Source organism: Lactuca serriola, chromosome 2 (assembly GCF_051521515.1).
Source record: "Lactuca serriola cultivar US96UC23 chromosome 2, Lser_US96UC23_V15, whole genome shotgun sequence".
NCBI classification, from domain to species: Eukaryota; Viridiplantae; Streptophyta; class Magnoliopsida; order Asterales; family Asteraceae; genus Lactuca; species Lactuca serriola.
The window spans coordinates 196,201,230-196,273,318 of NC_136409.1; the positions used below are offsets into that span (position 1 = coordinate 196,201,230).

Consider the following 72,089-nt stretch of genomic DNA (forward strand, 5'->3'; position numbering starts at 1 on the left):
TGTCCCAAAACAAAAATATGATAAAGATTTATCAAAAGCATTTCCATAGAAATGTATTTCATTAAAAGACTCGGGATGTCATGTTCGTACAGATCAAAAGCATAAACAGTACAATATAAGCCTTACTACATTATTTCATATCTACAGGTCTATATCCGTAATCCCTCGTCCAAAACATCACACCTATGCTCATGCGCCACTACCTGTAATACATAAAACTGAGTGGGTCAGGCTTGGGAGCCTGGTGAGCACATAGGGTTTTCAACCCACAATAAATAAGTTTATTAATTTCATCGATCAACAATAACCCGATTACCCGTTCCCGTTATCCTCACTTTACGTCCCTAAACACCTATCATAAGGGACCTAGCCTAAGGATCATCATCGGGACAGACACTACTGCTAAGGGGATTCCTCAGCAATAAATGTCCTAAAGGCAACCATGTGGGGGATGGAGTACACCGGTGAACATATCGTTCACAAACACCTACAGGTTGCGAGCCTGCTAGTGTTCCACTGGACTGTCTAGAAGAGTCCGTGGTCGTCATCCATACTCCGCTAGATGACAGAATCAACAACATCAACATCGAGGCCTCTCATCATTTTATCACACATCACCTATTGCATCTACCCATGTTTTACCCCAACATTTTCGTAGATATAAAATACATATACAGTTTAAATCATTGAAAACATGTATAACAACGTTCATCTAGCATAGATAGCAAGTATTCAGATAATATGCACACATAGCACATAATTTATATAAAATACTTCATATCTATGTGTAAGTTGAAAGTAACTATGCACTCACTTGTTAAGGTGATGATTCCAAAATCGGGCAGCGCTTGCTTCTAACGATTCTATTTTCCTTCGACGAAACCTAGCATTATTATCGCTAAATTTTAGTCTAATATTTACCGTGACCAACTATTAGTCTTAGTATTATTATTATTATGTAAGCGTTAAACAATATTTTCCAACCACTATGTACAGACAGGGGCCAGACATAAAACACCGGAGGGCAGGACCATTTTGGCATATAGCACTTCTGAAATCCAACAACCCTATGCGGCCCTTTAAACCAGATTCCCCGTACCGCGAGTAGTTAAAAAAAATATTATAACGACACTTATATAAGTTATAATAATAGCTCAAATATTTATTATAAGTTCATAATAACAATACTAATTTTAAATATAAGCTATATTAAAATAAGGTAAGCATAACTTACTTACAAGGGGGTTTTAGCTAGGAGTCGGGCTCTGCAGGGGCAGAACTTCGTCGCTGAATCTTTCTAAGAAAGATTCGTGCAGCGCTTCAGCGCTCATCTTACTATACTAAGCTACAGAAAGAGAAGTCGAATCACGAGGGACCGAAATGCTCGGGGGATAAGGAGAGAAAGACTCTTGAATCAAGAGAATGGTGCAAGAAATATGAGAGCCCAAGGCTCTTATTTATACTAATTGAATTTTCAAAAACTACCCTCCATAATTACTTAATGACCTTTTAGTTATATAAACAACTAAACACCCCTCTATAATACTATTATAAATGGATTTAATGATATTTGTACTAAACTAATGTCGAAAGAACTCAACATTAGTCTTATAATGACCACATCGTCGATACCTTTCTAATGATATATACATATGTATATATATGTGTACGTATACATGATTTATACTTTATTTTAATACGTAAATATGCTATTATAATTTGTAACTCGTTCATACGAACTCTGTTTTTGACGTTCTTTATATCCACGCGTAGGTGAAGACGTACTCTACAACTTTCGTTTAGACTCCGTCGGCTAATTTTGACTTTAATTTTAAAGTTATATTTTTAACAAGCCGGGACATGATTGGTCTGTTTAAAATCTCATAACTTCTTCATACGAAGTCAGATTTGGGCGTTCTTTTTATTGATGTTCTTAGTTTAACATATTCTACGACTTTCGTTTAGATCACTAAGGCTAAATCTCGCTCTATCGTAAATTCACTATTCACGCTTCCCGGTATCGTGCCGGTTCTGTCGTGAAACTTCGACGGGTCATAACTTCTTCGTTATAACTCGGATTTCGGCGTTCCTTATATGCACGGAAACCTTGAGACATATTCTACAACTTTATGTAGAGATATCGGGATTATCTCACACTTTAATTTTGACGCTCATTTTTATTCTTTATTAATTATACATTTATAATTAAATAATAAACACATATAATTCACATAATACTCAAATATTTCATCTTTATTACTTCAAAAAGAGTTACAAGAGTTGACCTAGACTATTACATTGACAAAAATGCTTAGCCCTGAAACCCGGGCGTTACATATATATATATATATATATATATATATATATATATATATATATATATATATATATATATATAGGGTTAGGTTATTTTGTTTTTACTAACTATTGTGTGCCAAAATGCACAGATCTGGACCATCAGATGGAATATAATCAAAGGTCATGATATGAGGGTCTATGATAGTAAAATATGATAGCATGTACCGTATAATCACACAAATTTCAACATAAGGACATTTTAGTCAATTAACCTATATTAAAAAATGAAATTTTCGGATTTCTAGAGATGATTAATTCCTTTGTTTTTTAAAAATTTGAATATTTTAAACTAATTCAAATTTAAAAATCCGATTTTATTCTGTCAGAATGATAGAATGCGAACCATAAACTAGTAAATATATTTTTCAATTTTATTCTGTCAGAATGGCAGAATGCCAACCATAAACTAGTAAATACATTCTGAAAAAAATACACAAATCAATTCTTGAACTAATCATATAACAATAATTACATTGTATGATCGTGATTCATTGAATAATAACAACATTCTGAAAGAGAAAATTAAAAAAAAAACATCAAAATCTAACAAAAAACACTAATCTATTCTGAAAGAATATTACTTTTAAGCAACACTTTATACATTGTAGCATAACACATTTTGGTATAAAATACTCTCGTTCTATATGTTTTCTTCCTTTTCCACATCAATGTTAGCCTCTTCAAAACCTAAATCCAAAAAGAAAAGATAATCAATTTTCAAAAATTAAACAATTCGATGCATTATAATAGAATACATCGATAAATATTCTTACAGAATGAACTATTATTGCAGAATGGTTTTGAATATTCTTAAAGAATTTGTAACATATTCTATCGGAAACGATATAATAAAGAATGGTCATTACCGGATTTAATTTGAAGAAGTATTCTAAAGCCAGGGTGGATAGGAGCACGGGACTTGAACCCGATGATCTTCCCTCCCGTTTTAAGATTACAAGTTTGGGTTGCGAGCAGTTTTTTCATTGAAGCTTCCTCCAAAGGGCAAGAGGGAACCTTTGATTCTTTCTAAAACATCGGATGTGTCAACATCAAAGTAAGGCTGGTAAGCAGCAACTGTGAATACCTTGAACCAACCACTACTTTGTTGTGCTTCCGATGAACCAGATACTGGCTTTAAGAATGTATCCGAAGAGAAAATGTAACAAAGATTACATCTCTAATAAGTCTAACTGATAAATGTTCATTAGTTGGTAGTTTGCTTGGAGGATTAAAATAACATGAGTCTTGTTTACCAATTGGCTGAGGTTTTAGATAAGTTAAGTAAGTCATGATGCATTCAAATCCAGAAGAAACTTAAAATGCTAGTAATCTAAGCCCTAAAACTGATGAATTTTATATGGATTTAACTATGTAGCTGAACTAAATGAGATCCATTAACTGAAGTTACTAAATTGCAGTAGATAGTTGAAAACTAATAAGATGCTTCAAGAATTTAAACACACACCATCGGCATCGCGGGGAGGTCCAAAAGCGCCTGAGATCTTGCCTTGTGTTCCAGATGGGGGAAAGGTTTGGAGAGTTGAATCTGCAACAACCAACAACCATATTACTTAATGCTTACAATATAATCCAACTACCAACGAATAAATTAGGGTTCAGATCTAATATCGAAGTGATGAAAACGCAACTGAAGAAGAGGAGAAGAAGTTTTACAGGAACAAATCCAGAAACATTCTGGTTGTCAATGGTTGTGTAATTTCCGGACATCATCTTGAATTCCCCTGTATCAAAAGTATGGTACCGATCCGAAGAGTATTTATTCTTTGTTTTTGGATCTCTTGTCGGCGCTGAGCTCCCATACCCTAACCCTAACCCGTCTTCTCTCTAGCCGCCACCATCCATTCGGAGTTTACCCAGCCGCCATCTTCACCCCTCTTACTTCCTCCACCGCTGCCAGCCTTTTTCCTCCACCACCGGTGTTGCGAAGCTGCTGTTGAAGACGTGAACCGCCACCCCCTTCACACTCGTGTTTCGACCGGCAAGGCCACCGACGGCCTCTTGAGGCTCTGCCGACGCTGTTTCGGTTTTCCTTCTTCTCATGTTTCCTCTCCGCAGCAAGAAACCGGCATCCGTTGGAGTTGTGTTTAGAACGATGATTTTTTAGAGAAGTAGGGGGAATCGGTGGTGGTGTTATATGAAACTGATAACCTAAATTAGTGGGATATTGATTGATTTTGTTTTTTTACCATAATTAATTATAGTGTAGATTACTCTTATACCCTTTTATTATTTATTAGTGATTTAATTATTTCTTAAATTCTCATTGGTGCATTTAGGCACACAATACTTGCTAAAAACATTTGAACCTATATATATATATATATATATATATATATATATATATTAGTAAAATAAATAAATAAGTAATAGATTTAAAAATAATGAAAGAAAAATGGAAAATAAATTTCGTAAGGTGGATATTACAGTAATTTCAATATTCAGAGGTAGCAAATACACAATGAAACTAACTTAAAAGATCGGTAATCCAAAAAAATCAAGGTTGAACCAAAACCCGAAAAAATACGTATTATATGGACCGTTTTTTCAATTATGTCTAAATATTAAAATTTTTTTTGTCCCAAAGTCTACAACAAATAAATGTTTTAGACCGGTAATATCAATCTAAATTTGTTTGGATCAATGTGATAATTTTCATCCTATCACTATATATTTTTGGAGTTTTGTCATTAGGTATTTAAAGTTTATATATTTCTACACCAATAAAAAGCTACCAAGTGTTTTTTTTTTCTCTATTTTTTATTTATTTATTATTATTATTTTTTTTTTCAAAACACGCGCTGAGAAGTTTTAGTGTTTTACGATATTTGTTTTTTCTTAAGAGCGGGAAACCTATAGATGTTTCGCTGCTACTGGCTTCGGTCACTCAGAGGCCTCGATTGATATCACATAATCCGCCATGGAAAAGTACGCAGTTCCTGTTGCTGCGATCGCTGAAAACGTTAAGCCAATAACGGGGTAAGCTCTTCTAACTATATTGTGGTTGTTTCGATCTTCGGCTAATTGCTGTTTTGCTTATCACCCAAATGAAGGACGCAGTGGAACAGGAGTCTAGTTGAAATGACTGGGAAATTTAATGGCAATTACCGTCACAATGTCTCCCCGCTGCTTATGCAATCGTATTCCGAGGTAAGAAGTGTCGATTTTGGTTGGTTATGTTATCAACGTGTTTTTACCTGACCAAGTTACTAACCCTAGATTGGTCTAATTTTGAGAGATTGGGGCATTTCCTCACACGTATCACATTGAAGGAAGACCTTGTAAAACGCATATCAGCAGCATGTATCACTCGTTCTTGGTTCGCATCCTTTACATTTAAATTTAAATTGAGGAAAAAAAATGCTACATCGTCCCAAGTTAAACAATCTCAATTCACCAAGATTTTGATAATTTCACTGGGAACGAGGGAGAAGAAATTATAAGGGGAACTGCTTATCGCTGATAGCTATGTTTTTATTTTGGCAGATAAACGCAGCCACTGGATACGCATCAGAGGGATCCCGCATCAGTGGGTAAGTGTCATAATTCTATTTTTGTATTTAGTTGATGCCTTTGTTTGATATGTAATTACATATACGCACATATTGCCTAATCATTTGATGAAATCTATCAATATAACGGGATGGAAGGAGTATCCACTAAAAACATTCATATGCCATGGATAGTAATGTGATATCCTGAATTCAAATCTGAAATTACTGTGTTTCTTCGTTTTTTTAATTACATTTGTAGAACAACAATCTTCTTTTCAACTTTTTGTTCAGTTAGAGAGATCCACTAATATTCTCTCTTACTTTATCATCATCCAGGGTGGGTGTATCTGCTTTGGAATTTGACAGACAGGTAGGCACTGTTAGCTTCATTGTCTGGACAAATATTAGCATCATGTGTGCTTTATTATCATTTGCCCATAGCTAGAAATGTGAATACTATTTCAGGTCTCATTTCGCCATGTTTTTTTCATTTTCCAGATTTAACACCAGGATTAGCCAAATCTTATTGGTTTATTTATTATGTTTCTATCAGGGAATCTATTTGGCATCAGTGACAAGATCAGGGTGTCTAACTGTTCATGATTTTGAATCTTTATACTGTCAAAGTAATCAACCAGTTCCACGTAAGTTTTTAACACCAATTCTACTATATGTGTCATCCTTGTTGCAATTTAATGTTTTTAATCAAAGAATTGATTATTTGTTTCAACTTTCCACCATGAATTGTTTTCTCCTTTTTGTTCTTTATTTTGGTTATAGGCCGAGAAGAAGATGAGGGGAAACACCTGCTGCACATTTCTTTATCCAATTCTATTGATGCTGTTCGTTGGAATCCTGTTAATCAGGATGAGGTCTGTTATCTCTCCCTTTTCTTCTCATTGTTTATTTTTTGTTCTTTTTCCTTTACAAGTTTGTAACTAAATTTGGCTTAACATTTAACTTGCATACTGTTCAGGTGGCATGTACATCCCTAAGCCATAATGAAGTTCATATATTTGATATTGGGTATATTTCTTCTGAGCCAGTTGAGGTATTTATATTTCATTTGTATTTCTTCATTAATATAAGTACATTAATTAATATGCTTCAATAACTCAAGTTTATCAATCTGCAGGTATTGAGAAAGAGGCCTACTGTTACTGTTCATGGTAGCAGTATACGCAAAGGTTTAACTGATATAGCCTTATTTAATGATGACACAAGGTTCACAAATGAAAAAACCCTAATGCTGATTAATAAATAAAATCGTATTAGATGCTTCATGCTTTATTTATATGATTTTTAAATGTCTCCATCTTTGTTGAATAGGGTACTTGCTTCAGACACATGTGGAGCAATAAGTATCTGGGACAGAAGAGTGGGTGATCTTCCACAAACTGGGCTTACAACTAATGCAAATAGCAGCCTTACAAGCATCCAACTGAATGGAGATCAAGTAAATAGGTTTAAACATTTGTTAAATTTTACTATTCCATTTAATTCTATAAAGACTTACCTTTAAATTTTAATTTAATTGTCAGTGTGTATATGGTGCTAGTAAGAGTGGGTTTATATATATTTGGGATCTACGTGGTGGAAGATCATCAGCTGCTTTTCAAAGTCACAAGGAGGTGCTTTTTCTTCTTTATACAACTTTTATATATATATATATATATATATATATATATATATATATATATATATATATATATTTGTAATCGTTTTATCCTTTTTGATTTTATGAAAATTCTCAAACATTGAAATAAAAAGTTTATTGTATATAATATAATAATAATAAAGTAATAAACTGTCTCTCCAATGGCAGGTACATTCTTCTCCTATGATATCATTAAAGTTAGCATCCATGTTGAATAAAATTGAGCTTCTAAAGGTATGAAAAATTATTATATCGCTTTGGTTTTTGGTTTGATATATAATATTAATGAGTTTAATGTTGAAAAACTGATATATGATGCAGGCACAATCAGATATTGTAGCAAAGGAAATACAGTCAATTGACATTAATCCATCTTGTCCAAATCAACTCGGCTTCCATCTTGATGATGGTTGGTAAGTCAGAAAATAAATAAATTTGTTATTTAAAATATTAAATAATATTTGATGATATGATTCCACTTTACCTATTGTCACTTAGTTTTCTTTTTGTAAATTCAGGTCTGGTGTTTTGGATTTGCATAATTTCCAAGTGACACATATCCATTGCCCTCCGCCTCATTGGCTGTAAGTCTTACTCTTGACTCACTCTCACTTTATTGTTTTCATTTTTTTTTTCCAGGATACGTTCTTTTTAAAACATCTTTCTTTTTTGGTCTATATTCTAAATTACATTTTTTTTTGTTCCCATGGTATATTAAGAACCATATATTACCACCATGTTTGTTTATGAAATTAGGGATGAAACAAATAATGTCCCTATTTTGTTCTCGAGAAAACCATCATGGTTACCTGCACATTCGGTTAGACATTCTTTCTTTTTGTTAAATTCATATCTGTTCCTATTTTCCTTGATAATAAATTTTTGTTTAATTTAATTTGTATTTACAGATGTATGCAATTGGGTCATCTTCAAGCGATGGGCTTCACCTATTGGATTTTTACCCACACAGAAACTCCCCATGCCATGTAGATCATGAGTAAGTAATTTTTTGTTTCTTTTTTCAATCACATCTTAAAGACTGATTGTTTATTTATGCATATGTCTTTGTTGAGTGTAGTGACATGAAGGAGAATTTTCATCCACGTAAGCAAAACAAGTTGATACCATTGTCTGGACGTGTTACTGCTTGTGCCACTCATCCCCTTAATGGCACCATAATTGCAGGAACCCTGGTGCATATATTTATCCATTCTTGCTCTTTTAGACATTGTTTTGACATTGATCAATCAGGTTGAGACTGAGACTGAGACTGATGTCAACCAGACAAAAAATGCAAGTTTTGTCCCACAAAATAAAGATGCCGTTGAGGTTTCTCTATCTCTCGTTTGTGTAAAAGACGTGAACGCCCTCATTATTTTTCATTATGGGTCCACTTGGTGGAGAACAGAAAAAGGCTAATTTTGGCAAATGGTATTTGTTTTAGGAAGCTTCTCTACTCATGATTTCTCAAAAGCACATTTCAAGGAAAGGAGACAATGATGACAATGAGCATAATTGAACACTTTTGTGTGTAGTCCTTCCTAAATGCTTTACCAATTTGTATATTAAATACATTGTAACACTAAATTCATAATTAATTTAGTCTTTGGGATAATATTCATAAAGGAGCGTAACCAACTTTTTAAAATGATTAAAAAACATCTTTCAACTATAAAAACGCCATTATAAAGTAACAGACTAAGGCTTCATTTTTAAATATACCATTGCTACTGGAATCAAGTCATTTCTCAGGTAAAAATGCCACCTAGGCTTGCTGATGTGGATTGAAATTGAACTTTTATTTGTGTTTAAAAAAAAACATTTTTGCTCTCCCTTTATATCATCATTGTTGCTATTGGATCATCGCCGATTCTTAATTCCTTAGCTTTAGGTACTTCTAAGTGTTGTAGAGTAGAAGATGAAGATAAAGAAAGCCCACTAACATTTAGCTTTACTAAGACGCTTCTATCTGATGGGTAAATAATGAAACTAATCACCTCATACCTCGACTTTAGCTGTTTCTAGAAGCTAAAGTTGCCACTAACATTGCCACTCTTCCTCTTTCTCTTTGTATGTCTTTTCAATTTTCTTTCTATTTCTTGTTCTTTTAGAATACTGAGATCATCATCATACCTCTCGTTCATGTTGTTCTCTCTCCACTATCTCTGAAGTAGTTGTGGACGACCCCAAAAAATCAAAGATTGCAACCGTATTTTTATTAAATAATATTGTAAAAGATATGATTTAAAATATTTATGATTCAAAAATGTTATAATTCAATATGTTAATGATTTTTAATTTGTTATGATCTAAAAATACTATGATATAAAAAAGTTATAATCCTTAATTGTATTTTTTATAATTCAAAAAAACATAACGATCCAAAATTTATTATGTTCAAAAACTAGATTTAGTTGAATATATTATGATCTAAAATTATTTGATCCAAAAATAATATTATCCAAAATAATATAATTTAAAAATATTATGATTCATATCATGATTTTTAATTTATTATAATTTAAAATTTTTATAATCTTTAAACTTCAAAACAAAAAGCCTACAGTTCAAAAATAAAAATCTAAAAAAACGCAAAGGTAATGTACTAATCTTTCGCTTGATAGCTTTTACACTTCATCTTGAAAAAAAAAGTCAGGAAATTAATGATATTAAAGATGAGTGATCATGTACATCATCTAAAGATGTAATCACCATTAACAAACTAATTAGTATCCATTTCATTTCCATGTTTTCAATGTACGATATTTGTGAAAGTCACAAATATGTGGTAATTTAGATAGGGATCCATCCGGGCCAAACCTTTTATGCCACCTCTAAAATTCATCTATTCCCCACCCTCCATCATTTCTACACCGCCTTGCAATTTTTTGATTACACCTGCCTCCGTTTCCCATCTCCCATTGATTTTGAGTTGTTCTTTTGGGGCTAAAAAAATTATTTTTTTTGGGATAAAAAATAATTATTTATAACAAAATATTACATATTAAAAAACAAAAATATAATGTTATCTCGTGAGGGTTTAATTAAATTATTTATTGTATTTATATAATCAATATATATAAATGTATTAACGGGCCTCGTGGGAGTTTCGAGACATTACTGCCCATCCACCCCATTCTGGTTTTTTTAAACAATACTTCTTCTATATGAGATTGGAATTCCATGAGATTTTTTGACATCTCTAAGCTTAAATAAAAAAGAATGTCAAAAGTAACACTTTGATCAAAATATACTCTATTACTTCATAGAAGTTATAATATACCGATTTAACTTGCAAAAAGTCTTAGATATAAAATTTAGAAATGATTAACCTACATGATTATAAACAAAAAAAATGTAAAGTTGAAAATCTCATCTATCACACACATAAGTCCGTACGAAAGCACACATGCTAATGCGGTTCAAAACTTTTGCATTGCGGTTTGCATTTTCGATTTTAAACTGCATTATACCACGTCGTGAACCTCCTTTAATAGATCAGAACAAATTATTATATTAATAATAAAATGAAGATAAGAGCGTCATGAACTCGTTTTAAAGCAACTAAATTGCAAAAGAAAATGATCGACACATTCTCCTTCTCGTATAAATATACTTTTATTATGTTCTATTCCAATCATATTTTACAACATAAACTACCAAACAGTTTACAAAGGTAAGCAAGTAAGCAATCACAAACACAACAAAGAAGCAAGTATCACAAAAAAATGGAAAACATAGCAGTGATATACTTAATTTGGCACGGAAAGAGAAACAAACAAGTATGACGAAGCAAAAGGCATTTTAAATATCGTATACCTTTTTGTATTTAGATATTTGTTTCTACTGAATGTCTATGACGTATAATTGATAAAGTCAAAACAACACTTGGTTTCTATTTGACCAACTTTTGTATAAACAGACATATTTGCCGAATTAACTGATTAAGTTATTCATAGAGTTGAATTTTGCTTAAAAAAGTATAATCTCGTTGACTGAGAAAAAAGAATATTTTTTTTCCAGGGTTCAAATGTGAAAAGGAGAAAGTTGTGTGGTCTAAGAGACAGGTCGTTTCTAGCGTTTACCCGTGTTAGATAGAAATTTCTTCGGCTTTATAATTCATCACCATCAACACTCTTCTGAATCAAAAAAAGCTTCTTCAATGGCGGTCAATAATAACAATATTATTATGTTCCCTTTCATGGCACAAGGCCATATCATCCCGTTCTTATCTTTATCTCTTCAACTGGAACAAAAGGGCTATCAGATCACCTTCATAAACACCCCACTCAACATCGCCAATCTCCGCCGTGTTCTTCCGCCCACCTCCGCCGTTCGCCTCCTTGAAGTCCCCTTCAACTCCTCCGACCATGGCCTCCCTCCCAACTCTGAGAACACCGATTCTCTCCCTCCATACCAGATCTGCGATCTCCTTGTCGCCTCTACTTCTCTTAAACCAGCCTTCAGAAACATCCTCTCTGGATTGGTTGACGCTGGAACTCCGCCGCTTTGTGTGGTGGCCGATTTTTTCTTTGGGTGGTCGGCGGCGGTAACCCACGAGTTCGGGATTTTCCATGTCATCTTCAGTGGATCTGGTGGGTTTGGATTAGCGTGTTACTTCTCGTCTTGGATCAATTTGGCACACAAACATTCCGATTCCGGCGAGTTCACTTTGCCGGATTTTCCAGAAGCTGGTAAACTGCAAGTGACCCAGTTAACTCCAAGCCTGGTAGCCGCCACCGGCGATGACCCTTGGTCGAAATTCCAGAAACAGAACCTCCCAGCATGGGGGAATTCCGATGGGTTCTTGTTTAACACAGTAGAAGACCTCGACAAAGTCGGTTTATCGTATTTCAGAAGAAAATTCAGTCGACCGGTTTGGGCAATTGGCCCAATAGACTTATCCGTAAGTGGTGGAGCTCGGACCGGAAAAAATGGCAGAATCGAAACAAATTCATGTCTACAATTTCTAAACTCAATGCCACCAGCCTCCGTTTTATACATCTCTTTCGGATCACAGAACACCATCACTGCATCCCAGATGATGCAACTGGCCAAAGCTTTAGATAAAAGCAAGAAAAACTTCATATGGGTAGTCCGGCCGCCGCTGGGGTTCGACATAAACACCGAGTTCAGAGCAGAGGAGTGGCTGCCGGAAAACTTCAAGAAACAGACAGAGGAGGAACACAGAGGACTTATAGTAGAGAAATGGGCACCCCAGGTTGAGATATTGTCTCATCAATCTGTAGGGGCGTTTATGAGCCACTGTGGGTGGAATTCAGTGCTGGAATCGTTGAGCCGTGGAGTGCCGTTGCTGGGGTGGCCGATGGCGGCGGAGCAGTTCTATAATGCGAAGATGATGGTGGAGATTGCAGAGGTTTGTGTGGAGGTGGCAAGAGGGACTAGTTTTGAGGTAAGGAGTGAGGATTTGAGGGAGACGATAGAGGAGGTGATGAGTGAGGACGGAAAAGGGAGGGAGATGAGGAAGAAAGCATCTGAAATAAAGAAGATGATTGAAGAAGCAACAAGAAACGAACAAGGTTTCAGAGGTTCTTCTGTCGAAGCCATGGAAGACTTCCTTCAAGCTGCATTGATGAAGAACACCACCATCACCACCACTAATGATTTACAACAAGATTGAATCGATTGATCATTAATATATTTGGTCTCTTACTTTTCAGTTTAAAGTTAATAGTTAATAAAAAATGGTTTATAGAGTTATCAATTATGAACACTATTAAGAAAAAAATTCATATTCTTTCGAGTAAATTACAAATGTCCTCGTCAGATTATTCCTTAATTTACGAGGTGTAATCGATGTCATGCTGGGACTTGCATTTAATCTAACTTTTATGGCAAAAATACACTGAAAAAATCGAACTCAAAACTTTTGTGATTAATTATAGGCCCATCATTATGGTTATAGGACCGCTATGTGATTTTTTTCTAAAAGGTTTATTGAATATTGGGATCATTATCAATTAGGGTTATGTATCCATTACCCGATCCCATTTTATTGACATCAATTTATATTTGATAAAATTATATAAACTGTTACATGTGTTTTACAAAAAAAAAAAAAAAATGTTTGGTCAATAATTTTTTTTTTTTTTAAATTTTTTTATAAAGATGATCTATGGTTTTAAGTACCCATTAAAATGACTTATATCTTTATGATTTTGGGGAAATGATGCGAATATGCTAAGGAACTTTTTAGAATTGGTCAATTATTTTCATGGTTTTAAAAGGAAACCAACTTATAAACAACTTGTGTTTTTAGTCCCTTTAGGGCCTTTCTCCATGAATGTACAAAAAAAGGTACATCAATCTTTCTCTGTGTAATCAACTTATTCAAACATATTAGCAGCTTTTAATCTTGTAATTACCTTAAAAACATAGAGAAGGATCCTCTCTCTCTCTCTCTCTCTCTCTCTCTCTCTCTCTATATATATATATATATATATATATATATATATATATATATATATATATATATATATATATATATATTCTTTTTTCCCTTTCTACCAATATACATCAACTATTTCACTAACATTTTTTTTCCATCCTACACCCTAATTCTTCATTCACTTTACTACAAAATGTCTCCAAACAACATCAATTCTTCCACACTTCCACCATAAAATTTTCACATAGGATCCTTCTTCACCACAACCTTATCGTCCACAATTAGATGTACTGATTTACTCTACAAACCCAATATTTTTAGTGGTAATTAGTCGATTTATACCCAATACCCAATATCACAACAATTTTTTTTCATCAAATTCAACTAATTCCAAACCTTACTTAGACCCTCATTGCAAGTCCCACCCCCACCCTAACCATAAACCCCACCTCAATCCGAACCCCAACCCAAAACAAAAGCAATATAATAAAAAACAAATCCCGTAAGAAATAAGATCATGAAGAAGAGGTCGAGTTGGCAAAAGCGTAGTTCCATATACCGAAAGTGTGTGCACCGACAATGACCAAAAGTCGGACAAATTTTGGCTTCATATTATGACTTGTTTTTGCCAAGGGATGGAACGAGGCGCCGAGTACCAAGGGAGGAGACGTCAACAAGGTTGTCTCACAACTTAATGGTATCTACAAAAACTTATACATAACCAATGGAGAAACAGGGAAAGCAAGATAAGTATTATAACAAAAGCGGAGTACATGCTTATGAGGAAACGAATGTGCCTTTCAAGTTTTTGCATTTTTAGCGTATTATAAAAGACCAAGTCTAGTCGAAGTGAGGAAACGTTAACAAGGTTGTCTCACAATTTAATGGTATCTACAAAAACTTATACAACCAATGGAGAAACAAGGAAAGCCAGGTAAATATTATAGCGAAAGGGGAGTACATATTTATGAGGGGTGTTGCTATTAGGCATTAGCACCCAAAAATTAAGTCAAAACCACTATTTCTCAAAAGTCAAAACTATTTTTCTTAAAACCCAATTTGAAATGACATATTATATATTATTAAATTGTATTTTACCATTTAAATAAAAACAATTTTATTTACGTTCTCTTTTTCTTTTGCCTTGTTTCTTTTTTCTTGGATAAATTTTTTTAATTTAAACGTTTTTTTCTTGAATAAATTTTTTTATTTTAAACACCTTTTGTTTTACTTTTCATATATATATATATATATATATATATATATATATATATATATATATATATATATATATATATATATATATATATATATATATATATAATTTAATGTCTTTTTTCATTTTTTAGATATAAACAAACAAAATATGATATTTTGCATAACAATATAACCATGTTAAGCAAAACTAATAAGTTTTAAATAAGTAACTTATTAAAAAGATTTCAAGATTTTTTTTTTTCGAACGGAAAACATACACATGCCTCCTAATCTTACATATTTTATTGTTAATATAAACGCCTTTATAATAAAATTAAAATATGACTATGTTTACGATCAAATAAAAATACTATAACTATTTGTACATTTACAGTCCTTTAAGTTACTCCATATTAATTTTATGGGCGTGTTCGACAAAATTAGCTGGTAGCGGGTAGCTTATAGCGTTTTGTTAAACGCTACATGAAGTAATATTTGGATTTGAAGTTTTTTGTTTAAACTAAACGCTAGAAACTTGTAGTGCCGAATGAAGTTTTCTGTTTAAAATGGAACGTTTTGTGAAACACTAAAAGCTAAAAGCTCTCAAACGCTCCAAAATGCTTTATGCCGAACATGCCCTATATATTTTATTGTTAATATTAACATATTTCTAATAAAAATTAAAATAGTTGTGTTCGACAAAACAATGGTAAGTAAAGACTAACTTTTATTTATCTAGTTGTGTTTGATTAAAAATAATTGTAATTATGTTTTGTTAGTTATAAACATTTGACAATCTTTGACCTCGTAAAACTTATTGGAACTCAAAGTTGGAATCTACTTACATTTATAGTCCTTTGACTTACCATATATTTACAATAGATATTGTATTTCAGTAGGTGTAAATGAATCAAATCAAAATAATATAAGTATATTTACATTTATAGTCCTTTAACTTACTCTGTATTTACAATAAATACCTATCTTTTCTTCAGTGCGGTGTAAATACCTTATCTTTTAACTTTGACCTCACAAAACTTATTAAGAGAAGTCAAAACCATTCCGTTTATGTGTTTTTCTTTTTTATTCAGCTTTAAGAGGTTTTATTGTTACTTTTTAATCGAATAATCTTAAATATTATGATAAACAACTATCGTACAATCATAACCACTTTCGAAATAACAACTATTTGTTAAAATAATAATCTTAATAAAATCTACCGCTTGTTAATACCTATTAAATATATATTGTCTGAAACAATAAAGAATTCCCTCATATTTATTTTAACAAAAGAAATAGGATTAAAATTAAAATACGAGGGGAATTTTTTAATATTTCAAACAATATGTACTTAATGAGTATTAACAAACGGTAGATTTCTTTTAAGATTATTTTTTTTAATAATAATTGTTAAAATATAGTTGTTACTTTGATAGTTGTTATGACGGCATAATAGTTGTTTATCCTAATATTTAAGATTGTACATTTAAAAAGTAATAATAAAACCGTTTAAAGCCGAATAAAAAAGATAGAGCACATAAACAAATTATGTAAATGAAAAACACATAAAAAAACAACATTAAATAATTATATTTGATGTTTGATAGTTATCCGGGTGCTAATGCTCATCCCTAGTAGAAAGAGTCATTCATATAAGTTTTGGAAACCACAGGAACCATGTTCGTCAAAAAAAAATTATCAGGGACTGACTTTATGATTTTTGGCAAACCATAAGGACCCTTTTTGTAATTTGGCTATATATATATATATATATATATATATATATATATATATATATATATATATATATATATATATATAGTTTTGGAAACCACAGGAACCATGTTCGTCAAAAAAAATTATCAGAGACTGACTTTATGACTTTTGGCAAACCATAAGGACCCTTTTTGTAATTTGGCTATATATATATATATATATATATATATATATATATATATATATATATATATATAGTTTTGGAAACCACAGGAACCATGTTCGTCAAAAAAAATTATCAGGGACTGACTTTATGACTTTTGGCAAACCATAAGGACCCTTTTTGTAATTTGGCTATATATATATATATATATATATATATATATATATATATATATATATATATATATATATATATATATATATAGTTTTGGAAACCACAGGAATCATGTTCGTCAAAAAAAATTATCAGGGACTGATTTTATGACTTTTGGCAAACCATAAGGACCCTTTTTGTAATTTGGCTATATATATATATATATATATATATATATATATATATATATATATATATATATATATATATATATGATTAAAAAAGAAATCCTATAATTATAAACATTAATAAAAATTAGTAATTACTTTAAAGAAAAATGTGAGAATGGGTTTAGTGGACGCTGTCAACATTGCCTCTTTAAGTCATTACAAATATTCAATACATTTTTTTATCTTTTTTTATGATTAATTATTAAAAGCTGTTTTGACTTAATTAAAAGTGATTTTGACTTTATAATCGGGTGCCTTTAAAACCCCCCGTTTATGAGGAAACAGATGCGCCTTTCGAGTTTTTGCATTTTTAGCGTATTATAAAGATGATACGAAATGGAAGCGCTTTGGAACGGTTAAAACTTTCTTCCGAGGTTTGTGATCTTGTAAATCAATCGACTCAAATTCGTATGAAATACTATGGGACGATTATATATGAGCCGACCTTAACGACAACAACTATGAAATACCCAATAGTGAACCAATTCCTCGTCCAATGGGTCAAAACAAAGCAAAAAAGAAAAAAAAAATAGAATAGCAGCAAGTTCAAATACCACAAGTACTATCAATTTCAGTTGAAACTACAATCATATGAAAAGAATTCGCGGAAAAGCATACTAGTTTAAACGGGCATATGAAGTACACAAAGATGTCAGCATACTGACATGAGCGTGCAAGACGTCTAAATAAGCTTATAAGATGTCATGCTCACATGACGTTGATGTGGAATGCAGGGGAAGGTATGTCTAACACTAACAGATATGCTTTTGGTTATCATAAAACATATTTATGTGCAACGCTGAACAAATCATGCAAAACTGGCTTATGGTTGAGCAGTAGGTCACGCAATCAAATTCTGTAATACTGCTTGCTATATGGGAGAAAGATAGTCCGTTAACGTTCTTGAAGAACATGAAAAGAAGACATATTATCATTTTTCATCAACTTATAGACTATTGTTAAGTTATACAACAAGAAGAAGGAAGAGAGGGGAATATATTACCTATTTTAGTACAATTGCAAGTGTGATATGCTTTTATTACTCGATACAGCAACAAACATAGAGAATGTAAATGATTTCACTTCCCTTGAATCACATATTCATGAATCCGGAGAACCATAACACATATATGATAAAAAGTATTTATTTAGACTTAATAATTTCTCCCTTAAATGCAAGTGACAGTGCACTGAGACTACCACCATTCTCCACCCTGACACCCGGCATAACAACACTCCTACTCCCTACAAACCCATCTTCACCAACCCTAATCTTCCCAAACTTCACCTTCCCACCATCTCCTTCATAAATATGTCCAAACAACAAAGCCTCCCGCCCCACACACCCACCGCCTTCAATCTCCACCATCTCAGGGTTCAACACCGCCCCCATACTGTCCACATAAGCCCCTCCATTCAAATCAATCTCCGACCCCATCACCTTCATCCACACTACAAACAAAAAACTCCCACTCGCCATTTCCATGAAATACTCCCCCACCAACGTCCTAAACGCCTGCCAAATCGTGTCCATAAACACCTCTTTCCCCCAAATCAACACACTCCCACCCTCTTTCTTCTTTCCCACCAACACCCACTTTGCAATCACACATGCTATCCCACCCCACACACCGGAACACACCCAAAATAGAGGCAACAACCACTGAATCGGGTACCCGGTTGTTGATTTTATGTAAAACATCAGGTTTAACGGACCCGAGATTAGCAACGCCATTAGGAAGTAAGGCAAGAACGTTTGTAACAGAGGCTGCCCAAATAGCGTCCATGAAGTTTGATACCATGTTCTCGCCAGAGTCACTTCGCCGGAGTTTTTGTTCTCCGGTGGTGCTGTTACTGTTGCTGCCATGGGACAACCGGAGAGGTCTACTTTGACATCAGATTGTTCTATGAAACTCCTCCATGACTCCGGAAGTGGCTGACCGTTTCTCAGATGTTGGCATATCTCGTATATCAATGAACGACCGTGATCGATTGAAGCACTCTGTGAGGCGGATGTGGCGCGAATTACATCCACCTCGTTGCATCTCAAGAAAGGATTGAACTGTAAATTCTCCGATTGTTCACGTGTGTTATTTTGATTGATTGTTATCTCTCCCACATCGATATACGGGAATTGGGTTTCGTCCCATGGTTTTGTGCAGTCAAGTGCAATGTCTTGGGTGGGTTCATCTTTGGGTACGTCTCGGATCTGTAACTGGAAAACATACCTAACCCCACCTGGTTGACTCACCCTGTGTTGAAAATCATCAGCAAGGAAAACAGGTGGCCTTTTGTCGTTAACGTCTCTCGGAATTGCACCGGTTTCTGGAGGAAGGATTCCGATGGGTTCAATCCTACCGGATTCTTCAGGTATGTTATCGTCAAAAGGTCTCAATTTAAACTTTACGTACATTTCACGTCCATCTTCGAACCGGAAAATCCTGCATATGTTTGAGAAGTAATGCAAACTGGTGAATGAATCGGTGTTTCGAAGTGATGACCATACAGCGTCACGCACATGTGGGACCCGCTTTACGTGCTGTTCTCTTGCTGGCAGCCCACAAACGAGCCACGTGGCGAAATCGGAGATCGTCCTTGCGTAGAATGCATTTCCAGTTTTCAATGTCAGGTCAAGAATCGGGGTTTCGGTTTCGGTTTCGGCAGATAGGATTCTCACAGCTGCACCACGTGCATCGAGTCTTGCATCATCATCTGCGCTTAAGCTGTTACTGTGTCTGATGATGATAGGGTAAGTTTTCCCTGGGTAGAAGATTTTGTGATTTGGGAGTCCTTTAATGTCATCATAAATCTTTAAGATTCCCTTCCCACTAACTCCGACTCTATGAAAGTATCTGGATTTGACTTTAAGAGTAGTGGCAGCGAGATTAGCAGCTAGGTTTCCGACGATCTTCTTGTATTTCACATCCATTTCTTCTATGCGTTCATCTAGGGCATGCATGGTGTTTTTAATCATAACCGGAGTTTGAGAACCAATGTAAACACCACCTCTTTGGAGAACCGAATCAATTGGAGCCACTGAAAGAGCACCAAGAATGACATCATTTTGAACGACTGAACCAGGTAGCAGAAGGCTTTGACTTCCAACTACTGCGTTATCGTGAACTTCAATTTTCCCACTTTTAAACCCGGTAATCGAGTAGAACCCAGCAATAATTCTGCTAAAGTCACCCAAATGAACGCCGTTACCGATTGAAATCAGTCTAGGGTCGGAAACTGGGTTGATGGCTCTAATCGAACAATGGTTTCCGACCTTTGCACCCAACAACCGTAAATACACGCAAAATGCTTCAGTTCCGGAAAGAAGCTTGGCAAATTTAAGATGGCAAGAAATATTGATCCGATGACGAAGCCATATTTTAAACGGGCTCTCTTCTTCTGTCTCAAGGAACCATGTGATTGTGCAGGTTAGTAAGCTGAGGATCAAGCCATGAGCCAGGTAAGCAGCAGCAAGCGACGTGGCAAAGGTCAGTGGGTCCACTGAGGTGGTAACAATCATGGTAGCATACGCGATAATCGTGAAAGGAAGCCAGTGGAAAGCTCCAGCAACACATAGAAACGCAAAGTGGTTAAGAGATGGTGACTCTTGATATAAAGATGTGTAAAGGAAGTAAGCTATTCCGGCTGAAAGAGAACTTAGAAATCCGACCATGTAAATACCCATCAGGTGATAGATTGCCAGAGTTTGAGTGTTAATTGCTGCATCCTGAGACCAAATATACACAAAAGAATAAACATCTTTGACCATTTTTGGAAAAAAAAAAATGAAGTGTAGAAGTTAAAAATTACCTTCTGAACATTTTTGCGCCTGCCTGATCGGAAAACAGGCTTTCCGGTTTCCGTTTTCTGTAAGGCTCCCACTTTAGCTTCTTCCCCCAAACGACTTCCTTTTTGGATCACAGCATAAGGACCGATTTCAGACCTTTGACCAATTCTAATTGGTAGAAAACTCAAAACTCCATTCCTTACTTCATGTCCTTGAATCAGTGCACCTTCTGCAATCACAGCTTGGTCTCCGATAAAAACCAAAGATGGGTCTGTAATGTCAACTGTATCCAGCAAAACCGATGAACCAATTCTTGCTCCAAACAGCTCAAACCAGTAATTTAAAAACACTGTCCCCCTCAAGTGAGTTCCCATAACCTTGGAAGAAATTTCTTGTGCCTTGTAAAGCGTCCACCACTTGACAAAATCCATAGACCATATGGAAACCTCGGGGGTCAAAGCGTAATTCGGCCGGAGGAATGATTTACCGAAAAAGGCCACTGATATGCAAGTTGCGAATATGCAGAATATCCATGCGATAGGAGCAAAAAGTAAACAGGTAGCATACCCTAACCACGAATGACCAGAAGAGATGAAGTTCATGAACACTGAAACAGATAGATACGCAGGAAGAACAAGCATCATGCATATATACACAAGTGCAAGAATCTGCAATGTCCAGATTTTGAACTGGTGAAGTGCCGAAACCTCAGTCATCAAATCGAAAGAAGTGTCATTCTCATATTCTTGAACAGGAAAAGAGCTAGTCGCGTTGTTTGGTTGAGATTTGAGTAAAAGATTCTCCGAGAAACTTGCCAGGTCAGCGATACAAGTGGCAGTAAACACGTCAACTGCTCCAACTGGAACCCCAAGGAAATCTGAAAGCTTTTGAGCAGCTCTAACGACCCCAATTGAGTCAATCCCATAAGATGTGAGTCCTTCAGTTGTCGAGATCTTGTTCGCAGAAATTCCTGTTTGCTCAGAAACTACACCAATCAAAAACTCTTCAATCTCTTTATGACTTGGCCCGCCAGCTGGCGCTGACAACGGGCGATTGGTGTCCAGTAAAGGCCTAGGTGTGTTCCCTTCCCTACATGTCCCTGTAGTGTATGACCTCATCAACCTTTTTTTAGTCACAATTGGTTCTGGAACAAGATTCAAAGTCCCATCAGCAAACTGTTTCAGACATTCGAATCTTTTTATCTTTCCGGATGTCGTTTTACTGATGGTTCGAGGTTTTATCAGCTTCACAGATGCGATCGCGACACCGTGTTCTTCAGCCACCCGGATTTGAATTTGTTGAACAACTTCTTTGCTGACTGGTTTACCATCTCTAACCTCTGCAATCACCACTAATCCAACTTGATCAGAAGAATCCGGGACAGAAATACCCTTTGTGGATAACGTTTCTTCCGGAACACCAATGACAGCACAACAACCGGGGCGTAAGAGTTCAGAAGCACTTTCCACTGTTTTTTCTATGTCGGCTGAATATATATTTCTTCCACCTACAATAATAAGATCTTTAATCCTACCAGTGATGAACAAGTTTCCATCTATTATCCTCCCCAAATCGCCAGTTTTTGTGTACTTTTTACCCCCGAGTAAATTTCTGAAAGTTTTCTCACTCAAATCTTCCTTTCCCCAGTATCCAACTCCAGCACTTGGACTGCTAATCCATATCTCTCCTTCCTTCCCGGGCTCGTGTTCTAAACCGGTTTCTGGGTTGACTATTTTGATGTCAACATCTTCATCACTTTGACCAACATACCCACAACACACCCTTCCTTGCCAGTCTACCAAAATGGGCTTCTTTTCTCCATATGCACAACAAACAAAAACACAATTTTCTGCTAACCCATAACCAGGAGCCATTACTTGTTGTGAAAGGCCGAAAGGTGCAGTGAGTTGAACAAAACTCATGAGGGTTTTTTGTCTCACTGGTTCAGCAGCAATCATAAGAAACTTCATGGAAGAAAGATCATAATCCAACACCTTATCCTTCATACCCTCTAATCTTCTGACCACAAGTTCAAATGCAAAATTTGGGCCCGCACTGTGAGTGCCTCGATACTTGCTCATGGTTTGAAGCCACAAAAGAGGCTTTTTAATGAAAGTCATAGGAGAGAGGAGAATCGCGTTTCCACCACTAACAAGAGATGTAAAAAGTCCACCAATTAGTCCCATGTCATGGTACTGAGGTAGCCAACTTACTAAAACTGTCCTTGATGTGCTCTTGTATATGTTTCTCATCAACTTCACATTATGAATTAGGCCACCATGAGTTATCATTACTCCTTTAGCATCACCGGTTGATCCAGAAGTAAACTGAAGAAAACAAAGATCTTCTCCCTTTGGTTCTGATATTTTGAAGTCTTCAAAGTCAACACTTTTAGCATTCTTCACAAGAGAATCTGTATGTATCCATGGAAGATTAGGCCATTTTGCAGCACTTTTCCCACCTTTTAAAGAGATCAAGTTTTTTACAGACCCTGCCCTTACAGCTCCATGGTAAAGCACCGTTGACAAGATTGCCTTTGCATCGCTTGATTTAGCAATGTTTTCTAACTTCAAAAGCGCTTGTCCACCTCTTTGGAGAGGATCAGGGGGCAAAACTGGAACTGGAATTAATCTTGCTCTTAAACAGCCGAAGAACGCATCAACAAAATCAAGCCCTGGAACATGAAGTAACAACACTCTGTCACCAGGACACATAACTGGTTTTTGACTAGTCAGCAGCTTATGAGCAATGCAAGAAGCATTGGCATGAAGTTCTCCATAAGTCCGCTTATATGCCTCCTCCCCTTCATCATTAATCCAAGTGTAAAGCGTTTTGTCTTTAGTGATTTCATGAGTACCCCAGTGGCTCAAATACCCATCAAGACTACACAAGTCAGGGAATGTTACACCTGGATATTCATCCAACCGTTCAGGGTTTCTGTCCAAGCTATCTGATAACAGTGGAAATAATCTCTGCAAAAAAGAGGGACAATTTTTTTTTTTTAAGACTAAATAATTCATTGGGTCCTGTAAATTGTAATGGTGTTTTAACTTTTAATGATATATATTAATTTACCTTCACATATGGAAACTTTGGCAAAGGGTCATCATTTGCAAAGTGCTTGCGAATTAGGTTCATAGAATACGTTGAGTTTCTCTCTGTAAGTTCAAATGCTACAAGTCCACCTACATAGTAGGTGTTTTGCTGACCTTGAAGTTCCATTTCCATTTTGTCATAGAATCCTTCCTTCATATCTGTAAGAAGAAAAGGTGTGATGGTGTTTTAATATGCTTTCTTTGACTCCATAAATGAGGAGGTTATTAACGTCTTTTTTTACATACCTTGGCTAGTAACATGTGGGAAATACTTGAAGCGTCTTTGCAATATTACACTCTCAACTTGACCACCCATTCTGTTAACAGCATCAATTGCAAGTTGAGTCACTTTTGGACCCTTGATATCAACTGAATTACCATAAGACCAGAAAAGATAAATATCTGTGTCTGCATAGAATCTCTGAACAGCCACTGGGTTGCCTATAGTTGCAGGATCATCCATGAACTCGCCAAAGTAATAAAATCCAATTGGCAAATGATCGAATCCTTTTATTTTCAAAACAGTCGTATAGTAATCTATTGTCTCCACTTTACTAAACAGCTCCTTCTCAAGATCACTCAAATCCATCAACCCATTGTCAGTATCTGTAAAAGAAATACATTCATTTCAAGTTTCAACATATGAATTTAAATAAAATTTTAAGATATAGATATTGTAATGCACCTACCTGGTGGAACATAGGTTGGTGATCTGTATATTTTCCCATTTGTAAAAGGAAATGATCCAGAAATGATGATCTTATCGAATTCCAGGTTTTTGACTTCTTTGCTACTGATGTTCATGGTGTCTACAGAGACACTTGAGGAGGTGCGTCTGATGGATAATACTTCTGTGTTGCATTGAACTTGTATGGGGAGAGAGTTGCTTAATTTCTGCCAGAATCCCATATACCCACCTTTAAACCGTCTTATTTTACCAGCCATTGAAGTTCTTGTGAATTCATGAATGTAAGCATAAGGCATATCTTGAACAAATCCATATCCAGAAGCAGTGTATCCATAGGCAACGGATTTTGGAACAGATTTTAGCCCTTTACTTTCCAGGAACTCAGGAACTGGTTCTGAAGCAAATTCACTAATGGCATGGACTCCATTTCTACCTGACTTCTTTACCTTATCCTACAAAAGATAACATTTCAACATTTCAAATGAAAGGAAACAGAAAGATTTGTCAGAAAAAAGTTGAGGACAATACTAACCTGGAGTTCAAAGGCTAATGGGATCACAGCTACATAATCATCAGCAACTTGGATGTCTTCATATTTCCCGGTTGAACTGTCAATGAGGGCTAGTTTATGAGAGTCCATTTCTTCAAGCTCAGACCCGAGTTCTTTTGCCAAGTGGAAAACAGTGGGGGCACTATTTGCTGCAAGAACTTGACCTCCAAGATCGTAAATTTTTCCTGTAATAATGATGAGATTTAAGTTAATATCATTTAGATGAGTTACCCAATTGAGCAATGTGAAAGAGGAAAGAGGAAAGAGGAGGTGCATCTTGCCTTCAATATCAGCTGATTCACACATGCCACTGACTGTGTGGTATTTCTCTACAAGGGTCACATTACTATAACCAAGCTTAGCAAGTGCATAAGCTGCTGATAAACCACTTGGGCCACCTCCTATTATGCCTATTCTTGTATTCAGAGGCATACATGGATGCAGATTTGAGAATTGGTCTGCTACTGATTGTTGCAGGTCCATCTTCTACAATGTTTTAGTCTTCCAATGCCAGTATCTGTTGATGTAAAAGTGTAAGATGATTCTTGATATGGATTTTGGTTAATGTGGAAAGACAAGTCAGACTTTTGCTCCAAAAAATGTATAAGGCGTCTAAAGACTATTTCTTTACTGAATACACGATTAGATGCGCATAATATTCTTTGCTAGTTTGCTTAACTCTTAGAAGAGGAAGGGGTAATATAGTATCCAACAGTTTTTCTTAAATGTTATATGTCAAATCAAGAACTTAAAAAAATTATGACTCAAATCCACAGCAATGAATAGTAGGAACAAGAAGGATGAGACTTCAGATCGGACAACAGGTTGTGTTAAAAACAAGGCTTTGGAATCATACAAAGATTTTTTCTTCTACTTTTTAACTCTCATGAAAGGGGGGCCTGCATCAGTTTTATTCTTTTGTCTTCCTTGTAGCATCTCAGGTAAGAAATACAATAACAAAAAACTAAAAATGGGAATAATAGAAGTACTCTTTTTTGACCTTACCACTCAAAACAAAAATCAATTTCTTGTTGATGTGTGCATAGAAAATAATTCCTGAATTATCCAAAAAAAAAAATTATATATATATCTTTTTGCTGATAAATAATATAATTTCAGTTTCATCATCAACATAAACATGTATATATGAAGAATTGTGTTTGCTATAATCATGCTAGAACACCAAATAAGTTGAAAATGGAAGCATATAGAGATGAGAAAAGGTGGACTAACCAGCTTCATTAACCAAACTCAATCGGGTGTAAGTAGATTTTCCTGCAATGCATGAACAACAGAAGTTGGTACTTGGAACAGTAGAACATTCATAAACATGTTATTAAGAGTAAACTTTAACTCCAAAATTTCCTAGGCTAGTTAACTCCTACAAACTGCAATAATTTCTCACGTAAACAATCTATCCCTCCAAAAAGAATTCCATAATCTGCAAAATCTCTCTTTGTCTCTCTCATCATTTGTCTTCCTTTTCTGAAACATATTCTAACAATACAAAACCTGTAGAAGGTCATATCATTAAAGTAAATAATAATAAACAAATTAAGTTCTAAATACTTATTCATTGGACATTAGTCCTCTCTCTCTCTCTCTCTCTCTCTCTCTCTCACACACACACACACACACACTTTTTCTTTCAGGTATAAGCTTTTTATAAAGTTCAAGACAACCCCCTGTACTTTGGCATGCACACTTTACACCCCTCTGATACCACCTAACAAAAAACATTAAAGCTTCTACTAGAATGTATATCAACAGTTTTGAGTAATTAGCTAGACCAACCTACTGAATGAATGTAATTTGTTAGATTAATATAGGTATATATTTGAATTTAGTTGCACAGTTGCATTCATTATCTCTTCTTTCATCTCCTAATTTTCTGTATGAAAGTTATCATAGTTTATGACTAGTTCATTGCAGCAATAAAACAACTTCCCTCCCCAATTGACACAATGTAGTGGTTATGGAGGTTCAAGGTACTTATTTGCAAGTTCTTGAACAAGAAGGACTAAACAGTATGTCAGCAAACATATTGTGTGAGTAAATAAAAATAAGATGCAAAATTAACGAAATAAACAGCCGACAAATCACTTGCTTCAAAAATTATAGAATAAGAATAGTTCTTTTACCAGTTCTAATTCATTCATTATTATTCAAATGACCATATCATGAACTGCAATAAATTTGGTCAATGATACTTAAAAGATTCCATTAATGCCATATTTGAATTGTATGCATATATATAAAATGTAGGAGGATATTTAACTTCTCAAATAAAAAATGTACTAACACACACACACACAAAACATTTGAAAATTGCAACTAATGGCAAGCAGTATACCAACCTGGGAGGTGTGACGACGAAGATCTGTGTAGCAGTAGTAATAAAGTAGCAAGTGGAGTAAAAAATGGAAAATGAGCGCCAAATGGCACAAGGAGCAGAGAGAGAGAGAGAGATTTGCTGACGAGACCTCCACAGAGCACAAGTGGTGACTAGTGACGAGATCATGGTGAAATTTAAAGGAAATAGCAATGACGATGGAGAATTCCAAGTAAGAAGCGACAAACGACCATGGACGACGGTAAATTCTAAACCGTGGTAAGTCCAACGATGATAGGCAAAATGGTGGTAGAATTTAGGAATATTGTAAGCAGATATTCCATGATCAGGCTGCCTATTAATTCCAGTTGCCATTTGTGATCTCCGTCGGATGCTAATATTAAATTAGGGTTTGAGTGAGAGATTATCTCATTATCTTATTATCTTATGACGTTTCCTCTGTTTTTTTTATATAACCATGAAACCGACCTTTCAACCTTCTTATCTCCTTTCTTCTCTTGTTTTCGCTCGCAAAATTGGAATGGGTTTAATTTTTTTTTTTTTTTAGTTTAACATTCGTGGCGAGTGTTTGTGACTGTTTTTAAAATGATTTATTGATTTAATAAGTTAAAAAATGTTAATTTTTTTTGTTAAAAAAATGTTTTTTTTAAGTCAGAAATTTCCGGTTTTTCTAAAAAATCAATAAGCAATCTTAAACACACCCTTAATGATAGTATTTTTAAAAAATAATTATCTTTATTACTTGTTTTTAGTAAAAGAGGACTGAAGCATGGAAAAATTGAAGGTTATAAAAGTAAAAAAATAGTTAACGATTGAGATTATTCATACATACAATACTAAATAAGTTTAGTATTTATTGTAAAACATTGACAAATATTTAAGATAAATTGAACTTAAAGGTATAAAATAACAACCTATTTAAAAAACTATTTCAAAATACTTTTAAAATAAACATACTATTAGAGCATACCAAAATAGTATTAGAGCATACCAAAATAGCCTTGAACAACATTAAAAGACATACCTAATTTTTGTGAAAAACAATCTTGGAACAAGATGTAATAAAAGAGTTTGTTGCTTGCAATAACATACTTTCATTTCAGCATTATTTATTTAGTCTATATCCATATGACACAAATGAGTTAGAGGATATACAGTTATTTGTGGTAACCACCTCTATTAATATTAATGACCTCTATTAATATTAATGAAATAACAAAAAATATGTTAAATTTAAGCTTATTTTGGAAAAAAAAAAATACGTTGAAAATGGAAAAAAAAAATACACAATGTAAAGTTCTTTTTTTTTTTTTTGAACGGTGGGGTTAGTGGTTAGTAGTTAGTATCACATAATTGTTCATGTCAAAGTTAGAACTCGAGACCTCCAATTTAAGAGTCAAAACCTCTACCAAATAGGCTAGTCTCATATTGACGTAAAGTATTTTATTAAACAAACTTAATTTACCTATTAATAACCAATTTGGAAACTAATATAATACATAAGAAGTCAACAAATTGAGTTTAATTTATGTCGTGTATAGCCAGATCAAAACAATAAATAATGAAAATCTTAAAAAAGTAACGAAGTATACATTGATGTAGTTGTTTGATTAAACTATATTGTTATTGTTTTTGTAAAATTGTTTTAATATAGTTTTAAAATTTTGTAATAGGGAAACATAATTTTCGCTAGGTACACGTTAGTCCTTATTGTTTTTTCTTTCTTTCTTTCTCTCTCTCTCTCTCTCTCTCTCTCTCTCTCTATAAGCTCTTGAACTTATTGTTTTTGTACACATTCAATCCTTATAACCGACTACTCCATGTTAAGTTTTCAGTTTGTACACATTTAGTCATTAATGTTTTTTTTAATCCTTATTGTTTTTGCATATATTTAGTCCTTATGATAAGTTTTTCAAGGTTTTGTTCACATGACATCTTATATGGGACAAACATTAATAAAATGTTTTCATATGTGGCTCATATGGGAAATGAATCATGTGTTTTTGTCTTCGTTTTACTAATAACATTTTACTTTTGATATTAGTAACTATTATAGTACAATATCAACTATATTTAGGCTATATGCAAACTTTATTCAATATCAATACCAACTACATTACATCAGGTGAAGAAAATACATAATCCATAATGATTTCAATTGTTGGAAATAATGTCTACGTTCATAATAGTTGGTAATATTACTATTAATATTAGAGTCTTTTTAGATTACACACTATGATAAAATTTAAGCAATTATTGACATGGGAGTTTATCGGGGATCCAGTTTGTTAATTTATTAGCGATTAACAAATTAATAGAAGTTTATGATGCGTCTCCTTCATCCTTGAGACAGGACCCTAAATGTTCTAAGGTTTAAGTATTTTGCGATTCAAGGTGGTTGAGATAGGAAACCTCCTCTGTAACAGCTGCAAGCTTATCTTCAAAATTCAGGGTTAATTTGAAATAAATAAAAAATCTATTTGTTGAAAAATAGTCAAAATCGTCATACCAAGGAATTAGGGAGACACTAAACTTTTTTCATGATGCTATTTTGTCTTGGAAGTACATATTCGAGTTAGGAGAAAACAAAGATAACGAATATCATTTTTTATTATGGAGATAGATGAAACTGAAGCAAAAGACATATTATTCTTAAAGAAACTAAGGCACTGACATTATTTAACTGATACATGAATTAGATTACTGATATAAATGAGGGGCAAGTCACGTATGAGAACATCTTATTAATGATTGTCCAACGTAGGATGTCATTTGAGCAAAGCCTAAAGAAAACAGGTCATAAGGACCGAATGCGTACAAAAACAGCAATAACTTATTTTGCAACTAAAAAAACATTAAGAACTAAATGTATACAAACTGAGTTGTCGATCATAACCTGGAATAGTCTGTCAATAAGGATTGAATGTGTACATAACGAAAACTATGTTACCCTATTAAGCATTGGTTTTAAATAACGTTAGACGCGGCTTTGTGTCAATGTCAAGCCTCAAACTTTTACGAGTTGTGGCGAACCATGTTGTTTGTAAGGCGCGACTTAAGACGGTAATTTTGTATATAATTAATAATTTTATATATATTCTACTATTATTCGTTTTTATATACGTATATGAGTTGAAGCGACATTTTATTAAAGTTTGGCGTCAACTACAAGCTTTGAAACTATGACGAACTTTTTAAAACATTGTGATTAAGTCATTTTCCTTTGAAAGAAAAACCATTGTAGATATTAAGATATATAGACTAAAGTCCTAATATTTTCAACGATTTGACAAGAAAGTCATAATTTTTTTTTACAGTAAGGTCGTAACTATTGGCAGTTTTTTACATGTTTACCCTTTTTGCCGGTTAGCCAGTAATTAGGACTTTACAGTAAAAAAAAAAGTTTGAGACTTTTTTGTCAAATCGTTGGAAATATTAGAACTTTAGTGTATATATCGCTTAGATAATTGATAAATAATTAAACTTTTTATCTTGTATTATGTTCTGCGTTACCTCTCCTTTGCATTTTTAAATAAGAAACATATAGTAACACAGCTTATGTATTCGATAGCGTTCCTTATAAAAAAAAAACAATAATCGTGATTTACGATATAACGAAGTAACGTAGTGGCACCAGTTGAATCTATCTTAGAAAATGATAACAAGATTTCATTTTGTTTCCTAGGAGCCTACAACGATACAATGAGGATCACAAGGGGAATAAACGAATAAACCTTACCTTCTAACTATTAGATGATTCTTTGTAGGATGGTTTCTATTATTTATATAATAAATATAATAAGAGAATATATATAAACGTTGACATATAAGGTTGAAAGTTAATAAATGAGTTGATTATAATATATAAGATAAAATTTCAATAAATAATCATAATTTGTAAGAATGGTCCATGTGGTATGTCAAAAATTGTCATTTTGGGTCAAACAGGTTTTGACTAGCACAAATTGTCCAAAAGTTTTCATTTTGTTGCTAATTTCGTCCATTCTGTTTTTTTTTTTTTTTTAATAAAATGACGATTTTGTCCTCTGTATTTTCTTTTTTCATTTTTGTATTACAAAAATAAAATAAAATAAGAAAAAATAAAAGAAAAAAATACCCTTTCTCTCTCTCTCTCTCTCTCTCTCTCGTTTCTTGCTTACACCAACAAAAGAAGAAGAAATCGGCGACTGCCGACGGACTAGGCAGCCTCCGCCTCCTCCGGTCAGATAGCATCGCCCCAAATACCAACTTCGATCGTTGATGCCCTCCCTTTGAACCTCGACAACCTACAACGAGAGAAAGGAGATCGAGATCTAAAGTTAGGGTTTCTTGACGGCTAGGGTTTTCATATGGGTGTTTCGCTACTGGAAATTGAGGCGGAGACACCTGCGATGTACTGCGCGACGAAGCTAGGGTTGTTTAAACCCACGACGAGACCCTTAGCAAAACCGGATTTATGACGATCACTACCTAGGTCTGGTTTCAAACACCACCTCATATCTATGTGAGAGTGGGAGAAGAAGAAGAAGAAGAAGAAGAAGAAGAAGAAAAATGACTTTTTAGATATGTGTGTGCATGAGAGAGAGAGAGAGAGAGAGAATCGATTTTTGGGTTTTATGTGTGTGTGTTTGTGTTGAATCTGTTGAAAAAACGATGGATGTTTGTGTTGATTTGTTTTTGTGTTTTTTAAATTTCATGTGTTTGTATGTTCATCTGACTTTGTGTGTGTTTGTTCATCTATGGGTGGTGGCGGACTGTGGTGGTGGCGGACGATGGTCGAATGGTGGTAATGGTAGATGTTCTTGACGAAGAAGAAGATGGGTAAGAAGATGTGTCTAGGATAAATAACATGAGAGAGAAACGAGAGAGAGAGAGAGAAATGGTATTTTTTTTTCTTTTTTCTTTTCTTCTTTTATTTTTGTAATAAAAAATGAAAGAAAGAAAATACAAAGGGCAAAATCGTCATTTTATAAAAAATTAAAGTAGAATGGATCAAACTAGCACAAATGGTCAATCTAGCAACAAAATGGAAACTTTTGAACCATTTGTGCTAGTCAAAAATTGTTTGGCCCAAAGTGACAATTTTCGACATACCACAAGGATGATTCTTGCAATTTTGTCTTAAATAAGGAATTAAGTAATGTATTAAGCTGTTCATTTTTAAGTTTGACACCAGATTATAATTAAAAAAATCACTTCTTTTTGTTTTTAAAATTTTTATGGTTTATTTTTTATCGAAAAAGACGAATATATGAAACTCATAAATTTTTGTCATCTATAAATACACATCCATATTAATATACAAAAAAATAAATAAATTAACTTTACAGTTCGTTTAAATTTACAATGTGAATTTGAATTGTATATAATTAAATTGTTGGCATTTACAATGTAAATTTGGTTATATGATATTGATATTTATGGATATAAGTAAATTTGAATGTGAATTTAAGATAAATTCATTTGTGAAACTTACAAAACCAATTCATGAATAATCAAAATGTTGAAATGGTATAAGTCGAAAATGAATTTATTTCAATTCATATGTGAATATGAATATTTAGTCGAATTCACGTATGAATGTAAGTAAATTCACTTACGAATCTTACTAAATTAATTTGTGAATGATCAAAGTATTAAAGTACAAAGTCATATTCATATTTTAAAAGTACAAAATGAATTATACAGGTAAAAACGAACTAAAAGTTTTATATATTGAATATTTGATATGAGTGTCTATTGATAGAGATCAATAAATTTATGAATTTTAGACTATTTAGTAACTTTTAATAATAAAATATTCCTAAAAATATAAATAAAATGAAAAAAGGAGTCTTTTCTAGGGGGTTTTCGGTTAAGTTTTGGTATTTTTCGGGTTTTGGTTTTGGTTTTGATTTCGATTTCGAGTTCTCCCACTAACAAATATGTGATTAGGATTACAATGATACATTAAGAATTAATAAAAAATGATATAGTAAATTTTAATTAACAAAATAAGGGAAGACATTGAGTAATATGTGATTAAAGAAATATGTAATTAACACAGAAACAATATGTATATAAACTTTCATTTTCGGTCTTTTTTGCGACTAATCTCGAGTCGGTATTAGACCGGTCTCGCACCGGTCTTCGAAAGGTTCAGTCTTTTTTGGTACTTGTTTAGGAAAAGGTCAGTAATTTTTTAGATTGGTTCAGGACGATCTTGTTTTAGACCGGTAATTTTCTGTCTGGTCTAGTTTTAGACCAGTTCGGTCTCGATCTGAGATCGCTTTTTTTTAACGTCTAGTTGATGTATTTGATTCGAAATATCTTCTGGACCGAGAGTTAACTTTTACAAGTCTCGTGTGTTTGACATTATAGTTCTGATAGTGGGATTAATAGATGGGCTCGAGTATTTGACTGTATTTCAAGCTCTCTACCAGTCAAGTAAATGGGAGTTCCAATTGGTGCTAACATGGCGTTGAAAAAAACATTGGAAGCCCGTTGTTGGAAACTTACAATCTAAACTCTCGGTTTGTAAAGAAAAACGTTATCATTTAACGGACAACTAAACCTTATTAAATATGTATTTGGAAGCCTCTCCTCATACTATGTGTGCTATTTATATTCTGAAGAAAAAAATTAGAAGAAAATTTTTGTGGGTTGGTTGTACTATTCATTGGTTAGAGATGAAAGTCTCTCCCTATTTCAGGCCATCGAGAAATTTCTCCACAACAAAAGAGAAATAGAGAACGTGACTTCATCGGGTATGCTAAATTGCTAATTTCGTAACCTAAAATTATCATATTACCCTTTTGGAGTACAATTTTTTAATTAACCTTCATTATTCTGTTTTAGACTCTTTAAAAGAAGAATTTACAAGATTGCCCATGAAGATGGATGTACTAGAGAAGGTCATTGGTCAAGCACACGGACAAGCAAGACCTATTGTTGATTTCTTACGCGAAAATGTTTTATTTTTATTTTTGTATCTTTTGATCATGACATTGTTTATTTTTTGTAACGACCCAATTTCAAAAGAAAATTTTTATTTTTAAATAATCAAAACATTTTCAATAAACCACAAAATCTCAAGATCAATTGTAAAAGACCCTGAACTTTCATACTAAAGACATTGTTACTCCAAGTTACTCCAAAACATGTTACATGCATGTTTATAAACAATTTTTACATTGATAGTTTGATTACAAAAGACTGAATACAAACCGACTAAGTTTTAGTATATTACATAACTACCCATGATATTATAGTTTTATACATACATAAACCCAAGTACAAAAGTAATAGTATAAACTATTCTAAATCTTCTAACAGTATATGACTATACTGGATGTTTATCACCTGCAATAGTTTAAACATTGAGAGAGATAAGTGGGTGACGCTTAGTGAGTTCAATAACAGTTACAATATAACGCTATGCCATATACATATCATATGACAGAAGCAAAGAGGGACAAAGAACAACAAAGGCTTATGTGTATCATATGACAGGCTTTCCATATCAACCAACAATCTGATTCAATGATTTACAAACAATGAGACATAACAATTTTCATATTTGATATACATCAGTAAAGCTTCAGCCCAAATGGCACAGAAAATACAATTTCAGATTATCATTTTGCTAGGATATACAGACTTTCAGCCCTACATAGCCCTATGCAAATACCAGAAATTATACGAGTCATGCTCTACATGGCCAAAGGCACAAAGCCAATACCATAAATTATACGCTCTACATGGTCAAAGGCATAAATCCGATATAACACAGGAAAGTACATTGAATATATAACACATAGCATACAGTTGTCCATATATTGAACTCATCGTGAAATAACCGAAGGAATAAATGATAATTTGGGCAGCACTTCGACTTTAAAATGACTTTTTGTGACGAAAGCGAGGAGTTTGGTTGAAAATCGGACCTTACTCGGGTAGAGTTTCAACTTGAAAATATGATTTTCTCGGGAACTTCGGAGCGTTGGGACTTGCTTCGGGTGTCGGGGATGATACTGGGACTTCGGGGGTGTTAAGGTAAATTTAGAGAGAATAGAGGGTGTAAAATGAGAGATTTTGTAAACAAAATACAGCAGCCTTCGCACCCTTTATATAGGGTCTGAAGCAGCTCACTACGCAGGGCGTAGTTCCTCAGTACGTTGGGCGTACTGCTTGGCGGCCCTCTACGCAGGGCGTACCTACGAGGTGTCGACTGATCGAAACCCGAGCCTCGGACATGTCAAGAGTGCATGATACGTGTTCATCAGATCTAGTACGCTGGGCGTACCCTTCGGACCAGCCTCGAAATTTGTGACATAAACTTCAAATTTCATATCTTTCGCATACAAACTCCATTTTTGACGTTCTTTATATCCACGCATAGATGAAATTATGCTCTACAACTTTCGTTTAGATTCCGTCGGCTAATTTTGAATTTATTTTTATTATTATATATTTAATGGACCGAGACAGGAAAAGTCCGTTAAAAAATTCATAACTTCTTCATCCGACGTTCGTTTTCGTCTGTCTTTTTGATGTTGTACTACTATTGACGATACCTTCGATTCTCGTTTAGGTTGTGTCGGCTAAAACTCACTCGGTCCTTATTTCGAGTTTTTAGCCGTATACTGCTATACCGAAAAAAATCATAACTTCCTCATACGAAGTCAAATTTTGACGTTCTTTTTATGGAAGTTTCTCGTTTTAATGAATACTACAACTTTCATTTAGATCATATAGGCTAAAAAGTAGTTTATCGAAAACTCACTTTTTATGCTAAATAGTGTTTTTGCCGGTTTTATCGCGAATCTTCGATTCGTCATAACTTATTCGTTATAACTAGGATTTCAATGAGGTTTTCGCCTAAATGTTTCTAACGAGATTGTTTACAAATTTTATTAACATTATTTTCACTTATTTCCAACTTCATATTTTCGTTAATTTCAATAACTGACACTTGATTGGAATCTCATAAGACTTCCACTACATTTCGAATGATTCTAAACATAGTTTTACTTCAATTCTGGTAAAAACTATTTGTTAGAACTCAATACTCAAATTCATTTACTTCAATTCTAGTAAAAACTATATGTTAGAACTCAATACTCAAATTCATATAATATTTCATAATATTATTTACTTTTAAAAGTTACAAAACACGATAACTGAACGTGTATGTTACAAATTGTTTTCAAATTCATAACATCAAAAAATTTATTTCAAATATCAAAGTGTCCCATAAAAACGTCTGAGAGAGTTAATGACGGGCCATCAAGCCTTGCACTTGCCCTTAGGCTCAGAAGTACCTGAAATAAACCATCAAACTGTAAACTAATGCTTAGTGAGTTCCCCAGAGCATAGCCCACACAAACCACATAATCACATATACCATGTCAGCTATAAAAGCTACATAAACCACATAATCCATGCATACAACATATAGGGATGTCGTGGGCTCCCCCCATAGTCTTACTCCAGGATGCCATGGGATCCCCACATGGTCTTATACCTAAGTGTCATAGGCTCCCCCATGGTCTTTAATGGGAAAGCCATGGGCTCTTCCTGTGGTCTTACATCCAAGTGTCATGGGCTCTCCACATGGTCTTACATCCAAGTGTCATGGGCTCTCCCATGGTCTTCCATACAAGTATACCACATATACAACTAGCATACCTCCTAATACATAACCAGCTAACATGCCACATAACACTACTTCAACTAGTGTACCACATATCCTAAAATAGGTCGACCTTGGTGCCTTCGACCCATTGGTATGGTGAGAAGACTCACCTCTCAAAAATGATGAACTGATAAGATAAGATAAGATAAGTCCCAACGCGTAGCTCCAACTTAACTGCCTACAATCATCATGTGACTAGCTTTGTCAAAATTATGGAATACCAAAAATACCCTCAAGGTCAAACTTGGTCAGCCCTGGTTAAAGTCCAAGTCAACAGTTAAGGTCAACAGTCCATGTTGACCCCAACTCATCGAGTGCATCTAGCAACTCGTCAAGTTCCTTCAGAGTCCATAAAACTGAGACAAACCCTAGCCAACTCGTCGAGTTCTCTCATCAACTCGACGAGTTCACTCAATATCCAATAGACGCGGGAAACCCGATCCAACTCGTCGAGTTGGCTGCGCAACTCACCAAGTTTTTCCCCTATTTTCTTATTCGGGTGCTACGTTGATTGCAGGGACTCTAGGGCTTGGATCTGAAACCTAAAGGTATCTAGAGGGATAAAGTTTCCAACGTTATCCTCTAGAACCACTACGAATGCTCTAAAGCCCTTAATAAAGGTTGGAAAGCTCAAAAGCTTAGCCATGTGGTTCAAGACTATAGGGATTTGGAATCCCTCCTTTCCAAAAGATGTTCTAATCCTCAAAACGTTCCAAAGATGGAGACTTTATGGACATGGATGTCTTGAAGTCAAAATGGCCAAAGAGGGAAAATATACCCTAAAATCCATGCATGGCATCCATGCTTGACCCAAAGTTAAATCTAGTCCACCATGGGACCATTTTGCCCTGGAGATTCATAAAGTTGCACACTTTATGAACCCCATGCATGCAATCGACAAGAATGATAGGAAATGAAGAGTAAACTCAAAATCTAGTCATACTCTAGGATAAAACCAGAATCTTCGGTGCTTACAATAGTTCACAAGATGGTCAAGCTGAAGAGTGAGGACTTTGTTTGTTGGATCTTCTCTTTCTTCTCACTATTTTCTTCTTCTTAAGCTCCAAAAGTCACTTTAGCTCACAATATGAGAGAAAATGGAGATTAGGGTTTAGCATTGACGTTCTTAGGGTTTGTAGGTTGATGGAAGGTCAACCTCAAGGTTTTAAGGAGATTATATAGGATGTAAACCCTAAAATTTAAGGTTTTCCTTTACAGCGCCTAATCGTCGAGTTGGGCCTTCCAACTCGTCGAGTAGGTCCTAAATCTCGCGTCCAAGAACTGATCTCTACTTGTCGAGTTGGGCTCCCCAACTCGTCGAGTCCCAGTAAAAAACCCTAAAAACTTAGAAAATCTAATGATGCCTGAAACAGGCGTTACATTTTTTTATTATTTTATTATTTCTTTGATTCGGTTTTAGATTCTGTTGAAGAGAAAGGTATAGATGATGCATGGGTTGTAGCTTCATAGGTTGCAATAAGAAGTCTATTTGTTTTTTAACATCTGTATGTTGCTGAAATAAACATAAATTAACCATACAATAGTTAAAAATAATTTTGTTTCAAAAAATTATTTAGTTTTAATTATATGGAAATCGAATATAAAGATTATTGTGATGATATAATTTTTAAAGACGTTTATATAAAATAATTCAACATAACAATTGTTAAATAACAACAAATAAAATTGTTAGAGAACAAATATTCATTCTGTTAAATTTTCGAAAACGATGTTTATTTCTTCACTTAACTTCAACATTAACTTTATAGTTTATAAAAATTTGGCTATGGACAATGTAACAAAAAAGTATTTATATGAAATTTACCAAACGGTTTTTAAATTATATAAATTATACTTGAATTATTTATAATATCCTTCATGATATTATTAAAATAATAAACATGTTAAAAAAAAATAAAATAAATCTATGTTGAATAATATAACTTAAAGATGTGAAATAGTTTGAAGAGGAGGGTCGGATGTTGCGACACACAAAATACGCGCAAATAGTTTTAAGTTAGAAATCTTTTAGGAAACAAACAAATACGAAAGATTAAGTGTTGCTTGTGTTGTGCACGACACAACCAAAAATGGTTTTCTTAAAAAAAATCAAAGAAACAAAGAGCCTCGTAGTCAAATTGGTTATTTATTGCAATTATTTAAATGTTTTTTCCCAATTTGATTTTCTTTTAATTCTTATTTTCTTCTTTAAATCCAATTTATACTCAGATTATTATTCTTATCAAAAATATTATTTAAGAACCGAATCAAAACGTTTATCATCAATCCATTATTAATTTTTTTTTAATACGGAGTAGTAAATAGAATCGAAAAGCTCTTGTATCTCAAATATGCATGTAGTATGTTGCAACCATTATTAATGGGTTAAATTAACTTCTTATTGAAATCTCATTAAGAAATATTTTATTTATTAGTCAGAAAACTGAAAGATATATTATTGAATTAAATTTCTGGGCACATGGAATGAAATTAAGTGGTCATAGGATGAATATATTAACCGAAAAACCGAACCATAATCAAATTAACCGATGTAATCGAACTATTACTAAAAGATATGGTGCAATTTTTAATTTTGATTAACCGAATACATATACATCGAACTATTACTAAAAGATATGGTGCAATTTTAATTTTGATTAACCGAATACATATGGTTCGGCTATGGTTTTCATTTAAAACCAAACCACCATAAACCGAACCGCACCAATTATATTAGTATAATATAAAATTAAATGTATGGTATGTAATTATATTAAGAATTAAAAATTTAAAAGGGTAATTAATCGTAGATAGGATATGTAATTTTCTATCAATACAATATATATATATATATATATATATATATATATATATATATATATATATATATATATATATATATATATATATATATATATATATATAATCATTCATTTTTTATGACAATGGATTTTATATTATTCAATTTTTATAGAAAAGTATTTTATTCTTATGTCATCTTGGACCATTATGGTTAACTGATATTAACCATTAACCGTAACTATTAACCGACTAAAACCGTTAACCAAAACCAATATTAACCGCTACTCAATGGTTATTGAAATGCGTTAACCAATTGTGATGGTTATGGTTCGGTTTTGACTAATAATCGAACAAAACCGTCCCATACACACCCCTACATAGCTCATTTACACTTTTTAACTACTATAATGTTATAAATATATGTAATTACTAATTATTTAACTTGTTACGTTTTTCTGTCGTTTTTTCAGTTTTAATTTACACCCTCTTTCTTTAAATCCAAATTTTCTATGAAATTTATTTCCAGAGCACAATATGCTTTAAATTTTTAATTAAATAAACAGTTATAATTTTACAGTGAGATAATCGGACCAAAACCAGAAACAGCCCAATGGGCTTAAGGCAAGTCCGTTCAAACTTTGTCACCGATGAAACGCCAAACTCGTGTAACATGTTTGTTGATTAATTGGTCTACGTATTTTAATCAATCCGACAGACAAAAGAGTATTGCATTATTTTTGGGATAAAACGTATGTCATTTAATTGGATATAGAAATTCTATGTGAGATCACCAGTTCATATGCTTATTATGAAAAACTTCGACCAATTGAAAGTATCTGTCTACTAAGGCTGAAACTCTTCAAGCTTCCTAGTTGAGTTTGGTCGATCTACTAAACATAGGTCTAGGAAAATCTTGAGATATTTGAGCTCCAATCTTCTGTTAGCCAAGGCTCAAACCTTAATTGGACTATTGGCACCACCTACTTTTGTCACCAAATAATAGTTACAACAATTTAAATTGGAGAAAAATATTACAAATTTGAGAAGACAAACACCATTTTTCTTTCCAATCTAGTTACTTAAACTATCAACTACAACCGACAATTCAAGAAATATAAATAATACCGGTACATCACAACATTCGATCTGCGCCAGAAGGCAACCTCCGGAAGAAATTTGCCGGCATCGAAGGTAGTTTAGTTCGAAACCTCGGATGTCTCAAAACATAAAACACACCAAGAAGCGCCACCACTTGAAATGGTGTCACGTACAATACAATCGCCGCCATCAAACAAAATGTCACAAACAACGCTGATGCTCTAGGGTCCCGCCAACTCAGCAAAGAATGAAACCTCTCGCCTTGAGTTGCCAAGTCACCAGCAACAGTCTGAATCCTACCTCCAATACTTCTTAATCGATCATATCGCATTCGCACTACATCTGAGCCTTTACTAGTAGGAAATGTATCGAACTCTTCATCTAACTCGTCGTAGGTTACCGCATCCGCATGTGATAACCTGATATCCATATGAGGAGGGTGCCTTGGTTTCCATCTGTATCTCCAGATCCCTAGGACAAAGAGGTATAAAAAAAACGTAGGCAAGATTAACTCGGGAGAAAGTATCAGCATCACGAAAAGTACATGAATTAAAAGGGTCGTAAGCGGATTTTTCCAATGGCATATTGAGTCGAACCATTTTACCAACCCTACTAAATTGCTAGTCACGTTCACTATCCGGAAAAAATTCGCTTTGCTCCTTCTAACACTCCATATGTGTTGACCAACATCTAGCATGTACTCAACCACTTCTTTCTTCAACGGTGGCTCGGCCCGGGCTAACCGGGTCGAGACTATTTGAGTTGCGTTGTGTCTTAACGTATCAGTTTGACTCATAGATAACGGATGGACATAATGCATTTTAGGTAAAATTGGTTGTGAATATTTGTGCAACATATTAATATATGATGTGCACGAAAACCTCACAGCCAATTGTACCTCGCCCATTTTCTTTACACCTGAAGGGTGTAAAGCGATGAGCGGGTACGAATGTGTATACACTCGTTCTGTCTCGAGTGTTGATAACCGGATTCTAACCTTTCCGATTCGCAAGTCTTTATTCGACCCATGTAAGTGCCCGTTATCGAATGCACCAATTGTTATCACGGTACACGGATCGTAAACCTCCCATGTGTATTGCTCGTTCCAATTTGGTGAAAAGTTGTCGATAATTGTTCTTGTTCGAACCCATTTATTCCCGTATTTTGCTACACAAAAAGCATCGGTTGTGGCCCGACCTTCTCTTGTTTTCATTGGAGACAACCCTTTTGCGCTTATAATCCCTAACTCCAAAACACCAATGCTCGACTTCCATATTTGTTTGGCAGTGGGCCTTAGATCACTACTATAATTTGTTGATTCGTCCAAAACATGATACCCTCCATCTAAACACACACGTAGATGAATTCTACTGGCGAACTTTACCTCTTTCTTCTCGCCGTCGTACATGGGGTGTTTCTCGAGGTTGTGCCACCTTGACTGGACGGTTTTGTTGTCCCACCTTCTATTCACGGAGTGTAAGGGTAACAAGCATTTCCCCAGTACCTCATCTTTGTTACCTCGATCTTCGACTGTTAACATTAAACCCTCTTCAAATGGCTCTGCTGCTACGAAAACTATGTCTTCGTTCCAAGTTGGGTTTGCAGTCTTCACCGGAGAAATTCGAGTTCTGGTAGACTGACCACCCAGTGCTACCTTCACACAGGCCTCCAATGGCTTATTCCGGTCACTTGGAACCAGATCTTGACACTCAATTACGTTAACTCGCACGTACCAAAGCTTTGGAGACAAGTAAACTTTCCCTCGGATCTTGGATATACCTTCTCTGCCCACCGTAGCAGCGTCGGAGTGCCATGCCTCCGCGAAGCACTCGTCGGCCTGAGTTCCTTTCCAGACGGCGAGCATGATTTCGCCATGTTTAAGCTTCTCCCCTCTTTTATCCTCCAGTTTGTACCACTGCGGTGCCAGTGGGCTGTCCGGCGGGACTCTTCTTGGGACATCGTGAAGTTCAAACAAGATTCTTCCGATGAAGTCGTCCATGACTACATCTTTGTCTTTGACAATGATTTCGACAAACGATGACTGAATTCGATCCTGAGAGAAGGCGAACACGTGGTCCCATTCTGGGTTTGAATTCTTTTCGAAGTGTCTGGTGATTCCTTTGTAGTTTCCGAGCTTGACTTCGACGTAAGGGTCGCAACTTCCGGTGACATCTTTATGTGGCAATTCTTTGGCTTTGACGACTCGGACGTAAAGATACTGCATTTGTTCAACGAGGTCATAGGTGCAGGTGAGCTTGTCGCCGACGGAGTAGTTGCCTGATCCAGCGATTTTCGGCGAGGTTTCCTTGAGGGAAAATTCTTCCGACGGTGGACGCTGCATGTTGAATTTTGATACCCGAAGGTGGAAAATTTCAGGAGAGATGAAAAGGATTACTTCCTTTTAAGAAACTTGAAGCAAATTCGATTTGTTTTTTTGTGAATTTTTGCCGGATATTTGGGGGAAAAAACACAAATGAATGCACGTAAAAGGGAGAAAATTATGATAATGTAAGATTCAAGCTGGCTGCTAGCCAACTTCAAACTACACACAGTGATATGTATACATATAATACGAAATTATGAATAAAATGAATGATTGATTGATGATTGATGTAAGAATATGAAGGTAAGATTAGGTACGGGCAATGACTCCTGTTTTTATCATTGAAATAGTCAGTTTCTTAAATATTTAAGTTTTAAAACTAAACTATATATTTTTCTTACCCCTTATGGTCCAAATATCGTTTTTTTGGTATTTTTGTGTTGTATTTTTTTTCCTAAAAGTGAAATGGTTTTAGGAAAAAGTGTGTTTTATTATATGCTATCATGATCCTTTGATAAACCGGAGGTTTTTGTCAAAAAGAGAAAAAAAAATTAAGGTATAATGAGTTCCGACGCATATTCGAATTAATGTGGTTGATTAATTAGCCATTTAATTTCAATTACATTCAAATTCAAATGTTTGAATTTGACAATAACTCTCAAATTTATATCTTTAACATACGTTGAATTTATAACCTTGAGAGGTTCTTGAATTATTAAAAAAAAAATGTGACTCTTAAACATTGTTTACTGTTTCCTTACTTCCATTATGCGCCAATAACTTACATGAATCAAAATAGTTCTAAATTAGAAAATTAGGTGGGCCTATTAATCGTTTATAACATTTGATTAGGTTAAAATAGCATTTCCTCACCTTCTAGATTATGTAAGCCTCTCGTAACATTTGTTAAAAATAAAGTGAAAGAGTTTTCTAGAGTAGTATCTGCTAAATAAATTAAATTCTAGCTTCTAAAATACATAGATAAAAATCTGAAGTATGTGAAACGTACACTTTTAAACCAATGACATAGTTAGTGATTTCGTAAGTCATTGCATTTCATCAAACAATTATTTAACTATAATCGTTAATACCAATACTATGAAATAATACATACACTAAAGATAAAGATTGGTAACTTACGTAAATTGGTATATATAACATTATGTATAAAAATTGTTGAGGTTGTAAGTTGTAACCACCCACCAACTCTTAACAACTCTATAATTTTGGAACAAATAAATTCTACCAAAACTTACGTTTACTGTATTGAATATTATATTATGATCACTATTGATATGTATTTAGAAGTTAATAGAATTTTAGGGTATGCACGTGTAATTTCAAGGTAATAGATGATCGGGAAGAATATATATGTAGATATTTTCATTTCGAGTTTGTTCAATTAATTTAAAGCTAAATGTATATAACTAGCTACTATTCTTAACATATTCATTCGCAGTAATAATTCATTTTTTAACCCATGGCCTGAGTATTAAAAAAAAAAAAAAAAAATCTTTTTATTGAACAACATATTTTTGTTTAAACATGGTGTATAAACAGAGAAATAAATGAAGTTATTGAGAAAACGAGGTTATGATCGTTTTCATTTGTGGAATGGGTCTCTGAATATATAATAATTGAACAAAATCATATTTCAGTTGCCCAAAATTCCTATCATAAGTCACTTTCACATTATCATTTACTTAATAAGATATGATGGACAATCATAAAATATTGCCTCCTTTTTCACCTTCAAAAATGATTGGTTGGTTGATTAGGTGACTCCCTATATGTCAAGAAAAGGGTAAGAATACACAGAAAAGAAAAAGAAAAAATATTAGGCAATGATCTTAATTTTATGAGTTATTAGGAGTTTTTATGATTAACTTTGTTCAATGATTTTAAATGCCTTTCCAAAGAATAAAAGTTGACTATTTTTCTAAATAAGGGTAAAAACAGTATACAGTTAGACGAAGTAAATTGATGACTATAAATTGCTGCGACATTGGACGATTTCTATGATTCTCTTTATCAAACTGGTTATGTAAAAAAGTTGCACAATTTGATGTTTGTTAAACAATTTAACTAATAAGGGAGGAGGGAGTCGTTCCCATTGAACCCACCGAACTCACTGCCACATCAGCTTTTCTCTTTGATTTTTCTTCATCTTTCCGAACCCATAACACACGGAAATCCTATCTTTCTCAACCCACTCAACTCACTCAATTAAAAAATATATACAAAATAATCAAGGTAAAATCTTAATTAACAATAGAATTACCACTGGTACCACTCCCTCTTCGACGGGTTGTTTAATTGGTTTCACGAACCCACTTCATCCTCTCTCTCTACTTTCTCTCTCTCATTTTCTCTTGTACCATATGTTTTAAGACTTATACCTTAGTTGTTTAATATATTTTTTTAATTGAGTGAGTTGAAAAAGATAGGATTTCCGTGTGTTGTGCATTTGGAAAGATGAAGAAAAATCAAAGAGAAAAGCTGATGTGACAGTGGGTTCAGTGGGTTCAATGGGAACGATTCTCTCCTTCCTTAACAGTAAAAAAGTACACAATTTAATAAATAAATCAATTTTCAAGTTTCATCTATACATGCCATTTTGGTTAATGTCTTCTTCCTACTTAAGGAGGGATATGGAGGTAAAGTGAGGCATGTCGAAGAAAAATCGTGTTTCCGAGTTTAATTAATGGAAAGAAATTGAGGGGAATGAATGGATTTTGAAGCCATATTTTCCTTTCAATTTTTTCTCCCAAATTGAGTGGATTCCGAAAGAAAACACAGAAACTTAAAATTTTTCTTTTATTTTCTTCGAATTCGGGAACACGGAATAAGGAAATTTTTATTTCCCTCTTTTTTTTCTGTTAATATTTTTCTTCTCTTTCCTTTATTGAATTACTAAAAACTCGGGAACAAGGCGTAAAAGTTGTTTTCCTTTCAAAACATAGCGGAAATATGATAAAACTATTTTGCTATTTCTTGAATTTTATCTATAAAAGTTTGCATATTTTTGAAGATGGATTTTACTTACATTGTTTACAAAACCCATTAAATTACCCAAACCCTAATTCTATAACATGTAAGGGTGTAAATAGTTAGGTGTCATACCATAAACTCTTAACAATCGTCAAAATAAATGTATATTATGAATTATTTCTCTCCCTCTACAAATAAGCAATGAGTTTCTTATGGATCATCTTTAGCATAACAAGAATAAAATATCTATTTCAATAATTATATAATATTATTTTGGATTTGTGGTATAAGAAACTAAGCAAGTATGTGCGAGAATCATGACAAAATATTTTAATAACTTTAATGATTTTAAAGGTAATTACCAAGTTATGATAGTCGTCGACTCAGTTTGGGAAGCTTTCATGCATGGGTCCAAAAACCAACTGCTAGACTCAATCTACCTTCTTTTTCTTTCTTTTGAATGTTTCAATCCATTTAACTTGTTGAGAAAAATATAAACCTTTATATTGGATTCTGATTGGACATATTAAACTTAAAATATGTTGCTTATCTTAAATAAGCTTCAATAACATGAATAAATAAAGTCAGACAATTGACAATAAACAAAAGATTTGTTTTTTTTTTCTAAATTAAAATATTATAATGACTTGCGACCTTATACAGTAAAACAGTTACAAAATTAGATTATGTTTGCTTCAAGTTAGGTGTAGTTAGTTTAAGGGAGCTACCTATAATTACGTACCTTCTCTATTTGCATTTTGAATGCTGTTTATCTTCTCTCTCACCCTCACACTCACACACATATAGTCACACATATTATTTACTATTATTTACTAGTTGTGATACCCGTATAATATACGGGTTGATTAAAACAAAATGTTAAACACAAATGATTAAACAGAAAGTTTTATTTGAATTTGAAATTTGAAATAAGTATAAATTAAAAAAAATGAAAAAATTAAATTTAATTACGTGTTTAGTTATAGACCCACGTATTAAATGTGTTAATTATAACAAAATTTTAAATATGAAAATTTCAATTGTAAATTTATTTAAAATTGAAATTGAAGTTTGAATTTTGAAATTTAAAATATGAAACTAATATAGTAATTATGATATGTTTAATGTATAGAAACTAAATTAATGGTATATATTCAATAATGATAAATGAAGTAAATGACAAGTGGAAAATAAATATCTCAAAATTATGACAAAATGACATGTGGCATAATGTATGAGAGTGTGACAAGTGGCAACAAAAACCTTCATTTATTAGAGAGGATTGTGAATTGTTGCTTGATTAAGGTGTGCCTAATTTTAGCATATATTAATCAAGAAAATTATTATATCTAGCATCTACTGATGATTTTCTTTTATTTGTCCAATATTTCTTTATTTACATTTCTAGTATTTTTCCCAAAAATGAGCTGCTTTACTGCTTGACTTGCTGACATTGACCAGGTCATGATGGTTGTGCAGCAACAACAGAAGATATGGAGATCAAATCCAATGTACCCTTCAAAATGAGTGACATGAGAATAGTTGTTACTGTGAATGGCCAAATTCCATTTGAAGGATTCAACATCTGCAACACATATTACTTATTTACATAAATCAGAATTAATTCATTACAACTTTATAATACCATAATCTAAATATATATTAAGCTGATTTGGGTTGATTGTAGTTAATTTAATTAATTAAACATAGTCCTTAAGGTCATATGGGTGTTATATCTTTAGAAACGTAGGGTAATCATTTCCAATAACTAAAACTCGTACAAGGTCAAGTTACAACCTACCTTAAGAGCGACGAGGTCTAATTGGTCTCTAAATTAAAGTTCAGCTAATGAGAATTCAGATATCCTCTTACATTTGTTCATGTTTATCGAAATATTCAATTATTCATATAAAATAATGATATGTTGAATCTACTATTCTTTCGGCTGGCTCTCTCTTTGATTTTGAGATTTATCTTGATCCAGTGAATAATTGGTGAACAATCGGCAATTTGCAGTGGATGTTTAGCCATAATAAAAGTGTGGGCCTTTACTGTGCTTTCAAATTCAATTTTCAAGATCAGGTACAGGTACAATTGGTTTGGCGGCCCAATATTAACTAAACTGGGCCTAACCCAAACCGAGTGTTAATTTGTGCTAATTCAATTAATTTGATAAAATAATATAGCTGGACAAAATTGAGTTGGTAGAAATGGTAGAAGAAAAGTCACTTTTAGAAGTGATTAGTTATGAATTATGATCATAACACTTGTATTTTTTGGATTAAATAATGTTGGTCAATGTTGGAAACGATGTGCATAGTTCCTTTGTAGGAGATTATATGGCTCGTATTTATATTGCCGCTAGCTAGGTCTTTGGTTCAAATTCAGGCCTCGCTCAATTCGGTGCAATAAAGCAAAGAAGCATCCAACACCTTATATAAGATCACCATATTGGGCATTAGCACTCAGCACTCACCAGCATTGTGTATCGCATTATACAGACATAAGCAAATTGGCAAATGTATATTAAAAAGGAAAGACAATCTATTATATAGACCAATAATCTAGAAAAACACTATCTTAACTTTTGGTCTCTGCTGAAAGCCTCCCATACGAAAAGAAAAAAAATGAAATTTGAAATAACAATAAGCCGGATGGATATATAAATGATAAATCCCATCAAATAATCTATATTCAAGCTTTGTTAGTTTCTTATTTAATACAATACAACAATGTGAAGAAAATAAGAATACTCCAAATTAATTTATATGGATTGATTGAATACCTGGTCCTAGTGAAAGAGCCTGAAGACAAAGACAGGTGTCTGGAAGTCTATGAAGTTGTTTTGAGGCTCAAGTGCTTGTAAGAATATATTTTCTCTCGGTTCTTCCCTCACTCCACTTTGTGTCGCATACTCCATTGCCATCTCATAATCCACCTACAACATTATGTTATGTTATGTTATCAACAAAAATCAATATCTTTATAAATAAATATTTAACCAAAAACTTTAATAAAACGTATGTTTACTTGTTCGACATGCTGAGCAAGCTTTTCACTTAGGATCTCTTTTGTTATCACACGATCTGAGACCTTCTGAAGAAGTTGAGCATCTTCATCCTTTAACTCTGTGCGTTTCTTCTTATTTGCATTTCCATGCAACTGTGATGCCTCCTTCAGTATTCCATATATAGCACCCGTAGCATCATTAATGTACCTACAACCAATATATATAATTAAAAACCAGCTCAATAATTTAAAAGTAATTAGAAAAAACAAAAAAGTAACTTTCAGGCATAAAAGATTACCTGCTTAAATTTCTTTTTCTCTCTTGCTGCTCACGAGCCTGAATTTTCTTCACTATTTTTGACTTTAGCTGGACGCAGCATTGTTTAAGAGAAGTCTGAAAAGCATAAGAGTTAAGACATTGTTAGCCTAAAAAAAAAAAAGAATATATTGAGAATGGAAGTGATAAAATATAAACCTACCTTGACAGCATTAGCAATCTCGCTTATGTCATCTCCAATATATTCCTTTCCAGTCCCTTTGAAAGGAATTTTTGTGCTTACAATGCTAACAAAAACCCCGATCTTATCCTGTGTCTGATTAATTTTGTAACTATTCCAACTGGACAACAATAACATATATAAGAAAACTGCTTCAAATTAAAGTGAAGCAGAAACATTAATATATATATATATATATATATATATACAAAAGTCTTACTTGATTCTCTTCATGGCAGTTCTTGTGACAACATCAGCACCTTGCTCAAACAGCAGTGGAATACGATTTGCAAACCGGAAGATGTTTAAACCCTAAAATTTTGAACGATATTTGTCAAAATCTTTTAGTACTTTTTAAATTTTGTAATTAGTTAATGTGTTAAATATGACCTACTTATTACATAAACTTACTTGCTTGACATCTTTTCCTCCCAGACTAACTCCAGCTTCTACAATGAACGGGTGTCCTTCAAATACTTGAGCACTGCAATAATTTGAACACACTAGTTACAAATGTGTTCAATCTCATACTACTAATTTAAACATTTTAATACATTTATTTCAGATATGAATATAACCTTGCAGTATATGTTGCAACCATTTCTGGCTGCAGTTCCTTTATTATACCCAGGCGAAGGTTGTACTCTCCTGCAGGACTAAGACACTATAAAGAAGCATTGTTATTTTTCAACAAATTTACTCAGAACATAAAAAAATAATAATAATAATAATAAAACAATACAGATCTATCAATATGTTGATTAACTTGATTGTTAAAGGAAGGGGCTTTAATTGATTAATAGATAAAGGGCATCTTACATCACCACTAGGATCATCAAACTTGGCTTGTCGAAACAACTGATGCATGCGGACAATCTGTTGTGAAGTCAATGAGTTGACTTGTGTTTTGGAGCTGAAATCAGGACCCATTTCCCCTGTAACATAACATGATAATAAAACTACTTTCAGAAACATATTAACAAGCAGCAACCAAAGTGGAAGTGTTTGTTTAGTGAGATTTTTTTATATACCGATTAATCGTTCAGCATGTGCCTTCCCAATGTTAACAAATTCATGCTGAAGAAATTGCAAAAGATTCTGCTTTGAAGTTTCACCAATCAGGCGTTTGATCAGAAGCAAATCCACAGCTGATGGGTGGTACTTTGTTTCAAGAGGAACTGCAGGCATTACATCTGTCCTTCTTGCAAACCTTATGCTCACGTTTTTACTTTAAAAGTTGGAAAAAGAAAAACAACATCAATAAACAACATGATACCCACCCATAAAACAATTTTAAGATTATAAGAATGTCAAATTGTGTTTTCATATATACTCTGGTGTGTCTGCGACAAATCGAAACATGAATTGGGCATATGGAGTAATAACAGCCATTTGACGCATATAATGCAATATCTTGGACTGCAAGTATTTTTTTAAAAAAAGTGTTGGATTAAGAGATAATAACTACATATGCTAAAACTTGAATAGAATCACAAAGTGATACATCAGAATACATACACGATATGTTGTCCAGTTTCCCTCGATTACAACTTGGATCTCAGCTCCATGCCATTGATCTTTGTCATCTCTCTTCTCGTGTAAATGGATATGGGGAATGTTTCTGATCATGGAAGAATAATAGATCCAAAACATTAGGGCACCAACAAAGAGTTACACATGTAAAAAAGTTATTATGTGTCTTTTTATGAACAGTAGTGAACCCTATGCAAGAATAATAATACCTATGAATGTCTATATCCAGCCTGCAGAATGTAGTGTAATTTTGATTCTTCATTGATGAGGATATCTCTATAGGTAGTCCTGTACTCATCTTTGACCAAATTAATGCCTGCGAGAAACAAATATAGATTTAACATACATGACATATATTCATATTATCACCAGAAGAAGAAGGGAAAGGACGAAATTGAAATACCCTGAAAAAAAAAACAAATAAAGATTTTAACATACCATTTTTGCACCAAGTCCGAATTTTCCACGTGTTTGCTTCAACCCATACTTTGTCCCAGATAAAACTGCATGATGTTTCTATATTAGAAAAGTAACATGACAATGATACAGAAATCCCAGCATGTAATGTTGAGAAACATATCTTGCATAAGTACAATTATTGAATGTATTCAATGTATCAATCAGTAGGAGATTAGATAAATAAACCTCGTCCAAACATATTTGGGATATCATCATGAGGCATTCCTCTTCCATTATCCTACATAAAAATTCATAATGTAGGCTGTCAAATCTGAAACAAGCAAATAATGTATGGATGAAAGATGAAATTACTACAAATATGAGTAAAGACAATAATACAAGGTTTGAAATGGAAATATGTTCACACCTTACAAGTCACCCTGTAAAATGAGGCCTCACCTCGACCCTTCATGCCCTTTGCAGCAGTTGGTTCTTTAACTTTCTTACCAAGGGCTGAATTTTTGGCCTGAACTTCTTGGAAACGAGCTTCTTTGGCAAGCCGTTTCTGATAGTAGAACAAGAAGCAGGGAAAGGAGGAAGAACATGAGTAAAACTTTAAATAGAAAGTAGGTTGAGACAGACAACAACTTCCAACTGTAAAAACCTTATGAATTTGAGTTCTTCAAGGTTATTCACTAATGTGTATATATGATTCTCATGAACTAATTATATAACTTTCAATTTAATATGATAGTAATTACTATTTATGTGTATGCTTTAAGTAGTCATGAAAGGAAGAAGTTTAGGATTATCCATTTCTTTCTTATTTTTGAGGCTTGCCCTCATGAAATGGTCTCATCATTTACACTCCAGTTTTTAAGACAAAGATGAGTCGAATAAAACCACCACTAAAACTAATGGAAAGAAAAGTTTGAATGATCTCTTGGATCCATATAGTGGCTTAAAAATGTAATTTTCCCTCTATATATATGCATCAACTCATCAACCAATTAACTGTTGAAAACTTACACAAAGAGAGTACAAACCTCACGGGCCTTGACTGTCTCAAAATCACCATATAGTGCCTCATCAATTCGCTCCCGATCAATAAGACCAATCATGGAATTGAATTTGCTTCTGTTAATCTCCTCACTGTGATACCAAAACAATATGATAAATAGAACTACAGTACATGGTTATGTGTTAAGAGCATGAAACAAGATACATAATAATACTACTATATTTACAGACATGTTCACTTACATTGTTACTTCAACTAATGGAAGCTCTGCAATGGACTCTGCAGAATCAAGTGCATTTTCAACAAGTTCTCTCACTGTAGTGTAAAGGGATTTCCCAGGCTGATATTCACTCAAACAAAATTTAATTTTCATACGAAATAGAACACAAAAAAAAAAACACGTTTGTCAACATATTCCCCCGTATCAACAAATTCATACATAACAACCCTAGGCCAACTGCAAAAGTAATGTAATTGCGTTTGATGTTTTATAATTTCCATATTTTCAGCCAATAGGAAATCATGGCAACTCCATTTGAGCATAAAATGGTATAATTCAAAGAATGTCGTAAATTTTTCATACCAAATGAAGTTAAACTGAACATTCATGACAAAAATAAACATATACAGAGTTACGAATAGAACTCACGTTGTCAAACCCAGCAATGTTCTTATTCTCCGCAAAGAACTCGGCAGGAGATTCTGAAAGAACCAAAAGTAGAAATTAAACTACAATCAACGAGATCTCGTGTTATTGAAATTTGGACGAGGGAGATACTAACTTTGTTTAAGAACACTAGCTTTAGGTTTCCGAGGAGTTTTCGATTTGCCTTTCTTAGTTACTACAGGACTTTCATCACTGCTCTCTCCGGAGTCCATCGGAGAAATTCTCTGATCAGTCAAAATTAGGGGTTTCTAGAGGCGGGAAGTGTTTTCGTCTGTACTGGAAACATTTCGCTCGCGAGTTAATAAGGCTGTGACAGTGTTACGCACCCGCACGGCTAAAGGTGAACAAAAACCGAGCTAAGAACTAGTTACTAGTCTCCTCAGGTCTCGACTGAAGGTTCGAATTTGGCCCTCAATTGGAAAAAGAATACACTGTTACAGTAGCATAATTATGTTTAGGGTTTGTCCGTATTGGTCGCTAGCCAAACTCTTTTTTTGCGCATGGTTCGGTCTCGGCCAAGGTTCGGATTTTGGTCGTCAATTAGGAAATGGACAATACACCAAGTTTGGGGTTTGTTTTAGATTGGTCACTAATTTTTTTTTTCCTGCTTAATAAGTCATTAGAACTATCTTTTCTGTGCCGATTACATTATTTTGATAGATTTGAAGCTATTGGAAATCTAGTCCTATACCTGGTCTCACTAGTGAGCAATATGCGGAATTAGTCAAGCACTTTTTTAATATTTGTTGTCATGCCTCAGACACCAAGTTGTCCACCGTGAACATGATTGGTAAGACAAAACACAGCAATCTTTGGGTAGTGGGCAATGGAGCCACTGAACATATAACAAATGACCATGAAATTCTTCATGAACTCAAAGATCAACCTCATGGAAATCATTTCATCATTCCCGATGGAAATGGATTCCTGCTAAAGGAATTGGGACAGCAAGACTGGAAAATGAAATAAATCTAAATGATTTTTTTTGCATACACCTTTATTCAAGTGCAATATTTTATCTGTTCACATATTAACTAATCATATGAACTCTGATGTGACCTTCTTCCTTGATTTTTTTGCTATACAAGACCTGCATTCGAAGAGCTTGATTGGCACGGATAGTTGCAATGATGGTCTCTATCTTATGGGGGAGAAACGAATAAGGGAATAGCTCTCACTGTCACCAACCATGAGGATGATTGGCATACGAGGTTGAGGCACGCTTCCGCATCTAAAATCCATCAAATTGATTTTTTTGAATAATGTTCCTAGTTATTTAGATATTAAGTCGTGTGGTTCTCGTATGAAAGCTAAATAAACTCGCCTTCCTTTTCCAAATAGTGAAATAAAAACTTCAGCTTGCTTTGACTTAATTCATTGTGACACTTGGGGAAGTTACCGTGTTACTTCTTTATCGGGAGCTCGTTATTTCTTAACCATCGTTGACGATTATGGTCGTGTTGTATGGATTTACTTGATAAAACACAAGAATGAAGCAAGTGATTGTTTGATAGCCTATTGTAAAATGATAAAAACACAGTTTGGGAAAGACATAAAAACGGTTAGAAGTGATAATAGAGGTGAACTCATTTTCAGAGCTATTAAGAATTTCTATATTGAAAATGGAATCATTTTTTAAAGTTCTTGTGCTTATACCTCCACATCAAAATGGGGTGGTTGAAAGAAAGCATAGCCATATCCTTAAGGTTGCTAGGGTCTTAAGGTTTGAAGTGGGTCTTCAAATACGTTTTTAGGGATAATGTGTTATGACAAGCACCTACATAGTTAACAGACTTCCTTCCAAAGCAATTGGAAATAAAACTCCTTATGAAGTTTTGTTTGCACAAAAACCTATATATCACCACATGTGTGTTTTTGGATGCTTGGCATACATCATAAATAATAAGATTACATGTGATAAATTTGAGATGAAAGGAAAACCTTGTGTTTTCATAGGATACCCTCAAAGGTAAAAGGGGTACCGAGTTTATGACTTGGTGGAAAAAATTGACGTGTCGAGAGATGTTGTTTTTGTTGAAGATAACTTTCCTGTCAGGAACTTAAATATTGAGATTTTGAAAAGAAGAAAAACAACCGTTGAAGATGATTTTTTAATGTTTGAACAAGAGCTAGATGTTTTAGATTCCTCTCCAAGCTATGAGACTCAACCACAAAAAAAGTCTGAATTGGATGATATAGAAGATACACAGCTTGAAAATATTTCAAATAGTGAACTGCCTCAAAATGATGAAATGTATATTGATCAAGAAAGAACAAAACAACATGAAAATGTAATTATAGTAAGGGAAATGAGCGAAAGAGTCAAATCTCCACCGAGACATCTCGATGACTTTGTTACTCAATTCCCCCTTCGATAGACCATTCGCAACGTGCTGTCACTCAAAGCTCAACCACAATGCATCCCCTTGCTTATTTGATCTCTTACAATAAATTTTCTTATAATCACAGGGCATGTCTTGCTGCCATTTCTACACACTGCAAACCAAAGCATTTCAACCAAGTTGTGAAATATCCAAAATGGAAGGAGGAAATGAAAAAAGGAAATAAAAGCACTTGAACATAATGACACTTGGTCACTTGAGGAACTACCGCCCAAGAAATGTGTCATTGACTATAAATGGGTGTACAATATCAAATATAAACCAATAGGGGAGGTTGAACGGTATAAAGCCTGCATAGTTTTTAAGGGCTTCACACAACTAAAAGGGGTCGACTTCCATGAGACCTTTGCCCTAGTTGCGAAACTTGTGACGGTAAGGAGCTTACTAGCTGTTTCAATCAAGAAGAATTAGTTGATGCACCAATTGGACGTAAATAACGCCTTCCATCATGGTGATTTGGAGGAGAAAGTCTATATGAAGATACCACGAGGATTTGCAAAAGAGGGAGACTCAGGGGTTTGTCCTCTCATAAAATCTCTTTATGGTTTTTGCCAGGCTTCCCAAAATTGATATAAAAATTTGACAAGAGCTCTTCTTGATCTTGAATTCAAGCAATCTAAAGTTGATCACTCTTTATTCATCTATTGAAAAAATGTCACTTACATTACGATTTTGATCTATGTTGATGATGTCATCATTGTTGGGAACAATAGTGATGGAGTTCAAAGAGTTAAAGATCATATGGATCATCATTTTAGCATCAAGGATTTAGGGTCTATTAAGTACTTTTTGGGTATCGAAGTAAATCGTACCAATGATGGCCTGATTCTTAGTCAGCGAAAATATACACTCGACATCCTCGCAAACAGTGGTCTTCAAAGATGTCATCCTAGCAAGTTTTTGTTAGATTAAGGTGTCCAAGCCAATAACTAAATTGGTATATTCATGAAATAGAAGCAAAGTCCTTTTTGGGTTTTCCTCATAACCTATAACTGAATAGAATAAATTTTAGAGAAAGAGGTTGATTTGTTAATTTATTATATAATTAATAAATTAATTATAAATTGAAATAAATGATTTATTAAAATATTATATGATTAATATATTAATTATAAATAGTCATAATTATTTTTAGAATTAATCAGAAATTGATTGGAATTAATTTCGGGTTAAATTGAATTATTTGGAAGTGCAAGGACTAAGTTGTAATTGTTCAATAGTTAAACAAGAGAGGGTTTCTAGAACCTCCTAGAATGGCTGGTTTTGGCTAGGGCTTTTAGGATTTCTAGGATGCTCCTTATTGATAATTAAGGAGTTGGATAATTATTATATTTGAGATATTATTATTATTATTATTATATTCAGATTAAGGTTATCTAAGGCTTCCTTATCAGCTATAAACAGGACCCCTAGGGTTTCATATTTTCATCCATTCTTCCTAAGCGTCCAAGAGCCAAAAAATTTCTCTAAACCTCCCCTCTCCTCAAGTCTTATAGTGTAACACCCGCAACATAGGGCTAGTAAAGAATAATTGGATAAGTAATAGTCACAACGATAATTAGACATTATCAAAGAAAGATTATTTAGGGAAATAATCTAAACAAAATTCATAGTGGTCATTAAACCAAGAGTGTACATATAGAGAACGTCCAAATCCGACTTCATCAGAAGAAATTATGATTTTTTTAAGTTTTAGCGTAGTAGTATATGACTCAAAAACCGAAGTAGAGATCAATTGATTGTTAGTAAAAACAATCTAAATGAAAGTTGAAGATCTTGTATATATAGTTTTGTTGATATAAAGGCAGTCGAGAACGGATATCATATGAGGAATTTATGATTTTTAACGGACTTTGATAGTCTAAGTATGTTAAAAATATAGCTTTAAAAATAAAGTCAAAATTAGCCGACAGAGTCCAAACAAAAGTTGTAGATCTCGTCAAGAGCTTTCTGGGGATATAAAGAACATTGAAACGGAGCACATATGAAGAAGATATGATTTTATGAAGTTTTCCGATAAGCATCATGCGCAGGTGGGTTGCACGGCGTGCACCTTCTAGAAGGTGGGGCGTGGACCATCATATTTGCGACACGTGGTAGAAAAACGAGAGGAGCAACGTCTCAGGTGTGTGTGGCGCGCACACTAGGCGTGTCGCCCAATTATGCTATAAATAGGCTTTGAATGCTCATTTGCTTCCTCACTCCCCGTTAACATGTTGTCGCTAGCGTATTAAGCAAATAAAATTTTCACTGTTAGTTGCACTAAAAATATAGCATAGGGAAGCAGGGTCGAATCAGCCTAATGGTCAATGTCTTTTTGTATCAAACACATTCTAGTCAATAAAACATAAATTATAAAAGGGGTTTTTTTGAATTAAACTAAAAACTAAAAATTGCAGTGAAAATAAATTAAAACAAAAATCAATAATAAAAATGATTTCAACTCTGTTGCAATTTTCCTAATCATGTAGTTAGCCAGATATGGTTATTTAGAATGTGTTCTATCTATGTTGGTATTGAGAAAAAACTAACAAGATCTAGTATAATCTTATTTACCTAAATTAGTTAACCAAAACAATCTCTTTGAATTAACCCTAACATTTTACTGTTCAATTAAACAAGCTATTAATTAAATCAAAAAAGCAGCTGTTAGGAAGTAAAGCAGATAACTAGCAAAACCAAAAGCACACAAGACACAGTATGTACGTGGTTCGGTCAAGGTGACCTACGTCCACGGGCAGGAGGGAAGTATTCTTTATTTCAAAGCTCTCAACACAAAGGTTACAATTACAATTACACATAGATTCGCCTATCCCTCTAGAATTCAAGATACAAAATGACCTAACATGCATCCTTATTTATACTTAAGGGATCATACCTAAAACCCTAATGGGCCAAGCCCATAGGCCCATGAAGGATATCAACCAATCACAATTCACCATGAGCATCTTCTGGAACATTCTTGAGCATTATCATCTTCTAGACATACTTGGATCAACATGGCACATCAAAGGAATCAATATGGTGCATCATGTACCAAGATAGTCCATGATGGCGCAATAGCTTCTTCATGGCGCAACAACAACCCTAGTTGGTGCAACAGGGATCTAAATGGCGCAAGAGCATCAAGTATGGCGCACAACATTAATCTTGGAGCAACAACATCACCATGAGTAACAGGCACATGCATGGCTCAACAAGGCTATGCATGGCTCAAAAGGAAAACAAGATGGTGCAAAAGGAGAACAAGATAGCGCAAGAGCATCTATCTTGACCCATCTCTTCATCATGTGGCGCAACAAGGACCCTTTGTTGCTCCATATCCCTTCCAAGTGCTCCAAACTTCTTCCAGGTGCTCCAAACCCCCTTGAACATGATTTGTTCCTTTGGCACTTGATCAGTTCCTTTGTTTGATGATCCATTCCTCTCTCCGAAGATTCGTTCCTTTATCACATGCTCCATGAACCCCAAGTGCTCCAAATGCTTCATGAACATGATCCAAATGCTCCAAATGCAAGAGTCATATTTAACAACAACTTTATGATTTGTGTAAAATTCCCAGCAATACCAAATACTTTTCACAAGCTCGGAAGCGTAAAGATATGATTTTTATAGTTTATATTAGAGTTAAATCCCAAACACAGAACCAATCCGATACTTGTTACTTTTACCAGTTAACAAGAGCAATTATGGACTCTATTAACTGATTAATTGGAATGATAAAACCCTAGCTAGGTGATCAGACCAACAAAAATTAAAATCAAACATTCATTAAGTTCAAAACTGAAAAATCTAGATAGAAACACAAAAAGAAAACCATATCTGAGAACTAATCACATGAAAAGTACTAGTCTATGCAAAACTGAAAACTAAGGTTTAGTCAGTCATGGCTAAAAACGAATCTAAACTGACAAAAAAAAAAAACATTTGCTGATAAATCTAGATAAACTAAATATGTGAGATGATTCATAGCTTTAGATCTTCAGAAATCGATGAAAGGTATCAGAAGTGTTATTCGTCGTCTGGAACCGTCTAACCTCTTAATCTGATAATAAGGGTCGTATATATATGCAAGACGGAAGCTTCTGGAGAAAGAATACAAAAATGCAATTGTAGTTTTCAGATATGCGATCGCAGATATCCTGATTTTTTTCAGTGATATACGGTGCTATTTTTGACGTTTCTCGAACTTCGGGACAAAAATACGATCGTGGATATGGGTTATGCAATCGTAGTTTTTTGTGTTTCTTCCAGAACTACGTTTAAACGAAGTACGAAGCCATATTTGAAGTTTTTGGAGTTGCGGGTCAGAAATGCAATCGCAGAAATGCACTATGCGATTGCAGATTTTTGTCTTTTATTCTCAGATGGCCTCTAGATGGCTTATTTAGGTCCTACAAAACTTTGTGGCATTTATGTGATCGCATAAAGGAGAACTGCGAACGTAAAAAATCACTTTTGGCTCATTTCGGACGCGATTTTTCAGTTTAAGCACTCCTTGTTATTCCTTAGCATCTTTCTTCAGTTCCAGCTCCTTTTAAGCTCCAAACATGCATGCAACTGCTCCCAAAGTACTGCTCCGCTCAAACTATCTGAAAATGACAAAAAATGCTAGCAGTACGAGAATTCTGATAAAAGACATGAGTTGGACATTATTTAAACAAATGACATGCAAATGTACAAAGTATAATGTTAAATGTTAATAAAAACTACCCTATGCATAAAATGGCATCTATCAAATCTACTCAAGCTTAAACCTTACTTTCCCTCAAGTTATAAAAAGATTAAACATTATAAACAAAATGGAAATATGTAGATAACCTAAAAAGAATTTAAAATAACAACTGAAATAAAGAAAATGAAACTTAATAACTTGAACTAAAAATACTTTGTTCTTTTTTTTTCTTCACATGATCAGATTTCACAACGAGGAAGCTCCAATAAAATCAATATCTAGACAATATATTTAATAAGTCAAACCAAGCTTGAACAAATATTTTTTACGCCGAATTAAATTTGTGAAAACAATATATTTTTAAAAATAATTTCAAGAAAATTCGTTTATTAAAACTTAGCTTGATCGTCCTCTTTTTTTTTTCGAACTCGTCCAATAAACGCGGTAAGCTCCATTATGGACATAAAATCCAAACTTACCACTATGATTTCACTATCGAGGGATCAATCTCATTACATCACACATCTTTTTTGTCTTTATCAACTTTTCAGATATAACTTTGCTTGGTTTCTTGATTTCGACTTGAACTTGACTTTGATTTAACTTTGAATTTCAGATTTCTTCAAGTTTCCTTATATACTATTTCTAACATATACTTTGAGGCCCATCATATCTTCAATACTTCGGAAATGATAATAAATTGTGTGGATATAACAAGAGTTCCCTCCTAACCTCAAAAGACGCTGAAACTATAAGGTTCAGTACTTCAAATAAAGAAAATGGTTATTCAATCTAGATTTTTTTTAAGACATTGAAGGAAATTATTCCTCAAACATTGTTCGTCTTTCCATCCCACACTTCCATTATAAAAGTTATATGACTCATATGTTGGTTCACATTTCGAAAACGTTTAAAGCACTTTCTGATTTGAAAAGATAATACTTAAATTTGATTGTAATGAGACTGTTATTTTCGGTTCCTATCACACTTCATCTTAACAGAGCTATCGAATGTAAATAGAATATCTTTATCTCATGTAAAAAAATTAATTTTTTGATTTTTTTTAATATGCAGAAAATAAAAATAACTAGATATAAATTTTTTTGTGTTTTTCTTTAATTTTTTATGAATGCAAAAAAATATTTTTGGACTTTTCAAATCTTTTTTTATATGCAAATGCAATGCAAAAAATAAAATGCAAAAATAAAAATTTAAAATTTAAAAATTTTAACCAAACTAGAAATTTAAAAATTTTAACAAAAAATGCAAACTTTCACACTAACCCCCTCCCCAAGCTTAAAATGATGCATTGTCCTTAATATTCAAATAGGAATGAACAACTCAATAAAGCATATAAAAGCAAAAATATGCAACTAGGAATGAATGTACCTGATAAGTTTGTAGAAATCTGATCTTGACGATGAATGTTGACGGAAAATCTGAATTTCAGCAACTCTATCGATCCTCAAATATCCTCAAGATTGCTTGGAACTACGACCATCTATTTATTGAAAGCATAAAAAACTAAAAACTACTCCTCGGGTCGCCTCCCGGAAAGTTGCCAATTTTTAAAGTCATTAGCTCGACTTTGCCCAACCAGATTTGCTAATTGGTATGGATGGGACTTATTCCTTATCACTACATATCCATTCAGATATGACAAGATTGGTGGATCTGGAACTTGTGCAGCAAGCTGGAAAGACTTCAAATTGTTATCAGATAAGTCTTTCAGATGATTTTCAAATTTCTTTCGTTTTTTTTTATCTTCATTTTCTTTCCAGAAATCTTCTCTCTGAATTATTCAAATTCTTTTCTTTTCAGATTCGTATAAGAAATCATCTTTCCCACCGTTTCTTTTTCAAAAACCATTTTCTTTTCTGATTTTTCCTTAGCAAAACTCAGCTTCCCCTTCACCTCCCCAAGCTTATTTCTTGTCAGCTCCTTCTCCGATGCTTCTATATAACTTCTTTTCGACAGTTGATTTTACTTTTTCCCAAAGATTTCCCTTTTTTAGATCTTCTGATATGGCAAATAATTTACTGTCTATAAATATTCTTTGCACGGAGACATTAAAAACTCACTGTAGCCCTTAGATAAATGACTGTTGGTACCCAAATAATTAACATAAATATTGTCAGAAGGAAAATTATCGTCATTAATTTTAAAATGAACCACTTCCTCATCAAACTCCATTGAAATCATGCTATTAAAAACATCTATTTTTATTTTTGCAGTTTTCATAAATGGTCTTCCCAAAATAATAGAGTTTGTATCTTATATGTCTAAATCACCCATGTCCAAAATATAAAAATCAGCCGGAAAAATAAGCTCACCCACTTGGACGAGAACATCCTCCAATACACCTTTTGGGTGTATTGTCGAGTGGTCAGGCAACTGGATAATTGTCATGGTCTTTTGTAAAGTTTCCATTTTTATTTTTTTCAAAAAAAAAGGAAGGACATTGACTGAAGCTCCTAACTCAAACATGACATTTGAAAAATTAAGGTTTCCCAATTTACAATGAATTGAGAAAATCCCCGGATTCTTGCACTTTAGAGGTTACCCCTTTTGCAAAATGGCAAAAAAAAAATCTCCGGATCTGATAATTTCATAAAATTCATTTTTTCTTTGAACTGCATAAATCTTTCAGAAACTTGGCATATTGAGGGATGTGTTTGATAATATCTAAAAATAGGATATTTACCTCAACCATTTGAAAAAATTCCATAATGTCTTCATCCTCTCTTTTATGCTTCGTATTTCTCAATCGTGATGGAAATGGAGGTAGGGTTTGTACTCCTTTAGATTCTGCTTAGTTGGTTAAGGAGTTTATGTTCTTTTATCTTCTTCTTCAACCAACACCTCTTCATACTCTTTTGCTTCTTTGTTCTATATCTTTTACATCTTTTTCTTTAACCAGAACTTCTTAATATTCTTCTTCAGCTTCTTTTTCTGGAAGCGCTTGGGCCTCCGTAACTTTTCCTACTTCTCACGGAAATAGCATGGACAATGTACTTTGGATTGTTCTCGATGTGTCCTAGTAACTTTCCTTGAGATTCCAAACGACCCACAGAAGTGACAAGTTGAGACACCTATTGTTCCAAATTTTTTATACTAGCTCTGGTTTCAGTCTGGAATGTTTGGGTGCTCATGGAAAAACTCTTTACAATATCTTCTAAGGCCACACTGGAACTACTAGGTTGCTGATTCGAGTTCTGATTCTGAAAATTTTGACTCTTATAATTTTGCTGATTCGGATTCTAAAAGTTCTGCTGAAAATTGGGTTGCTAATAATTTCGATGTTGATGGAATCAGGGTGGTATCTGATATTGTTGTTTTTGCTGAAAATTATCGTTCCAGCCTTGATTATTTTACTGATAAATATTTTTCTGTAGATACCATACAACAACTTTTAGCATATTAGTGTATTCTTGTAGCAATGGGCACATGTCAGTGGGGTGTTCAGTCTTCAAGCAAATCCCACACCGCTTCTTCGCAACTGCTTTTTCTTTCATTAAGAGCAGAACTACTTTCGTGAGCTCAACATTTTGGGACTCCAGATTAGCATAACAAACGATCCATATGTGTGCATGCAACCCTAATTTGTAGGATCTATGTTTTCACTATTGGAAATGCAAGTATTGAACACAAAAATAAACCCTAGAAGACATCTACTATAATCGGAATTCATAATATGAGATTGTAGACATCCCTTTGATTGTATGAAGTAATAACAATGTAGATCCAAGATTTCTTGAAGCTTGAGAGAAAGTATCACAAGTGTCACACCTCTAATGGTTCACAAAAACACTTAGCAAGAAGATGAGAGAGGAGATATGAGGAGGAGAGAAATTTCGGCTCTTCTTAGGGTTAGAAGTGATTTCTGAAATCTCAAAGGGGTATGCCCTTTATATAGTTGTTGGTAGCTTAGAGCCAAAGTCAGGGTTTTAAGGTGGAAACCCTAATTCCTTAGCTTAAGGCCTAAGCAACCCATGAACCTCATCTAAGAGGCCCTTGGACGAAATTTCTAAGGTATTCCTAGAAGATTTCATCCAACGCATCTAGGAAGGTTCTAAATCCCAAATCCACAACTATCAATAAATTGCTAAATAACCCATGTACTTTTCATTAATTCATTTAATCACAAAATTAATTTCTGATTAAATATCAATTAAATAATATGATTGCTAATTAATATATTATTTTCATAATATATTAATAAATCATTTATTTCAATTTATTAATCAAATAATAAATTCATCCTTTCTCTTCAAAAGCAATCATATATAGGTGCCAGTATGAAGGTAACCCAAAAGGACCTTGCTACTATCAATTTAAGTGCATACCAATTATAACTATGGAGTTAGACACCTAATCCAACCGTCTCCCACTTGGATAAGTCTAATAACTATAGTTGCAAGTATAACTTCAACAATTGACTAGCAAATTTTAGCTCTAAAAGTCGTTGTCGAACTCTGACCCAGTTAATTACGTGTCTTTAGATAAGTGATCAAATATTCCTCCGTTCTACAAGATATCGTATGCACATGAGACATGAATTATAATCAATCTCTCCGTCCAAGATTTGTTTCCTGATTTTTGATTTATGACGACTAAAATCAGACTACTAATTGAACACATCAATTCAATCCAAGCTTGGCCAAGCGCTTTAGATGTCATCATCAAATCATCGAGGGGCCCACATATATCGCTTATCCTGTTAGGGAAAAATGAACGGATAAACTTTGACTTATATTCTTTCACTATTCACTCATCAAATCACACATAACAATACGTTTTATAACATCAAGTTACTAATGTGTTTACGTATTATCAATGTACAACTGACTTGTAAACAAGAACTCATATATCTCCGTTTTAAGAATATAAGATATTATCATCTCAAAATTACTAGTGATAAAATCCATGTAGTAATTCTCTGAGCGTGGATTTATCCAATACTTAAAATCATCATTTCAAAAGTACTCATGAACATTGCAACATGACTATTGCTATATCTAATCCCTATAAACAATCTACAATTCAATTTATGACAGTCTTAGTTCGCTACTTACTTCCAAAAGTATGAGCGACTGTGGATGTTTGAATAATCCGATTATTCGAGAAGTAAAACATGCAAAGTGAAACACAATAATAACCTAATTAACTATGGTCTCAAAACTATTGATTATAAATGAAACACTTACTATTTAATCACCATATTAATTAGACTTTATTAATTGTATAATGTTTTGATTAATCAACTAAATACTTGAATTAAACATTATCCATGCCATGTTATAAGCTTGCATATTATACCTCTCTGTGGTCCTTCCTTTGTGAACATATCGATTGAACATAATTCCAATGATGCTCATTTTCACAATTCCTGATTCTAGTCACTACTAGAATGTGTTAGAGTACAACTTTACATTCAATGGTTTTTTGTGATGTCGAGGCTTCAAAGTCACAGATACCGAGCCAACGATATTACAAAACATTCCATTGGATATTCGTTACTAAAAACAATTCCATGGAAATGAAGTTTCAAATTCAAGATACATTCCTGGAACACCCTTCTTGCATTAAGGTTCCTAACTCACATGTAGATTTTATCATCAACCTCCATTATGGAAACATTTTCAATATTCTTATATGAACATCATTTTGAATAAGAATCACCTCCACTCAGAACTATGTCAATACTTTCTGTCCGGATATAACTCTACTTCCAAGTGTCCAGAAGCAACCAATCCTTCGGCGAACCTCAAATTGTCCTTGACGGTTGCTTAACAACTTTAGTCATACCAAGTTCTAGTCCTTTTCCCTCTCAATGCGCTAGGCATTTGGAAAATCAGAAAAATTGAATATTATAGCATATGTAATCAATCCTATATTTGAATCATATGGGATTCGATACATAATGTCTTACATAAAGGCATGATATCTTATCAGTCTCTTGCTAAAATATTTCCATATATCGAATTTCCTTTGTTGAATCACTTCAACATGATATTCATATATGTCCAAGACTAAGTTCCATTAAAACTTCAATCTAAACTTTTAGATTTGAAATGAAGTATGAATGTCCTCTCCCCCAAACTTTGTTATAACGAAACAATTTCCAAATATTGCAACTTGTAAATTGAAAACTTTGTTTCCTATAAATTAGTATTGCCATCTTGTAATACTTTAGCATAACAATTATGATTCTACTAGCAAAACAATTATGCTTCCATTTACATAGCAATTATGCTCCCACTTGTGTAACACCCATAAAATTTGAGCCAAATTAAAACATTTTAATTCATTCAAAAACCATTAAGTTCATACATCTTATTTTCAAAATAGTTTGAACATCAGAGTATTCCCCAGAACCATATCACAAAATCATAAAACATGAGGAGTGGTACGATCACGCCTTCTCCTTGCCACGATCTCCTGAAGTACCTGAAACAGTACACTGAACTGTAAGCCCGAAAGCTTAGTGAGTTCCCCCCAAAATACCAACCACACATAAACATACTCATAACATATCACAAGTAGAGCAACCATGCACATCGGGTCTACGGTGTGACTGGTCCGCCGCACCGAGCCTTCAGTCCACCTGGTCCACCCTCCGAGTCTAGCCATGTACATCGAGTCTACAGTGTGATTGGTCCGCCTGCACCGGGCCTTCAATCCACCTGGTCCACTCTTTGAGTCTACAGTATGACTGGTCCGCCCACATCGGGCCTTCAGTCGGCCTGGTCCACTCTCCGAGCCTTGGCACGTCTGGTCCGCCCTCTTGGGGCCTTCAGCCTATCTGGACCGCTCGCTGGGCCTTCAGAATATCCGGTCCGCCCTGGGTATGTTGGCCTACAGCACAAAGCAAGACCCGCCTCAACCCAACCCCCATCAAACAACCATGTGCGCATTAAATAATTAATCACATGACAACTCCTTAACCAGACAAACAATCTAACATATCATATAACATATAACCATCCTAACCAGGATTCCGACCTAACCGGTCACTAGCATAACATTACCCTATATAACGGGTACCGACCTTAATCAGGTCACTAACATAGCATTACCCTAAATACCGGGTACCGACCTTAACCAGGTCACTAACATAACACCATCCTAAATACCAGGATGCAAATCTAACAAAGCAATAACATAACAAACAATCCCCAAATTTCCATCCGATAAAGGGCCGACCTTGGTACCGTAGACCCTGTCGATATAGTGAGGATAACTCACTTGCAATAGCCGACTGAAGAGATAAGACCAAGCTGCTCCGACCACCGACACGAACTTCACCACAGAACACTACCAAAGAACCAATTCCATAAATACAAAATTACCAAAATACCCTTGGAAGTCAAACCGGTCAACTCTTAGTCAAAGTCAAAGTCCCCAGTCAAAGTCAACCTTCCTGGTCGACTCTACTCGCCGAGTCAACCCGTCGACTCGTTGAGTTCTTATACTCAGAACCTCCCATAACACGACGCAACTCGCCGAGTCGCCCCAAAACTCATCGAGTGCAACGATCTCCGAGTCCCATCCTGCTCAACTCACAGAATCGTCCCTCAACTCACCGATTTGAGGCTTAACCAGAAGAGGTTAGCGTTCCGCGACCAGACTCGCCGATTCCAAGAACAGACTCGCCGAGTCCAAGGCAATCTTCAACAGACTCGTCGAGTTGTTCTTCCAACTCGTCGCGTCCATGCACATGTTCATACAGCTCGTCGAGTACACCCATGTTACTCATCGAGTCGCTCCTGTTCTCAATCCATACAGTGGCTTTTCGAGCCATGTAGGGGCTCCAATCCATATATCCACTCTTCTGCAGTCTAACCCTCACATAAAGTTGCAAACTTTACATGAAACCAAGGAGATATAGGCCTAAAACACACTAGGGCTAGGGTTAAGGACTAGGGGGCTTCACCAACAACTCATAGACAGGAGCTTTATGACATTCTAGGCCATCACAAGTCTAGATCTGGAGTAGCAACCTCAGATCTAAACTCCAAACCCGAAATAGATCTCAAACAAGCTAAGGAACTCCAAATCAACCACCAAGGATGAACCAAAAAGGAAACAACTTAAGATAATGGCTCCTTACCTCTGAGATGTGCCCAAATTAATGTAGATCCCAAATCTATACAAGCCCTTTGATGTTAGCCTTTAATTTCTCAAGCTCCTTCCACCAAATTCCTCTTCCAAGCTCCAATCTCCTCAACAATAAAGCCTCACACGAAAATTAGGGTTTCTGGAACTCTCAGGGGGATTAGGAGGCTGGGAGAAGGACAAAAAGACCTTTAAATAGGGTGCAACCCTCGGGATTAGGGTTTTCTTTCTTCAGCACCAACTCGTCGAGTCCAAGCCGCCGACTTGGCGAGTTGGCCACTTAAACCGCGACAGAATCCCGCTCCGACTCGGCGAGTAAGCAGACCTACTCGTCGATTCCCTTTCCTAAATTTACACTTTTGGCCCTTCACTGAACTTCTGAAATTTGGGGTGTTACAGCTTGCCTTGACATGTACCCAGAAATCAACTAGACTTCCAGAAATCAATGCTCTTGTCAATGTTACTAAAGTTCAGATTTCTTATACGTGGTGCTTCGATAAGTCTTCTTCTAAACTTCTCAAGCTTATACACCTTTATTATATAGCTTATGTGTGTATGTTTAAACCCTTTCAGAACTTATAGCAATAAGTTCTGAATGGTCAAAACATTTCTTGCCATTTCTCACAATTCAAACTATGAAAAAGGAAGTCGTAATCATATTATGAATTTGAGAATGCAATTAACACAACCACTAACCAAAATGATATTTATCAAATCTTCAAAATCTAATAGCTAAAGAATTTCCTCATAATCATTTTCATGAATTAGAGCGAAACCTTTTACTACCTAAATTTTATGGTGTATGTGTTCCAATCCATGTGAATCTTATCATTTCCAACTTTCAATCATAAGATAAGGTTGAGGACAAAACTAAAATCAAATTTAGTTTTTCCTTTCACGAACTGAACTTTGCTTATTCTAAATTTCTTGCCCTCTGGTAGCACAGGGCCTACCAGCGCTTCCATGCTGTTTAAGTAGTTCATTTCCATTGACCAAATTACAACTGAGATGTTCTTCAAGGATCAGTTGTGATATAGTTCCATATTAAGATGATCATAAAACATGATACTAAAGTACTCGCCTTTCCTTTAAGATTAAAGAAACCTTTATCTTTCTGTCTAATAGATTCTTGTTACCATCCACCTCCTTCTTTAGGAAGGTTTTGGAACCTCTTGCTCAACTATAGAACAATTGCACTTTAACTCCTTCACTTTTAATTAGTTCTTTTAATCATAAAATTAATTCCAATTAATTTCTGATTAAATATTAATTAAATATTACTATTTCTTATTAATATATTATTTTCATAATATATTAACAAATAATTTATTTCAATTTATTAATCAAATATTAAATTCAACCTCTCTCTCTAAAAGTCATCTTGTCTAGTTGCTAGTTATGAGGGCAACCCAAAAGGATTGTGATACTATCCATTAAAGTATATACCGATTATAGTTTTGGGCTTAGACACCTAATCCAACAACCGCCTACTTGGATAATTCTAATAACTATAGCTACCAGTATAACTTCTAAATTGATTAGAAAATTGCAGCTCTCAAAGTCGCTATCGAACTCTGACCTAGTCAGTTTTGTGTCCTATGATAAATAATGATATAATCCTCCATTTTGCAAGATATCATGTGGACAAACGACATGGAACATAATCAATCTCATTGTCCAGTACTTTGTTTCCTGATTTCTGATTTGTAATGACAAAGAACTACTAATCGAACACATTAATTTAGTCTTGGTCGGGCCCGGAACTATAAGTCAACATCAAATCATCGAGGGGCCCAAGACATCGCTTTTCCCATTAAGGCAAAAAGGAATATATAAACTTTGAATTGTATGCTTGCACCATTTACTCATCAAATCATGCACAATAACACGTTTTATAACATCAAGTTACTGATGCGTTTACGTATCATCAATGCCCAACTAACTTGTAGACCACAACTCATATATCTCCGTTTAAAGATTATATGATATTATCGTCTTAGAATTACTCGTGATAAATTCCATGAAGTAATTCTCTGAGCGTGGGTTAATCCAATACTTAAATCTCCATTTCAAAGTACCCATGAATATTGCAGCAAAGCCATTGTTATGTCTAAAACTCTTTAGACAATCTACAATCCAATTCATGACAGTCTTGATTCACTACGTACTTCCAAAAGTATAATCGACTGTGGATATTTGAATAATCTAATTATTCAGGAAGTAAAATATGAAAAATGAAACACAATAATAAATAATTGACAAAAGATAGTAAACAATACTCATATATAATTCTCCATTATTTAATCATCAATAGTCAATTACATTTACTTTTTTACAAGTTTCTAAATATCTATCTAACTACTAAAACTAATATCATTTTTCAGACCAATGCTCCTTGCATGCTGAACGTGCTTAATCATACTCAAACCCTTTGTGAGGGGATCTGCAGGATTCTCTTACGATGATACCCTCTTCACGACGAGGTGTCCTTCTTCTACTCTATGTCTGATAAAATGGTATTTTCTGTCGATGTGTCTTGATTTGCCTTGATCTCGTGGTTCCTTTGTCAAGGCAACCGCTCCTTCATTATCACATAAAATCTCCATTGGCTCGTTTATAGCTAGCACAACTCCAAAGTCTCTAATGAAGTTCTTCAACCATATAGTCTCCTTCGATGCTTCGTTTGATGCTATGTACTCTGGTTCACAGGTAGAATCAGCCACCGTCTCCTGTTTGGAACTTTTCCAAGTTACCGCTCTTCCATTTAATGTAAACACCCATCCAGATTGAGAACGAAAGTTGTCTCTATCTGTTTGAAAACTGGCGTCACCATACCCAATCACAATTAAGTTATCACTGCCACCAAGCACAAGGATCCACTCCTTAGTTCTTTGTATACACTTAAGAATATTCTTGACCGCTATCCAACCAGCTCTACCCAAATTTCTCTAATGTTAATTGACCATGCTCAAAGCAAAAGCCACGTCAGGGCGAGTACATGTCGCTTATGGGT

The 72,089-nt window shown here is 34.2% G+C and overlaps 5 protein-coding genes and 2 long non-coding RNA genes across 10 annotated transcripts; 2 read left to right on the plus strand and 5 right to left on the minus strand.

Moving 5' to 3' along the window:
* Positions 1-27: 27 nt before the first annotated feature.
* Positions 28-1,413, minus strand: LOC145090688 (uncharacterized). 2 transcript variants are annotated; one of them, XR_013701717.1, is made up of 3 exons: positions 1,239-1,413; positions 815-883; positions 28-203 (listed from the first exon to the last, which is right to left on the minus strand). It is a non-coding gene; the product is annotated as an uncharacterized LOC145090688 (long non-coding RNA). The 2 variants fall into 2 exon arrangements; XR_013701716.1 differs by having other exon boundaries at positions 1,235-1,413.
* A 3,788-nt stretch (positions 1,414-5,201) lies between these two features.
* LOC145090689 (Transducin/WD40 repeat-like superfamily protein) lies at positions 5,202-9,152 on the plus strand. Of its 2 annotated transcripts, XM_079028805.1 has the most exons (18): positions 5,202-5,355; positions 5,430-5,526; positions 5,615-5,695; positions 5,863-5,909; positions 6,207-6,240; positions 6,424-6,514; positions 6,651-6,742; positions 6,847-6,921; positions 7,006-7,094; positions 7,200-7,326; positions 7,412-7,501; positions 7,696-7,761; positions 7,849-7,940; positions 8,046-8,111; positions 8,284-8,347; positions 8,436-8,524; positions 8,606-8,720; positions 8,972-9,152. In XM_079028805.1, exons 1-18 carry the CDS (start codon positions 5,297-5,299, stop codon positions 9,044-9,046), a joined length of 1,449 nt encoding a protein of 482 aa, XP_078884931.1. In that variant the 5' UTR covers positions 5,202-5,296; the 3' UTR covers positions 9,047-9,152. The 2 variants fall into 2 exon arrangements, with proteins under 2 accessions (XP_078884931.1, XP_078884932.1); XM_079028806.1 differs by lacking the exon at positions 5,202-5,355 and having other exon boundaries at positions 5,460-5,526; positions 5,596-5,695.
* A 2,451-nt stretch (positions 9,153-11,603) lies between these two features.
* Positions 11,604-13,255, plus strand: LOC145087981 (UDP-Glycosyltransferase superfamily protein). Its single transcript, XM_079026151.1, has one exon. It carries the CDS (start codon positions 11,690-11,692, stop codon positions 13,166-13,168), a length of 1,479 nt encoding a protein of 492 aa, XP_078882277.1. The 5' UTR covers positions 11,604-11,689; the 3' UTR covers positions 13,169-13,255.
* Positions 13,256-18,310: 5,055 nt separating this feature from the next.
* On the minus strand, positions 18,311-25,698 carry LOC145087982 (uncharacterized). Its single transcript, XM_079026152.1, has 6 exons — positions 25,495-25,698; positions 24,964-25,414; positions 24,521-24,880; positions 24,255-24,433; positions 21,203-24,151; positions 18,311-21,119 (listed from the first exon to the last, which is right to left on the minus strand). Exons 1-6 carry the CDS (start codon positions 25,600-25,602, stop codon positions 18,540-18,542), a joined length of 6,627 nt encoding a protein of 2,208 aa, XP_078882278.1. The 5' UTR covers positions 25,603-25,698; the 3' UTR covers positions 18,311-18,539.
* Positions 25,699-25,792: 94 nt separating this feature from the next.
* LOC145090690 (uncharacterized) lies at positions 25,793-28,297 on the minus strand. Its single transcript, XR_013701718.1, has 3 exons — positions 27,870-28,297; positions 26,746-26,787; positions 25,793-26,029 (listed from the first exon to the last, which is right to left on the minus strand). It is a non-coding gene; the product is annotated as an uncharacterized LOC145090690 (long non-coding RNA).
* Positions 28,298-41,361: 13,064 nt separating this feature from the next.
* LOC145087983 (multiple C2 domain and transmembrane region protein 5-like) lies at positions 41,362-44,015 on the minus strand. The gene has a single exon (XM_079026153.1). It carries the CDS (start codon positions 43,780-43,782, stop codon positions 41,476-41,478), a length of 2,307 nt encoding a protein of 768 aa, XP_078882279.1. The 5' UTR covers positions 43,783-44,015; the 3' UTR covers positions 41,362-41,475.
* Positions 44,016-48,134: 4,119 nt separating this feature from the next.
* On the minus strand, positions 48,135-54,330 carry TOP6B (topoisomerase 6 subunit B). 2 transcript variants are annotated; one of them, XM_079026156.1, is made up of 20 exons: positions 53,997-54,330; positions 53,864-53,916; positions 53,457-53,554; positions 53,240-53,345; positions 52,621-52,758; positions 52,440-52,491; positions 52,233-52,297; positions 52,004-52,110; positions 51,780-51,882; positions 51,595-51,680; positions 51,293-51,489; positions 51,081-51,196; positions 50,840-50,925; positions 50,673-50,745; positions 50,482-50,573; positions 50,244-50,382; positions 50,064-50,158; positions 49,786-49,972; positions 49,541-49,693; positions 48,135-48,340 (listed from the first exon to the last, which is right to left on the minus strand). In XM_079026156.1, exons 1-19 carry the CDS (start codon positions 54,091-54,093, stop codon positions 49,547-49,549), a joined length of 2,037 nt encoding a protein of 678 aa, XP_078882282.1. In that variant the 5' UTR covers positions 54,094-54,330; the 3' UTR covers positions 48,135-48,340; positions 49,541-49,546. The 2 variants fall into 2 exon arrangements, with proteins under 2 accessions (XP_078882282.1, XP_078882281.1); XM_079026155.1 differs by lacking the exon at positions 48,135-48,340 and having other exon boundaries at positions 49,389-49,693; positions 53,997-54,329.
* Between the last annotated feature and the right edge of the window lie 17,759 nt (positions 54,331-72,089).

What these genes read in the sequence shown, in the direction of transcription:
- LOC145087981 (XM_079026151.1), top strand. Translation starts at nt 11,690, where the DNA reads ATGGCGGTCAATAATAACAATATTATTATGTTCCCTTTCATGGCACAA.
- TOP6B (XM_079026156.1), bottom strand. Translation starts at nt 54,093, where the DNA reads ATGGACTCCGGAGAGAGCAGTGATGAAAGTCCTGTAGTAACTAAGAAA. An exon ending in TTTGTCGCAGACACACCAGA is followed by an intron (nt 51,490 to 51,594) that starts GTATATATGAAA and finishes CAACTTTTAAAG; the next exon opens with TAAAAACGTGAGCATAAGGT. An exon ending in ACTGCCATGAAGAGAATCAA is followed by an intron (nt 50,383 to 50,481) that starts GTAAGACTTTTG and finishes ATTGTTGTCCAG; the next exon opens with TTGGAATAGTTACAAAATTA.
- LOC145090689 (XM_079028805.1), top strand. Translation starts at nt 5,297, where the DNA reads ATGGAAAAGTACGCAGTTCCTGTTGCTGCGATCGCTGAAAACGTTAAG. An exon ending in GAGGGATCCCGCATCAGTGG is followed by an intron (nt 5,910 to 6,206) that starts GTAAGTGTCATA and finishes ATCATCATCCAG; the next exon opens with GGTGGGTGTATCTGCTTTGG. An exon ending in TTCCATCTTGATGATGGTTG is followed by an intron (nt 7,941 to 8,045) that starts GTAAGTCAGAAA and finishes TTGTAAATTCAG; the next exon opens with GTCTGGTGTTTTGGATTTGC.
- LOC145087982 (XM_079026152.1), bottom strand. Translation starts at nt 25,602, where the DNA reads ATGGACTCTCATAAACTAGCCCTCATTGACAGTTCAACCGGGAAATAT. An exon ending in CATTAGCCTTTGAACTCCAG is followed by an intron (nt 25,415 to 25,494) that starts GTTAGTATTGTC and finishes TATCTTTTGTAG; the next exon opens with GATAAGGTAAAGAAGTCAGG. An exon ending in CCCACATGTTACTAGCCAAG is followed by an intron (nt 24,434 to 24,520) that starts GTATGTAAAAAA and finishes TTCTTCTTACAG; the next exon opens with ATATGAAGGAAGGATTCTAT.
- LOC145087983 (XM_079026153.1), bottom strand. Translation starts at nt 43,782, where the DNA reads ATGCAGCGTCCACCGTCGGAAGAATTTTCCCTCAAGGAAACCTCGCCG.